The 72,089-nt window shown below is 33.0% G+C and overlaps 1 protein-coding gene and 1 pseudogene across 2 annotated transcripts; both read right to left on the reverse strand.

Moving 5' to 3' along the window:
* Positions 1 to 7,440: 7,440 nt before the first annotated feature.
* LOC129288209 (uncharacterized) lies at positions 7,441 to 42,473 on the reverse strand. Of its 2 annotated transcripts, none has more exons than XM_054924701.1 (20): positions 42,153 to 42,473; positions 41,273 to 41,477; positions 38,135 to 38,216; positions 37,915 to 37,992; positions 37,781 to 37,840; positions 37,598 to 37,702; positions 28,524 to 28,634; positions 27,017 to 27,058; positions 20,594 to 20,704; positions 20,400 to 20,473; positions 17,544 to 17,674; positions 17,369 to 17,475; positions 17,233 to 17,275; positions 17,049 to 17,140; positions 15,973 to 16,021; positions 14,642 to 14,712; positions 12,270 to 12,389; positions 9,117 to 9,202; positions 8,599 to 8,644; positions 7,441 to 7,694 (listed from the first exon to the last, which is right to left on the reverse strand). In XM_054924701.1, the coding sequence occupies exons 2-20, from the start codon at positions 41,350 to 41,352 to the stop codon at positions 7,662 to 7,664; spliced, it is 1,521 nt and encodes a 506-aa protein (XP_054780676.1). In that variant the 5' UTR covers positions 41,353 to 41,477; positions 42,153 to 42,473; the 3' UTR covers positions 7,441 to 7,661. The 2 variants fall into 2 exon arrangements, with proteins under 2 accessions (XP_054780676.1, XP_054780677.1); XM_054924702.1 differs by lacking the exon at positions 42,153 to 42,473 and adding an exon at positions 38,592 to 38,771 and having other exon boundaries at positions 41,273 to 41,412.
* A 1,725-nt stretch (positions 42,474 to 44,198) lies between these two features.
* Positions 44,199 to 49,580, reverse strand: LOC129287890 (uncharacterized; annotated as a pseudogene).
* Between the last annotated feature and the right edge of the window lie 22,509 nt (positions 49,581 to 72,089).

The raw sequence follows: 72,089 nt of genomic DNA on the forward strand, positions 1-72,089 counted from the left end.
AATTATTAAATTGTTAATATTACAAAATGATATAATTTATTATTTAAATTATCACTAATAATATTATATATCACTTTATCAATATTTATATTTTAAAAAACAATGTCTTTTATGATAATTTATATATCTAAAATTAATTTTGATTCATTCATTCAAACATCTTTAATTTTATCAAAATCAATTTAGAAAATAACATGCAAATATGATTACATTATAACATAATTAATTATAATAAAAATTAATCATATTAATTAATTTTTTTATAATTGATTATATCTAATTGAAATCCAAACAGGCTTTTAGGATTTTCATCTCCAGGTTATTTTTTTTCAAATAAATATGTTGGGATCGATATTTATCGCAAGTTGATTCATGATCTCATCTTATAATTTTACTTAGTTAATTAATTGATTGTTTTAATTTGAAGATGGGCTTTTATTGATCAAAAGGAAACTGAATCTAATTGAAAACAAATGTGCGTTTTTCCTCTGCAAAATAAAATACTATATGATCATCCACCACCTTAATCTGGTGAAGGGGGTGTATGATGATTGATTTTGACTCTCTTGTAGTCTGTTGTTAGCTTCCAGTTTGCTCGTTTATGAATGTTATTCAGTTTTTATTAGAAAAAAAAAAAATACGAGATAGAAAAGAAGAATGATTCCTTCAAAAGAAGCATATCCTTCTTTATCTTTTTTGGCTCATATTTCTGGTAGTTCAAATTCAAAATATTTTATTTTTCTGTTGCAAAAAAATGAATTACATAACATGTATTGTATCCATATTATCATTTAATAATAACTATTTTTTATTATTTTTAATTCAAAAATATAGAAGACATTTTCAGACAAATTATATTTTCTCTCTCCATATAACATGTATAATTATATTAGTTTATCAGTAACATGGCCGGTTAATAATTATATAACATGTATAATGTGCTTCGTTTACATTTAGTATTCCATTACAAATTATAAAACACTTTTAGACAAAATTTCACATATCAATAAACCTCATTAAATATACTTAACAACCTTATCTTTTCAAAATAAAAATATGAACTTTCAAAAATATCTATCATTTAATAAATTAAAAAGAGAAGAGACAAAATTAATTATAGGGAGAAAAATGGTAATATTGAAATTGGCGCATTTAATGAAACCTTAATCTACTCAAAGTGTCTCATATTTTGGGATGAAAAAACTCTTTTAAAAGTATTTTATAATTTAGGATAGAGGTAGTAGTATTGATTATTGGCCAAAAAAATTAGTATTTATTGGATTTGTCAAATTCTGTTACTCTATGGTAGTCCTATTAATTTAGTTTACTTCTTTTCTACGATAATAATGTCTATCATTTCTGGATATTTTCTTTTCCTTTTTTTTTTTTGCCTAAATTTCTGGATATTTTCAGGGAAGTTTGATTCTATCTATCATGGTAGGGTAACTTTAAAATGTAAAAGACGAGAGTTGTTGTTTTTTTTTTTTTAATCATATAGCAGTTTCAACTATTTTACTTTGTTCCATTTCTACAATAGTTAGTGTTTTATAAATGAGTAGTTCAATTCTTTTATCATGGTAATTTATGATGCTCCATAACCCGTGCAATGAAAATTTCAGAAAATGAAGAAATAAGAATATATAGCTAAAATGAGTTCACTTGATGAAACCATTTGGTGAAATTAAGATTAGGAGTTCCATTGGAATGTAATTTGAGGGGGTTTGTAAATGCCATATAGAGTAATTTTTAAAGCATGAAAAGTTTAAAATAGATGAAAAAAAAAATAAAGAATCAGATTAATAAATGAGAACATAAAAATAAAAGAAGAGAATCATATACAAATAAGGAAAAAACTTTTAAAAAAAGGGAAAAAAAGGTCATTAAAAAGGCCATATTATTTTAAATAATCAATATAAATGGGCTTGACTTTCTAAAATTTTCCAGTGGAGTTACCATACTGTCGCACCCATATTGTAATCTCCCCAAAAAGAGAAATCAATAAATGTAAGAGTCATCATCAAAATTTTGATAGGACAATTTTAAAAACCTTTTTAAGAAAATAAAATAGTCTATAATAACCAAAATAGAATTCAGGAATCGATTGTGTGTGGAAAATATGTTAAGCACCTCACGTCACCCATCCATGAGAACAGTTATCCTAAGTTGACTGAACAAAATTAATATGGCCTTAAATGAAATTTAATTACCCTTAATTAATAAAAAAGAAAAAAGTAGAAAATTATAATTTAAAAAATTATTTATTTATAAGTTAGACTTGACCTAGGATAAAACCATAGGACCTACGTACCCTTTAAAGAAAGTAGTTCGAAGGTAAAAATGTGTGTTAGTTTCTTAATTTTTTTTAAAATTTTTTTTAATTAGATCAGTATCTTTTAATTTTTTTAAAAAAAACTTATTCCCTTATTTGAGAAAATATTTTTTTTAAAAAAATAAATTAGATTGAAATTTTTGTGGAGATTTACAAAATCTCACATGAAAATTAATTTATTTTATGCTTGTGAAGATTCTGAAATATCACATGGCATAGAAATTATTTCCCAACCTATTTATAGTTACAAAAAAAAACTCTCCTTTAAAAAAAATAGAATAAAACAAATCCATTAAGCATTATGACTAGTGTGCCTACGATGGTCTATTGCCACATATGGCATACCAATAAAATAGTTACCTGTAGAAACTAACAAAAAAATATAATACAAACATAATAGTCTTAAATTATATGGTGTAGTGTATGCTAGAGAAGGGTATAATAATATAAATGACTCATTAAAAAAAATAAGAGATCAAACCTTTATGACTTTATCACTTAACAACTTAGATGATTATTTCAATCATCTTCATCTCGTAAGCAAAATAATAATAATAATAATAATAACCAGCCAACACATATGTACTTGAATGTATGTGTTCGTGTATGCTCATTATGGCAAAATCACATGTATATTTTCCTTTCTTTTGCCTATACGAATGAGGCCACACTTGGAGCAAGAAAAAAAGAAGAAGAAAGAAAGCTGATACTTGTAGTTAAAGTTGATTGAGAGGCTAAAGAGGAAAAAAAAAGGAAACAAAAAAAAATAAAAAGGAAGAATTAAAACCAAAAGGATAGAGGAATGAAAAATACACATATGTACATATAGGAATAGATGCTTCACACATGGGACCCACAAGACTAAAAAAAGGATTGATATACTCTAGGAAATTACTCCCTTTGATCCTATTTAGGGTTGAGAGAGAAAAAAAATTTAATTTTATTTAAAAGTTATGTTATTAAATTTGTATTATAAATTTTTTTACTTTTCATTAAATATTGGAGAGAGAAAATATATTATTGAATTATGTATATTTAATAGGGACAAAGTTAAAAATTTATTAAATTTTAAGATAGAGTTAATGAGTTTTAAAATTTTCTTTAATACTGGTGAAACATGTTGAAAATGATTTATAAATAGGATTAAAGGAGTAGATTCATAATGAGGTAGGGAAGGAAAAAAGAGAGAAAAAATAAAACAAAAAAAAAAGAGTGGGTCTGGGAGAGGAGAAAGGGAATCCAATGCAGGAACCTATATGAATATATATAAACACATGCACACTGGAATTTTCAAAGGGGAAGAATGAAAATCAAAATGATCATCAAAATTATTAGTAATCCTATACCCTTTAGCCTTTAATTTTTAAAAGATCATACATGTGATCACAAATGAGAGGATTGGTTTTTCTTAGAGTATTAGAATAATAAGCAATTAGTATTATCTTATCTAGAGCTTTCCTATCCAATTCTAACATCATATTATAATGAGTGAAGATGATATAAGAAAACAAATATTCCTTACCTTTATAACAAACTCTCTCAAGCTTCTTTATTTATTGCCTCCTTTTTCATCCTCTTTTGCCTTGATTATCACCTTTTTATAGATAAAAATTAGGATTTCACACCTTAATGGTTGAATCCTATCAAATCATAATTTGTGATTAATTTTATTTGACTTCTTCAAATTGAATACTCATATTAAGGCACAAATTTGTGAATTTTTCATTTAATTCTTATTTATTAATTTTATTTTTTATTATTTTATTAAAAAAGGCTCTTCAATTTTTCATTTTATTCTTTTATTTTTTTGTGAGAGCCGGAACAAAATGGGATGTTCACAGGTCTAGTTAGATTTTTTTTTCCTCCCAAAATTTTATTTTCAGATAGGTCTCAGGTTGTGCGGTGGTATTTCAGATTTTTAGGATCATTCTTTACTATTAAAACGCCACAGGGTTCTTAAATGATATTTTCCCTAAAATTAATACACATTTTTTTAACAAATAAGTAACTAACTGAATTTTATTAATCTATAAGAATTAGTTAGCTCATCATAATTGTCAAAATGGTGAAGCATTTTTACTTGTGAGTTCGTTGAGTAAAATAGGACTCAAGGCATAGAACATACTGTAGCTAGTCATCAATAGTCAATACTCTTTTGTGGGGTATCGTTCAATCCACGAACTGATTTCAAAAGGACTTAATTACGCAAATTGAAAATAAAAACTCATCATACTTTAGATTTTACATTGTTCAAGATTTGGTGAAATTTACTTTTTTTTTAAAAAAATTAATTATTATGCAAATGCTTTTGATAAATCAGCTGGCATTCACCTTTTTCCTAGGAGAAATACTCAATAGAATGGATGCACCGTATCACCTATGATCTTCTAATAAAAATAAGGCATTTAAATAATATTAAATATAAATTAATTTTAATATTAATAATAAGAGAGAGAGAATACAAAAAATCAAATGTGTATCATATTATAAAAATAAAATCATTTAAAAAAATATCAAATAAAATTTTATTTAAACTACTTAGAGTATTTTAATTAGACAAATTATAAATGATATGATATACTAAATATACTTAAATACTTTTCATTTCGCATATGGTTTCATTATTCTATATGTATGCATGTAACGAAACTTATTTACTACGTTAAAATTGGACCTATTGCACTTTTTAGAAAAATGCACTGGATGCACTTTTTTTATTTATTAAATAAAACTTGTGAAGAGTGAAAAATAATATGTATAACGTGTCAGGTTAAAGTAAAACACAATAATAACTCTTGTTTTGATAAAATTACAAAGTTCCCTCCTTTATTTTTGACCAACAATTTAGTTCAAATTTTAACACCACTAAAATATTCCGTTAAAAATTTTGAGATGCTTAATTGATTATTTATAATTATGTTAAAATTTTAAAAATTATTAACTTGTCCTTATGATCTAGTTATCTACTCTCTCCCCATATTTAAAAAAACTTTAAATAGTTAAGTATAACAATATTTAAATAAATAATTTAAAAATTTGTGTTAAAACTAATGAGATTTGAAGAAAAATAAATATAAATTATATTTTGTAATTTATTATATCAAATCCTTCTTTCATCTAATTATTTTAACTGCGTGTTTAATTATTATTTTAGACAATTGATGTACTTAAAATTTTAAAAATTACTAAATTAATACGTTTACATTACTAAAAAATTTTAAATATAAATAAAAAATTGGGCAATTGGAATGATTTTTAGACAATATTTATATTTAAAGAGGGATATTTTAGTTTAACATATATAACTTAACAATTAACTATTTGTTAGATGGATAATAATGAAATTTTAAAAATATGAAGATATTTATATTTTGTAACTATTCATACTAAAAAAGTTCTGTATAAATTTTGAAAATAGGAAAAAGAAATGTATAATTAAGGTAAAATAAGGAGGGAGTAAAAATATTTTATTTTTAAATTAATAATACAAACTTGTTTGATACATATACATGATGCACTTCTGTGACAACTACATTGATGAATCACATATTTTGTACAGTTTTTTTTTAATATATTTGTGACCATATTTTATTAATTTAAACCCTTATATACATGATTTTAACATTGAATTTAATCATCAATTCATTTGCATTGAGTTTTGACATTAAGAGCATTCTGATTATTTTACACATTTTATTAAAATTAATTGTTTTTAATTTGAAATTTCAATTCTTTAACACATTTTATTATTTGGACAATTTTTATTCTCACTTTTAAAACTTTGTTGTTTCAATTTTATTAGATTGGTTTAATTTTGCGTTTTTAAACATTTGGGGGCTAATTTAGTAATTTTCTTATTTTAAATCGGTTTTTTTGACTTTTCAAAAAGAAGAAAAAAAACGCAGAATAGAGAGGAGAATCAGTTCGTTCATCTCCACCATCAGATGCAAGCACAGGATCACACATCATTGCATACATCTTCCTCTGGGTTCAGAGTTCAGCCATGAGATCGCACAGCCACCTCACAGCCAGAGACACCATCGCATTCGTCTTCTTCTCAGTCCGAGGTTCAACGCTCCCAGTTCAGTCCACCACACACAAAAACGATGATGCACACAATAAGTTTGAATTTAAGATTCAATCGTTAATGTTGTGTAAATATTAATCTATTTAATCCTTATTATGATGCCTGAATTATTTAACTTCTATTAGGTCTTAAATTAAAGTTAGTTACATAATTCTTAATTGGTTCTAAGTATTAAAATATGATCAAAGGCAATGCAAGTTTAATTTTAAAATTAAGTCATTGTTTGGCATAATTTTCAGAGATTGTGTCTTGATCTACACCATAGTCACCTGATCTTAATGGTGATTAGATATTTTATTTAATGTTAAATGAGTTATAAGAACCAAATAAATTGAATTTAGAATTCTATAATGATGACAATGAATTTAAATCTTGAAAAACTTATTTGTTTGTTTGGTTAAATGGATTTCACTTCATTCCATATTTTTCATATATAATTTAGAAATTATAAACATTTTAAACCTTGAACTTTCTTTTCAAAATCAATATCATTCTTAACTTGAAAAAATTATTTATGAATTGTCTTGATTACTAAAATTTATTTTCTCAAGATTTTGATGACTTGAGTGTACTCAACTATATTTTAATTCCTTTGAGAAGCTTGATACACCAAATCCAAATTTATGAACGTTTAACATATTAAAGGAATAAAGATATTGAACTAACATAACAAAGGCTGTTTAGATTTATTTTTAGGTCACAACTTTTAAGAGTGCGAACATCACTTCACAAGTGACTAAAAAAATTATTCCCTCCAATCCAAAATAAATATGTATATGTATATGCATGTATATATTTTCTCCCAGTTAATCATGATTCAATACAAACAGCTTAGTATTTAATTTTTTTTTCACATTTTACCCCTTTATTTATTAATCTAGATTCTTGTGATTGTGAATTATAACCTTTTTTCACTCATCATAAATGGAAACTAAGTAAAAAGAAAAAATAATATATATTTTTATGAGAATAAAAATTTTATTAATATGCAAATTAATGTTAAAAGCACAAGTCACAAGCGTGATAACTTTTGAATAACTTTGTTAAAGTGAAGTAAACAAATTTGCATACAGGGGAGGCTACTGTAAAATCACAAGGCAAATTGCATGCTACAATTCCTACTTACATCATAAACATTTATAAATTAATAATAACAACAGAACCAAAATAATTGTAAAATATCTCCAGGTGATGTATTAATTCAATGTAATACCTTTCTTTTCTTATTTGGACACGATTCTGAGATCATGCTCTTCCTTTCTTTTTGTCATCCAACGCCTGTTTCCCCAACAGAAAGGAAGTTCCAAAAAGAAGAAATGTCAGACAACTAATACCCAATTATTTCACAGCACTCGTTTACAAGACTGCTGTGAACAATGGATAGAATATAGCTTCAACACGATGATGGAAACCAATATTTAATTATAAACTAAAGTATACTAAACTTCCTTGAACTTTAAGATAACTGCACAAAAAGTTACATTTAAAAGTTTAAAATTAACCTCCCTGACCTTTTGTTGTTTTTTTACCACAAACTCTCTTACTGTTATATTTTAGTTATCTTACACGTAAAAGTTGCCATGTCATATTTAAAAAAGACACGTAACAATTCATGTAGCATTTGATGTAAACCAACAAGAAGAAAAATATGGATAAATTTTTTATAAAACTATTAATAGCTTACATTAGATGCCACATAAGCTGTTATGTGTTTTTTTTAATATGACATGGCAATTTCTGTTAATAAGATAACTAAAAAATAACAGTATAGAAGCTTGTGGTAAGAAAAATAAAAGTTTTAGGGAGGTTAATTTTAAACTTTTAAATGTGAGGAGGGTTTTGTTCAACTATTTCAAATTTAGAGAAATTTTGTATATTTCAACCTAATTAATATAAAATATAAAATTCATAACACTTTGCATTATTCACAAGCCATGAATAGTGCAACTCATGATCACATTCTGTGTAATGCACCAGAGGCCACTTAATTAGTAAGGAAATCTAATAATAGAGTTACATCTACCTCTTACGAACCAGGAAGAAACAAAAAGCTAATGAAAGATTCAAGAAATTTTTATTCAAGTTGAAGAAAAATTTGTGAAAACTTATTTTCAATGCTACATTTACTTGTCAATGACTTTGTCAGTGATATCCAAGAATTTCTTAAAAGGCAAAGCCATACCTTACTCTGATACATCCGCATAGTCAACACAAGAGTGTCACGCATTCTACAAAATGAAGGATAATGAATACTGTAAATGATATCTATAACAAACCACTTTCAAATGTATACTTGCTACACATGATTTAGGGATACTATATTCTTTTAAGTGAAACCTAAAGTAGCAATACCCAAGGAAAATATAGGACAAAAATTTACTTGAAGTAAATTATTTAAAAGGATGTGCACAAGAACTATCAGCTACACCAGGATCAAGAATGAGAGGAAGAGAATATAGAATATATGTTCCCACTACATATTGTAAGGAAGTTTAATGCCCAAGTATTTTATGAATGATAATAGTCTACAGTATAAGAGTAAATAGGAGATTTTGCCTGTCAATTCCTGTCATTAGGAACTAGGGTACATTCAGGGATTTGAAAGTGTATATTTGGAGCGCATGAGACACAACATATTTTACCAAAGCTAACGGACTCGATTAAAAGAAACAGTTTTGAAATTAATAAAACATGTATTACCGAACATCATGAGTGCATAATGGATGGGAAGATCCATTTGAGCATGTTAATACAAACTGTTTTGTGAGACCGCAAGGAACTTTTATCTGCAGAAAAACAATAAAATGAAGTGTGTTTTAAACCCCTAAACAAGATACAGTAATCAGCAAAATGATTAAAAAATTGAGAAGAAAATTGGAGTTATATGCCAGACAGAAAGGGCAGAAAGTTGTCCCCCAACAATCCAACATGTATATGTCCAACTTTTAACATCGACACCAGCGCAAATCAAAATTATTCTTACAACTACAGAATATTAATCAATTGGTTGCAGTCATTGCTATAATCATGGGACTGATTGCCATTATAATGGTTACGTCTCTCCTATATATGTCTTCTTCCTATGTGTTTGGCTGACACAACTGTGTTTAATGGTATCAAAGCATGAAGCCAAATGAACCTCAAAAAGTGGTTGGCAATGGTTCCGCCTTCAACGCAGACTCTCAGTTAAGCTCATCCATTGAGTAAGCCATGGCAGCAATGAATGCCCATGGAGCATTATCCAGCACAAAAGACTCAATCTTTCAACCTCCCATGAAGCTTCTCTGATTCTCATCATTGAGTACAAGCTGAGACTTTACAGCTACTTGACTCACTTCAATTTGATGATAAGTGAAGGGAAGGAAAGGTTGGTTATCTAATAACACTCCTCAGCCTAGACCAAATGACCCAACAATATTCAATTGGGATGCAGATAATTCTAATTAACTCTAGGACCAGTGAGAGAGAATTTCACTCTATAAAACAGCTAGGAAGATTTGACAGAGATGTTCAGTAGTCATTCTCTTCTGTTGATAATACTGCTAGTATCTTCCAGGTCAAATGCTAGTTGCATAATTGCTTACAGGGGAGGCTATGATAGATTATTGGCAGCAGGTTGATTTGTATGGAAACCACAATAGGACGTGTGCTACAAATTCTGCTTATTACCAGAAACTATTTGCAAAGCAGGAAGGAAGTTGGAGAGGGCTTAACCAAGGCTGTTAGACCAGAACATGAGAATCTAGCCCTCATTACTAATGGATCATATAATATAGCATACAGGGAAGAACTTGGATTAAGTATTGCATAGAACAGGTCACATCAAGGTCAACTGGTGGAAACTTCATGAAAAATCAGTGACATGGAAACCAAAAACTAGAGCGATATTCACGGTATGATTGTAACCAATACAGGACTGTAAACTGTTAAAAGAGAATGGGAAAAATTCCTTGTGCATATTATTCACAAAAATATGCCTATGTATATATATACACAAGGGAGAGGCTCCAAGACATAAATGCTTATCGTGAGAGATTATTATAATAATACCCATAAATAATACTGAAGTAATTACACGATTATAGATTAATAACAGAACATTCTCCAACAAGAGTTAATGAAGTTCCTACACTTGGTATTGAAGGCAAAACTTCAGAAAAGGTGATTGGAACCAGAGTGGTCACCCAAACAGGTATATCCATGATGGCTTGTTGCATTCACAAATTCCCATTTAAAACTCATGAATGGTTGAAAAAATGACCATATAACTGCTAACTTGTTATTGTTTGACCGTACAAAATTTCATGAGGAATTGCTTTAGTGGTTGTATGGAATGCGGTGTTATACCACCATTCAGCTTGGGATAGTTAAAAAAAAAAAAAAAAAAGTCATATCCATTTCCCTTATTTATCCCACAGCCCTGCTTTAGATGTTTTGGACAGGTCTTTTACAGGTAGGGAGGCAGTAATGGGTGTTTTACAGCATCATCTTCAGGGCAGCCAATATGATGAAGCAGAAAGCTGATTCTCACAGGATTGACTGAGAATTTGCTGTGGGACAGTGGGTTTTTCTCAAGCTACAGCCCTATAGACAAATCTCAGTAGCTACAAGGAGTTCCCAGAAATTATCTCCTCATTATTTTGGTGCTTACAAAGTTTTGGAGAGAATTGGAGCTGTTGCTTATTGATTGGAACTACCTCGAGTCAAGGATTCATCCTGTGTTCCACATGTCACTTCTAAAACTATGTCCAAACCCTAAAGCAACGACATCCTGCTAATGATTGGCCTGCATTGCCACCTGCACTAGAACCAGAAAAGATTCTGAACAAATGAATTGGTAGGAAAAGAGGGGGAATTATTACTGAAATTCTAGTACAGTGGAGAAATAAACCAGATGAAGAAGCCTCATGGATGTCACTTTATCAGTTTCAACAGAAATTTCCAGATTTTGTTGTGATTGACCCTTGAGGACAAGTTTCTTTTTTTTTTTTTTGGGGGGGTATTGTTACATAATTATAATCGTGACAGTTATACTAGAAAAATTCTAATATAGAGAGAGATAGGGAGGATTGGAGAGAAGAACAGAGAAGAATGAAGGAATCAGAGAGTTCAGAGGGATTGAGAAGAAGAGAGAGAGAGAGACTAGACAGATTCACTGAATAGTACGCAAATTGTTATTGATATCATAGCATAGGATTTGCAAATGTATGTCAGGGTATTTATAGGCTCTAACCCACCTTAATCATCCTAACGGCTAGTTTCCTAAGAGCTCTAATATAACTAACAACTATAACAGTCACAATCCATTGGTGCAGAAGTTTCTTGAATATTTGAGTAAGCACTTTCAACCGCCAGCCTTGCTCCATGTTGAAGATGCTTCCAATATCCTCAAGGGTAAATCAGTAAGCTCTGACATTCCATTTTTGTCAAGGGTGCTTATTCTTTATCTTTCAGGCTTTTTTCCCAACCAGGTGTTTCCATAGACATAAGATGAACAAAATCAATGTAAGAGAATAAAATGTTGACTTTTGTACAGTATATGCAGAAAAGTAACAGAATAAATCATGGGATTCCAAAATATATATATATATATATATTGCACCATATTCCTAACATTAATATCACACATGCCAATTTACCTTTCCCATTCCCAATAACATCATACCTGAGCTACAAATTTAGAACATCAATGAGAATGCTTGGCCAAAATATTTTAACAAAGTTTTTCACAAAACATTTTATTAGTTGACAACTTGCAGTTGAAATCCTGTGTAACCAAATAGGTGAGGAATGTAAATTCTTGATTTACATTGAAACTACTGCAATTAAACTCTTAATGACTGTAGGACATACCGATAACTCTGAGGAGAATTTTTCTGCAACTACCACTTCTTCTGGGCTGTTAATCGTAATTTTGTACCCTGATCGTCCCAAAAATAGAGTTGCTGGCTCCCAATTTTCAGAAGAATCCCTCTATAAGATACGAGTAGGAAAAATTGGATATGAAAGTTAAACTTATGAATTGAGAATGAATAAAATTATCCAATATAAAATACAGATGATATCCAAAAGAATTGTATTAAAATGACGAATGCCTAGAGATTAGTTTAGCATAGCAGATTACCTATTGTAAATGTTTAAGCTTCAAATAAGAACGAATAATACAATTCACTATGCAACTCGTTCCTCAAAAAGATATCTCAACTTTGAATTTATGTATTAGTTTTGAAAACTGTGGAAGTACTAAGTTATTTTTAAATTATTGTAGATGTAAATAGACTAACTCCTCGGTATTCTTTGTAAAATTCTTTAGTTCTAGGAGCATTGTTGTAAACTTCTCTTTGTCTTAGGCCTATAAATAGAGGCCTCCTCCCAAACTTGTAAACTGTCAGAGTCCTCATTCAGTAAATAATACAATTGGTTGATGGGTCGCAATCCATTGCTGCCATCAAAACATGCAACGTCAAAAAGGTAGGGCTCATGATCCAACAAAGGACCCAAAAGTTTATATACAAAAAAGAAAGAAAACTTAAGGAGAAAAAGAAGGGAGTGATCATAATGAGGTAGGAGGAGCAATGAAAGAAATTTTTTAGTGGGATATACATAGAGAGGCCACTTGAGAAGGAAAAGGGGCAGAATAAGAATTGTGGTAAGTTTGGAGAGATCCAAATCAAAAGTTGGCTAGTTATACTCTCGAGGTTCTAGTTCTGTAATGTGCTCATAGCATGTGTTTGTGTAGCAAGTATTTAAACTCATAGCATGTGTTTGTGTAGCAAGTATTTAAGTCCTTCCGTTCATCTTAGTTGCTAGTGTTCTAAACAGCAGTCCATATCTCCACTTTATCAGTCCATTTGTAACATTTGTGCGGTTCAGTATTCTGTTGCGGAGGTATCTCGACAGAATTTGCATCATTGTGCGTCTGTATGGTAGGGTTGGTCCGAGTTAGGGAGTTGTATCAGGAAGTAACTTTGTGATTGTATTGTTTCTTACATAAAATCGTGTATAACTGTTCTTCTGGGGAACTTGTATAGCTGTTCTTTATATAGCACATTTCACATCAGTTCTGGTAGAAATTGTCAAGGCTCTGGTAGAAATTGTCAAGGCCCTACCAATTGGAACTAGAGTGGTGACAAACCAAGAAAGAATAAATGGAAAATGGCGTGGAGACAGGGAAGAGACGATGGAAGCATGAAAGGATATTAAAGAAATAATGAAAGTATTATTGAAACTGGTAAACAGGTGGTTAGATATAGAAGTTGAGGAGGTGTCCTTCACCAACAGTGAAACAAAACTTCAGTCAATTTCATATGAACATATGGTAACTTCAAAGGTTGAGGAAGGAAAAAAATTTCATGTCATTGAAGCCATGAAAGTGACGAATTAGAAAGAGAAGGTTGAACATGGAATTCTAGAACAAAGTTATGCTCTGACAGAATTGGCTGATGTTATGACCAAGGTTCTATGCGGAATCAGATTTTAAAATAAGGCTAACTGAAAAATTAGCCCCTAAACTATAGCTTTAGGAATGTTTGAGACCCTAAACTCGTTTTTGGTACAATGTACCCTTTTAACTTTTGAAAATAATGCAATACTCCTATCATTGACAAATGTTAACTTTAACCTTCAGTTGATGAAAAAAATTATTGAAAAGGATCTAAAAAATTATAGAAGAAAACCAATAAAATTTTTTGGTTTTTTTTTTTTTGTAATTTTTAAAGTCATTTTCTATAATTTTCAAGTTAGCTAACAGTTAAAGTTAACTTTTGTTGATGATAAGGGTGACATTGTCCCATTTTTAAAAATTAAAGATGAACATTGCACTAAAAATGAGTTTAGGGTCCCAAATGCTAATGAAATTGTCCTTTAACCTTTTAAAAAATAATAATAGGAATAATAATCATAATAACAATGACGATGATGATGAAGGTCATGATAAGTGCTTTATCCATGCAGAATATTTGTTTCAATTTGGTCTCTGTAAATAACTAAATACATGTTTCAATTAGGGTCCACTGGCATGCAGGCTGTGATCACCTGCTCATGTAGCTAATTTCTAACAAAATAACCAAGAATTCATAGAACATCTCTCCAATTATCTTGATTCATAAATAGACATACAGGGTATTTGGCTAAGTAATTAAGTCAATGATCTCATTTGGAGCATTATCTTCTGATAAATACTATCACATGGCACTAAGATGTGTGAAGCAAAGAACCAGACTTACAAGAAGTAGAACGTTAAATGATGCTTGTCCCCTAGCCATATTTGTATCAATCTCTCGCTGCATTTCTGGATCTATAAATTCATCAGAAGAATGTGTTTATAAGACATCAGGAAAGGAGGAAGTAAAGAAAGACAATTGATAAAGAGGCAACCATCAAAGACAAAAATGTACATTGCCTAAGCTGTTCAATCACAAATGCCTCTAGCAGTATTTTTATTTTATATCAATACATGCCATGAAAGAAAAATGTTTGTGACAAACAAGCGGTCTCACTAGCTTTATGAAAAAGATACATATGATCTTCTACCCCTCGTACTTCATTCCCTATTTCCTTCATTTAACTACAATTTTTCATAAAGAAGGAAGAATCAACTATTCTAAACCTTTAACTGGTTAACCGAAATTGGATTCAGCCTCATTTCTATCATTACGATAGAAGAGGACCTGCCTATTTTAAACTATAAAAAGTAAAAAGTTTTCATACGCATTTGTATATTTCGCAGTAATTCCTTATCTCCAAATCTTATCTCCTGACGTCTTTTATGAGGTTTCTTGGTGCATTAGGTGAATAAATATTTTTGAAGCAGAGACAGACGGCTTTAGCATATATAAAAACAAGCTAAGTGTGGACTTTTAGTCATGCATACCTTTAGATTTTCTGTTTCAATGGATTTGTTTACTGATTATGATTGCACAGAGATCTAGCGCAATTGATTCCCATCATAATTAATCTATCATTCTATTTTCATTAACCACAAATTATTAGACACTGTTTATGTATTAGATCTATTGTGGGATGCACTGAGAGGGGAACGGCAATAGGAGATCACAAGAATAGGCTTAGATTGAGTTGTTGAGAAAATATAGGAGTGCGAATAAGGGAAATAAAGGTTTTACTGCATGTGAAGCCGTTATGCTAAATTCCATTCAGCCTAAGGGATCAAGTTGGGAGAAATGATCATGAAAATTGTTCTAATCCAAATATAAATTCACATGGGGAAGGAAAAAATATCCTTTATGTAAAGTTTCGAATTAGATTCTTGTGTATAGGAAACATCACACTAGGAGAGCTCCCCATCTCTCCACTGCAACTTGAATCTGTATCAGTAGTACCCAGTATCATATAGTTCTCTCTCTCTCTGTTTTTTTTTTTTTTTGGGGTGGGGGGTAACTATTTTACATGGGAACCATTATTTTTTCTTTCATATTGACATCATTTGTGCTAGAAAATTTATTTGTAGCATCTTAACTTATTTCATTTTTTTTTTAAGAGGAAAAAATAAATTCCAATTGAAGTAGATGCTTTAAAAGCCAGCAGCAAACAAACTTACCACACTTTATTTTATTTTGATCATTAGCGAAAAGCTTCACTAGCTCCCCCTGATTAAGACAACAATGTTGACAAAAAGAAATCATCAGGAATACATTTCATAGATGAAATGATATATCTTCCATTTCTACTATATATTATTTTTAAAAAATACAACTACAATAACATATATTAAATCTTGAATGATTGAATTCATTTGGAAGCATGGCAAAGATCAAGGGAACCTAAAACCTCAACAAATTTGAAAACTGCCATACAAGGATTTCTTAATGCTTTTTATCCCATCTTACCTTTGTATCAGTACAATCCATTATATTGAAATGGACTTCATAGTCTTTTATTTTGATTTATTTTATTTTGTATTCCAAACAAAACGTCAAATTTCCTATTGTGTTGAAGAGTCAAATTACTTGGGTAATTGCGAAGAGAAACTATTCTATGAGATGAAGTAAATGATAAACAGCCACCCTATCAATTAGTGATTGTTTAATTTCCTAAACAGTTGCCTAATCCCGAGGGTCAGCTATGGACATTAATCACAATAACTACAATAATTTCAAATACTCCCCCTCAAGCTGCTAGTGGATATCATCAACTAGAAGATTGATGATTAGGTGACACAGTTCATAGTAAGCGCATCTACAAGATGGGTGCAAATAGAAACAAAAGGAGCATAAATTAGCCAAGTATCCATTTTTTTCTTTGATAAAAGGTCAATGTCACTTAATATTTGGTAGTGAATTTATTTGTCACAGCATAAAGTTTATTGAGCCTTTCACTTTGTCTTAATATCTTCTAAATTTTCTTAAGCTATAATATAATTGATATATGCCATTGAAGTCCTCCGTCTGTGGGTCACATGGTCATGATAATTAGTTCATTGTTAGATCAAAATAGTATTCTTTCTCCGCATAGCACCAATTGTAAAACAACAAAATCATGTGGAAGATGTGATAGGTAAGATTGTTTATAGCACAAATGAATAGGCATATATTAAACAATAAATTATTCACCATGTCCATATAACGTTCATAACGCTCTGTACCACTGAAATTTGCAAATAAAGTCTTATCAAACCTGACGGCCTTTATCATCCATTGGAATGCACTCAACAGATATCACTTTATCAACATCATCAGCTGTAACTACATACTCAGGATTAGTGGCACCTGAGCGAAGAAAAACGAAAAAGATAAAAAATCACGTTTAACTTCAATGAGGGCCATCAACTCAGTGCAAAAAGAATTGGAATTCATTTCACCTTCAATGTATTGCCTAGTACCATCCTGAAGATGCCGAACCCACTAATGCAAAACCAGCAGTTATGATGATATCAGTAATAAGAGAGAAAAATTGGATGCTGTGTTACCAAACAAACGATTGGCAAGAATTTTAACCTGAAACATACAGAGAGAAGTCCCCCGTACTTGATATCCACATCCAAGAAGTTTCTCCCCAGGAACAGCATCACCAACAATTTGAAAATTCTCTATTCCCGGGCCATCTAAATTGATGTAAATGGTTAGTATAGAGGGAGGCAGCCGGAGCCCATCTTTAATATTCATAAAATACCTTCATAAACAGAAGTCAATCCAGCGTCATCATGGTCTGGTGAAGGTTGAGACCAATTGCCATTGAATATTCTTTCTCTGGTTCTACCTTGCATTACATTATTATCATGTATTTGAGAGAACGACATCCCCCTGGACAAGTCATTTCATGAGTAAGAAGATATATCTAAAACAAAATAAGCCAAATCAATATCACTAAGCGACAAATGGTCTTAAATTCTCACTTCTTGTTCAGAATGAGGCTTTTTTTTCCCACACGAAGAGGGCTTACTCAAAGGAATTACAAAACATTGTTGAATATGAAAATAATTAAAACAAAAACAACTAAAAAAAAAAACATTATTTACAATTCGAACACTCCCCATCAAGGTAGGAAATTCATGTCTTCCATGCCTAGGTTGATGATTAAGTTTTGAAATATTTATGGGCATAGAGCCCAAAATTCCATCGTATTTTACCAGATAGCAGAAAAGGAAGAAAAAGATCTACAGGAGTAATGACAAATTAATTCATCTAATCTCTCCCCAAATCACTTGATGTATATGCCTAGGAATAAATGCATTTGACTATTTACAAAATATTTACAGATTTGACCACATATTTCACAAGATAATCCTTTGATAAGTGATGCAAGTTGGTCACCTAAATGCTTTGAAATGAAAAGGATGATAATGAAGGCCATAAATGAGGGAAAGGTAACATCTCAATAGAAATGAAAGCTACAAACAAAAAATTTAGTAGCAATGAAGGCCACATGAAAAATGGCAATGAAAACATACGGTTAACAATTAATATTTTTCTTCCTACAGCAATTGCAACAAAATGTTGAGAATGTATGGTGCTCTCATGGTTGAGGTAATGGTACAAGTTGGTGGTTTGGTCATGCTTTAAATACCGCCTTAAAGTATAACGTATTTTCATTGAAGCACCTTTGGAAGGTGACTACGGGTGACAATTAGAGGATAACACAGACCTGTAGAGCAAAAGAGGATAGCTTCAAAAACTAGGAACAAGGCTGAACTGAGGAAGGTGAAGGGTTGGGGATAGACAATGCAGAGCTTGTGACCTTGGCAAACAGTGGACAAAGGAAGAGCTCTACATGCTCACATGCGTCACTGAGCAGTGTCTGTCCCATCAATATTGAAGTGGCACATAGTGGCACTTGGAGTCCAGACGTGGTTCTGTCAACATGAGTAGGCCAGTTGGCAGGTTTTGCGCAGGTTCCAAAAGTGTTTGAATCAAAAAGGAATCCAGAAAACAGCAAATCTTGTCTTAGTAGCTATGAAGTCTACAAAAAGATGAAAGAAATATTAGTGACACTCAAGGTCACACTACAACAACAATAAGCCTTATCCCATTAGGTGGGGTCAACTATTTGGATTGTATGATGCCATTGTGCTCTATCATTTACCAAACTTTTAGGAATGTTATTACCTAAGAGGTTCGGTCAACAACTTTTATAAAGAGTTCTCTTTGGCCTTCCTCTACCCCTCTTTACTAGACTCAAAATTATTCATTCCACTCTCTATACCGACGCCTCCCGTGGTTTTCTTTGTATATATCCAAACCATCTTAAACAATTTTCTACCGTTTTCCCCTCAATAGATGCTACGCCTATTTTTTCTCATATATGCTCATTTCAAATTTTATCTTTATGTGTATGTCCGCATATCCATTCCAACATTCTTATCTCTACTACTTCAACTATATGCTCCTATTGTCCCTTTAAAGCCAACATTTACTACCGTATAACATAGCTAGTGTTATAGCAATTTGATAAAACTTCCTGTGGTTCAGACAGCTATATCTTATTCATTCACCAGGTCGGGAATTATATACAAGCTTAGGAATCAATCTGATCCCATAAACTGAGCCGAGGATATCGAAAGAGAATAAAAAACAATAAACTCAATATCTTTGACTATTCTAACCGATATTCCCCTGATAAAGGACACTAAATATTTACAATAATTACAATTCTACCCACACTTCCCTTCAAGTTTGTCAGGCACCTTTCGATCACAAATAACTTCTTTGGCCTTTCTCCAATTAAGCTACCTAGCTTATATCATGTATGCAACATTCCCATCATAAATAACTCACGGTCATACTGAGCAGAATAAAAGTCTATTGGAATGAAGTCACCACCGAAAAAAGCTGACCAAAAAAGAAGAGAGAGGAGACCACACCTTTGCTAAACATATGGGTAAAGCATCAGCCCTAAAAAGCTTCAAGGTTACTTTTTCTCTCCAACCAACCCTTGACACCATGACAAAAGGTTTTAAATTCTCACTTCAAAGTTTAGAATGGGGAAATTTACTTATAAACATAAAAAAGGTCTATTCTAGCGTTGAATTACAGCAAGGGACATTAGGAAATAATGAAATAGCTAAACTAGAAATAACTAAAAAAAATTACATCATTTACATTTTTCTAGGATTAAGAAAATTTTACCTTAAGACCATAATTTTTTCACCAAACCCTAAAGTAATTCTTATATGTATATGGAAAGGATTGATGTGACAACAGCTTATAGAATAGAGTCACATGTCCTATCTCACTACATTGGATGATTGGTAGAAAACTAATCGCTGTCTTTTTCTTTCTAAAACAAAAACTCAGCATTCAAATTCATAGTGGACCACGCATGAGTTTAGGCTGTAGTTAAAGATATCTTCCAACACATGTTCTTTTTAAATTATAAATAGGGAACATCACATTGCAAAACCAAAATGCCAAAAAAAATGAGCCAACCAGCGTAACATAAGAAAAGATTATTGACCCTATTGATTGCCAAGTTTACATCAACATTAGGAACTAGGCTTCTACCATCCATAAAACATCATAGTGGATATACCCTGCCATGTTGCTCATCAGCTGTGCATGTTGTTCATTCCTAATAATATTTTGCAGGGGAAAATTATGTTGAATCTGCAATGAAAACCTAGATATCATTAAAATCAGAAAGTGTCATAAAATCAATAGTTTAAGAAACACAGAAAAAGTAACAACATCACAAGCAATAAGACTATATGACAGTAGTATTATTACCGTGGATGGATTATGCATGTCATTTATCCAATTTCCAGATCCTGGACTTTCAACATGAATACCATTTTCACCATAACTTTGGAGCACAGAACTTATATCTCTAATTCTGTCCTGGAAAAAAAGAAGAAAGAAAGAAAAGAAAATGACCTTTTAGCAATAATTAAACATCCATGGCTGTGTTGAATGAGCCAAGAAACTCTTGTATATTCATCTTAGGTATGTATGAGAATATATATAGGAGAGAAAGCAATCATATCTCCAAGAATAATGGAGATTGATTCAGAGGAGGAGAAATAGGAAATAAGTCTAGTAAAAGCCTCCTACTCTTAACTACCCAGTATCCCACATAATAATAATAGATATTTACATTGAATATAATAAATACTAGGTCTAACCACACTCCCCTTCAAGTTGGATCATAGATACTAATCATGTCCAACTTGCTTATACAGCTATCAAATGCTATTCTTTGTAATCCTTTGGTGAGCACATCAGCAGCTTGGAGTCTTGTTGGCAGATAAATGAGACAAATGACTCCTGTTTCCCTTATAAAATGTTTGTCAATCTCTACATGTTTAGATCTTTCATGGTAAACTGGATTCAGAGCCATACTTATTGCAGCTTTATTATCACAATAAAGCTTCAATGAGGAATCAATTTTGACATGTATCTCATCCATGACTCTTTTTACCCATAGTACCTCTAAGATGCCTTGAGCTAGAGCCCTTAGTTCTGATTCTGCACTACTTCTTGAGACCACTCTTTGCTTCTGAGTCTTCCAAGAGACTAAATTTCCCCATACGAAGGAACAGTAACCTGATGTTGACCTCTTATCCTTGTATGTTCCTCCCCAATCTGCATCTGTATATATTTCTATAGATCTTAGGTTTTGTTTCTTAAACAGCAATGCTTTACCAGGTGTGCCCTTTAAGTACCTCAAGATTCTGTATGCGGCTTCCATATGCCTCTCTCTGGGGTTGCACATATACTGGCTTGCAACGCTTACTGCGAAAGCTATGTCTGGTCTAGTGTGAGATAGATAAATTAGTTTACCAACTAATCTTTGGTATCTTTCTTTGTCTATTGGCTCATTCTTTTCTTCTTCTTCTTCTTCTTCCTCCCTAAAACCGTCTTCCTTAGATTCAACTCCATTTGCCTCATCTTCCTGATTTTCCTTCGATTTCTTCCCTTTTTTCTTAACAACAATGGGTGTGTCTATAGGTCTACATCCCAACATGCCAATTTTGGCAAGTAAATCAATAATATATTTTCTTTGGGACACATAAATCCCTTGTTGTGACCTCGCAATCTCCATACCTAGAAAATACTTCAAGTTGCCCAAGTCTTTCACTTCAAACTCCTTCCTAGAGCCCTCTTTATTCTATCCACTTCCTCCTTATGATCATCTGTGACAATTATATCATCAACATATACAATGAGGATACATCTTCTTCCATTTTCCCTCTTCATAAACATAGTGCGATCAGCCAACCCCTACTTATACCCTTCAGCTCTCAAAACTGTTGAGAATCTGTCAAACCAAGCTCGAGGTGATTGCTTTAACCCATACAAAGATTTTTTCAGCTTACACACTTGATTGGTTCTCCTTGTCTCAAAACATGGGGGTAAAGTCATGAAAACTTCTTCTTTTAGGTCACCATTTAAGAAGGCATTCTTTATGTCTAGTTGATGTAGGGGCCAGTCCAAGTTTGCAGCTATAGAAATCAAAATTCTGATAGTGTTAAGCTTGGCCACAAGTGCAAATATTTCTTTGTAATCCAAGCCATATGTTTGAGTAAAACCCCTTGCCACCAACCTTACTTTTAATCTGTCTAATTTCCCATCAGCATCATATTTAGGGGTAAATACCCACTTATAGCTCACAATTTTCTTTCCTTTTGGAAGATCTACTATCTCCCACATGTCATTCTTTTCTAAGGCATTTACTTCCTCCATTACAGCCTTCTTCCATTCAGGTATACTTAGTGCTTCATGCACATCATTAGGAATCTTTACCTTGTCAAGATCAGTTATAAATGCACGAAATTGTGAGGATAATGTATGATAACTCACAAACCACTGAATAGGATGCTGTGTGCAGGCCCTCGGTTGCTTTCTAAGAGCTATAGGTAGGTCTAACTCATCCACTTCCTCCATTTCAGTCACCACTTCTACCTCGGGTTCTTGAGGAAAAACAGCACGTTCTACGTTCTCCGCTTCAGGAACCTCTTTCACTTCAGATTCTAGTTGTGCGTCAGTCATAATAGTCTCCCTTTTTTCCATTTCTTCCTTGAGTATAATGTATGGTAACTCACAAACCTCTGAATAGGATGCTGTGTGCAGGCCCTCGGTTGCTTTCTAAGAGCTATAGGTAGGTCTAACTCATTCACTTCCTCCATTTCAGTCACCACTTCTACCTCGGGTTCTTGAGGAAAAACAGCACGTTCTACGTTCTCCGCTTCAGGAACCTCTTTCACTTCAGATTCTAGTTGTGCGTCAGTCATAATAGTCTCCCTTTTTTCCATTTCTTCCTTGAGTATAATGTATGGTAACTCACAAACCTCTGAATAGGATGCTGTGTGCAGGCCCTCGGTTGCTTTCTAAGAGCTATAGGTAGGTCTAACTCATTCACTTCCTCCATTTCAGTCACCACTTCTACCTCGGGTTCTTGAGGAAAAACAGCACGTTCTACGTTCTCCGCTTCAGGAACCTCTTTCACTTCAGATTCTAGTTGTGCGTCAGTCATAATAGTCTCCCTTTTTTCCATTTCTTCCTTGAGTATAATGTATGGTAACTCACAAACCTCTGAATAGGATGCTGTGTGCAGGCCCTCGGTTGCTTTCTAAGAGCTATAGGTAGGTCTAACTCATTCACTTCCTCCATTTCAGTCACCACTTCTACCTCGGGTTCTTGAGGAAAAACAGCACGTTCTACGTTCTCCGCTTCAGGAACCTCTTTCACTTCAGATTCTAGTTGTGCGTCAGTCATAATAGTCTCCCTTTTTTCCATTTCTTCCTTAAGTAGGTTATTGGTGTCTCGTCCGATGTAATGCCAGCATCTTTATTATATTTTGAAAGACTTTTCACTTCAGTTTCTAGCCCAGGAACCCGAGAATTTTCTGGTATAGGTAACAAAGGATCTAAGCTCGGGAACAAAGGATCGTGGATTGAGTATTTCTCACTTCTCTCACTTTCCAAAGGCTGAAAATCACTCCCCCTCTCCCCATGAATTGAAGCACTTGGATAAAAAGGTTCATTTTCAGCAAAGGTAACATCCCGGCTGATGTGAAGTCATTTGATAGTAGGGTCAAAACATTTATACCCTTTTTGTGTGGAAGAGTAACGAAGAAAGAGACATTTGACAGCTTTGGGTTCCAATTTGTGGGAATGATGAGAGTGAACATAGTTGGTGCAGCCAAAGATTTTGAGGGGAAGATTAGTGGTAAGGTGAGTGACAGAGTAACATTCTTGTAATTTTTCAAGTGGTGAAATATAAGAGAGAACACGACTTGGCATGCGGTTGATTAAGTATGTAGCTGTGAGAATTGCATCACCCCAAAAGGATTTAAGAACATTGTAGGTGAAGAGTAAAGCACGTGCAACTTCTAACACGTGTTTGTTTTTCCTTTTCGCAATGCCATTTTGTTGAGGAGTATTAGGACAAGTGCTTTTATGAATAATTCCATGTTCTGTTAGAAACATATGCATGGTGTTATTGAAGTATTTAGTTCCATTATCAGTATGAAGCACTTGAATTGTGGTATCAAACTGGTTTTTTATCATTGTATAAAACTCAGAGAACACAGAGGGAACAGAGGATTTATCTTGCAATAAGTATACCTAAAACATCCTAGTATGATCATCAATAAATTTGATGAACCACTTTGTATTAGTTCAATTAGTGACACGAGTAGAACCCCACAAATCACTATGAATGACAGAAAAAGGATGAGTAGATTTGTAATCAATAGGTTTGAAAACGGATCTGTGATGTTTAGTGAGCTCACAATCAGTACAATGAAATGCAGCATTTTTATTGACTTGAAATTCTGGAAACAAATGGCATAAATATTGAAAATTTGGGTGACCTAGTCTCCTATGCCATAACATAAGATCTTTCAAGTCTTTATTTTCATAAGTAGATGTGACATTGCATTGAATTCGAGACCAAAGACTACTCATGGTTGATTCATCAAGGTAATAAAGACCATTATGCACCTTAGCACTCCCAATCATCTTCCCTGATGAGAGGTCCTGAAAAATACAATGAGTGGAACAAAAATGAGCCCAACAATTAGCCTGTTTAGTTAATTTACTAATGGACAACAAATTACAAGCCAAATATGGTACATGTAAAACATGTTCTAATTTCATAGCTTCAGAGATAACAACACTGCCTGTTCCTGCTATCGATGAAGATGACCCATTTGCTGTACTCACTGTTTCATTTCCAGTACTAGGGACATAGGTACTAAATAGCTTAGAATCTGAAGTCATATGATCAGTTGCCCCTCTATCCACAATCCATTTGAAGTTACTAGTAGAGGTAAGTAAGGCACAGTTACCTTTATGAGCCACAGACGCAGTATGATTTGGTTTCTGATTTTTCTCATTCTTCTGAAGCATACTGAGCATCTCGAGCAACTTACTGAGCTGTTCCTTATCAATCTCAGGTGCTGATGAGGTTGAATCTATTTTATCTGGTGGCACATCATGAGAAGCTTGGTATCCTCGTGTTTTTCCTTTTCTTGGCTTCCAATCAGTTGGTTTTCCATGGATATCCCAGCAATTGTCACTGGTATGCCCAATCTTCTTGCAATGTTCACAAGTAACCTTCCCTTTTTGATTCTTCTAATTTACGTCACTGCTCTTGCTTACAAGAGCAGCAGAATCTAGAGTAGGTACTGGAGTAGGAGTAGTGCCAAGAAGCATGACCTTGCCTCTTGAGGCTTCACGATGTACCTCAGAAAAAACTTCGTTGGTTGATGGGAGTGGTGCATGACTCAAGACTCGTCCTCGTACATCATCCAAGGACTGATTTAATCCAGCAAGAAACTGAAATACATGCTCATTTTCGACTTTCTCCTTATATCGAATTGCATCACTACTGCTAGACCATTCCACATCTGTCATTAAGTCTAGTTCCTGCCATACAGCATTCAGTTCTAACCAGAAGGCAATGACATCACGATCTCCTTGTTGCAGTGTCCATGCCTTCGTTTTGAGCTCATATATTCAAGCTAAGTCCTTCCCATCAAAGTATGAATCTCGTATAGCCTTCCAAATTTCATGGGCTGAGGGGAGAAACATAAAGCTTTGTTGAATTTCTGGAATCATGGCATTTATTAACCATGATGATAGCAGTGAATTTTCGGTGTGCCATTGCTGGAACTCTGCGTCTTGGGTCTTCTGGGATCTTCAATGAGCTATCAAGATAGCCCATTTTTCCTCGACCTCTGATCGCGAGTTTCATAGCTCGTGCCCACATATGGTAGTTTGTACCGTTTAGTTTCACTGATGTAACGTGTACCAATGATCCTTCGTGATTGGTAGTCGACCCGAAGGGACCACCTACCCTGCTCGGATCAGTCTTCAAGGACCCATCACTGTTCGACATGGGAGAACTGTGAACTAGGTTCGACTCGTGCTCGGTACTCTCTGTTTTAGAGTTCTCGGCGTCGGACAGCACTGGGAAGTCGCGGTGCTCTGATACCATGTAGTGAATGAGCCGAGAAACTCTTGTATGTTCATCTTAGGTATGTATGAGAATATATACAGGAGAGAAAGCAATCATATCTTCAAGAATAATGGAGATTGATTCAAAGGAGGAGAAATAGGAAATAAATCTCGTAAAAGCCTCCTACTCTTAACTACCCGATATCCCACATAATAATAACAGATATTTACATTGAATATAATAAATACTAGGTCTAACCACAATAGCCTTTGCAAGTGACCCATCAAATATAGATTTTACGGGCAACAGAGTCATATTTCAACATTCAACAATGAACACCATCTAAATTAGTGGTAAGAAATATTTAACAAATGTTGACTGCTCAAATGATGATATCTTTTTTATATAGAACAAAACGTTGATGAGAAGAGAGAACAGTCCATAGTAATTTAACTTATCATGAGTTCAAGAATAATTGGAGTATTAATAAAGGTTAAAATCTTGGGATTTTTCTGAAATCGTTCTTATTGGCAAATACTGTTGTTTTACTACTATATCTTTTACACTGGTAGAAGTCTCCAATTCTGTTTATATCTTTGAACGGGAATAGGGCTTCCTCCTCTTAATAGCTAAAAGAAAGTGCAGCTATTCCAACAACAAAGTAAGAATTAAGCCACAAAATAAAGGGGGGTGGGAGGAAGAAAGATAAGACAAATTATACATGATAATAAAGATTCACAGTCTTACATGTGAACTTCGGATCCTCCATTGTAATTGATCATGTAAATGCTGCACAAATGCATAATAACTAATTAAATTACAGATAAAAGAAATTATAAAACTATTCACAACCTTCAGAAAGTATACAAAAGAAAATGAACAGAGATCATACCTAAAATACATATACTCACATGCAAACAACAACACTGTTAGAGTTTGCGTTGGTTGCACATAGGTCTTTTGTACCTGTTTATTTTATTCTCTTCAATTCATGGTTATTTTCTCCTGATTCGGCCGCCAATTCATTTCCTCTATTACTTGGGTCATCATTAAGACCTTCATCAACAGAGGCTTTTAGTCTATACTAGTTCTTATCACGAGGCACAGACTCAATTGCAATTATTATCCTCTGAAATCTTCCTTTATTCTGATGTATGTCATACGGCACACAAGTATGTTATTTCCACCAAACGCCAATGACCTTAAGTTTCCACCCTAGGATGCGAAAAGCAAGGGAGTGTTGCAGATCACAGGTGCTTCTCATGGGTCTTATCTTTTCCTTTAATCTCTTTAATCCAAGGTAATTTGTTCTGATTCTGCCTCCTATTTATATCTTTCTATCATCAAGGTCTTTGATTCGTTTCATTAAAAAATTAAAGTATATTTGCATTTTGTGAACTTGCAGTGATTGATTGGGAAATATGTTCCCTGCATCCCTCTGCCTGCACACTCTCTCTGGTTAAATGAAACCAAGCATTTAAAGCCATTTTCCCTCATAAATAGCACAAACATGAAACAACCGTGATAATAATGGGCCTTAATAACGCAGAGTCTGAATAATATATTTTCATCAAAAAAAAATTAATAAACAAATACAAGGATTGAACAATACCAATAACAACTACACTAATTAAAGCACTCTATTCAGCAGGAAAACCCATAAGGAGCCTGAAGTACAAGGAAAGCTACTTAATGAGGTACTGATTTAATTGGAGAGATAGGGTTCAATACAAGGGTATTGTGAATGAATAAATAATTCACCCAGTGTGTTTATATTAATGAGGAAAGGCTTAGCAAGAGCAGAGGAAAGTAGTCAATTGTGAATGAGTAAACCACTCAGTGTGTTCATACTAATAACGAGGAACGGGCACCCCTGTGAATGAAATTACAGCCTGTAGCTCACAAGAGCTCTGGAAAGTAGGATTACTCCAAGGCTATTGCCTCTATTCATTAAAGTACCATAAGCCTTACAAGTTCACATCAGCAAAATCTTTCTAGGCGACATCAATTCATGATATCAACATACTATCATTCACATCTACTAAGTAGACATTTCAGTAACATATCAAAGCTTTTGGGGATGAAAGTGCCGCAACAGCTATGTGCCTCTTTCACAAATCTCCCTTAACTATTGGTTTTTTTTAAAAAAGAAGAAGAAGAAGAAGAATTGATAAAGAGGTTCAATTCAAGATCTATGCAAATCAGTACATCGCATGTTTCACCAATCATTTTTCCAGTATTACATTATCCATACCTTTATGCTGTTGGATATGGCAGAAGCATTCATAACACGAGGCCATAAACTATATTCAGCAAGTAACCCCAGCATCGATTTCATGAAGACATATCTCTCATCATCTGCAGCCTAGAAAATAGCTTATCATAAATAACAGCAGCAAGAGTACAAAAGCATGTACCATAAAAATAAGGCCATCCTTATGATATAGAGGTTTCAACATAAAACAAGAAACCATGACTTTTATGTTCAATCTTTTCACTAGCTAAAATCAGTGAACTCAGTATCACAACGCCCAAGTTATTTACATGATTGGTATCCATAATGATAGTTAGAAGAGGGTAGGAGATAGGTCAAGGAAGAAGGAGGTACAGTGTGTAGGAATTCTCATCAACTGACATATCAGCTCGTCAAGTCAGGTTACAAATTATTTACTTAGTTAGAATATAACTAAATAACTGCCAAAACAGTATGACGGAATTCTGCAAGAAGCTTCATAGCCTCCCTTTTGCTGCACACCATTGCTGCTGTTATTGACAAACCCTAATTCTCATTAACCCTCTGAAATCATGTTTGTCTAAATGACATGATTTCCTGGCACATAAGGCATACAACAACAACAAGCCTTATCCTACTTGGTGAGTCAGCTACATAGATTATATGACGACATTGTGCTCTATCATTTATCAAGCTTTTAAGAATGTTGTTAACTAAGAAATCTTGGTCAACAACTTCCATAAGTGTTCTCTTTAACCTTCCTTTACCCCTCTTAACTTAACTCAAAATTATCTATTCCACTCTCCTTACCGGTACCTCTCACAATCTTTTTTATACATGTCCAAGTCATCTAAAATGATTTTCTACCATTTTTCCCTCAATAGATGCTATGCCTACTTTTCCTCGCATGTGCTCATTTCGGATTCTATCTTTACATATATGCTTGTACATCCATCTCAACATTCTCATCTCTACTACTCCAACATAGCTGGTCTTATAGTAGTTCAATAAAACTTCCCTTTAAGTTTATTAAGTACCTTACAATCGCAAATAACTCCCTTAACCTTTCTTCAATTAAACCACCCGACTTGTATCCCATGTGCAAGATCCCCATCAATTTCACCATCATGTTGAATAATAACTCCTAAATATATAAACTTTTTCACTTGAGGTATAAATTGATTTCCCAATTTTACTTCCAAATTAATTAAGTCATAACTATGGATTTTTTTTTAATTTAAGTCATATTATTATCTCATTTATTTATTTATATTTTATTTACTTTCCTTTTTCCTTCATCTCAACGGCCCCTTTGACCTAAGTCTGAGCTTATAGATTGTATCATGGGATGGGGTAAAAATGGAATAAGAGGCTGACCTATAGTCTTTATTCCTACATATATTTATTTGACTTCTTAAAAAATTACACAGGAATTATTTCTCCTATTTTCTCGACCTCTCTCCCTTTCCTATTTACCTTCATGAGCTGGCTCTCTGACATGTTAGAACGCTGAAATGCAGTCTTCAGACCCCAACAAGGAAAGAAGGTATCCTTTTTAGATATGCCCTAGCCTCCTAGATTTAAAGACTCTCAACCTACTTCCAACATCACCCATAAGCTGAATGGACTAACCTACCTTCAATGCAGTCAACCTGTGCTAATGTTTGTGTGGGATTTTTAAGAGGAGAAATATGATTTTCCATTGATCATAATAATAGGATATAGAAGACTATATATACACAAAGCTAGGAGATAAGCAAATAAATGGCTAATAAATGCTAATAATTCTAATAAATCCTATTAACTCCTAATAATTAGATAATAATATTTTCAATAAATACAATATCTCCCCACTCCCCCTCTAGTTGGATCATAGATGTTAATCATGTCCAACTTGCTTATGCAACTTTCAAATGCGGGCTTATGTAATCCTTCGTCAAAACATCTGCAGCTTGAAGGTTTGTAGGTAAATAAATCAAACATATGATTCCTTCTTCCACTTTTTCTCTAATGAAATGCCTATCCACCTCCACATGTTTTGATTTCTCATGTTAAACAGGATTTAAGGCCATGCTTATAGCTGCCTTATTGTCATAATAAAGTTTTAATGGTGAGTCCACTTCGACATGTATCTCTTTTAGGATTAGTTTCAGCCATAACTCTTCCATTATTCCTTGAGCCAAAGCTCTTAACTCGGACTCAGCACTACTCTTAGAGACAACCCTTTGCTTTTGACTCTTCTAGGTAACCAAGTTTCCCCAAACAAAGGAACAATAACTAGAAGTTGATCTTCTATCAAGATGAGTTCCTTCCCAATCTACATCTGTGTAGACCTCTATGGTTCTCTGTTCTTGTTTCTGGAAGAATAACCCTCTACCAGCAGTACCCTTTAAATATCTCAAGATCTTATAGACTGCTTCCATATGCTTCTTCTTTGGTTCAGACATGTATTGACTAGCCATACTTACTGCAAAGGCAATATCAGGTCTTGTATGGGAGAGGTAAATCAACTTCCCGACAAGCCTTTGATATCTCTCTTTATTAGTGGCCTCTTCATTCTCATTGTCTTCTTCAACCTCATCATAAGAATCTTCTTCTTCTTTTGACTCTTCCTTATTCTTCTTAGGCTTCTTTTTCTTTGAAACCACAATAGGGGTTTCAGCTAGCCTACACCTAACATACTGTTTCCTTTAGAAGATCAAGTATATACTTCCTCTGAGATACATAAATACCTTTCCTTGACCACGCAACTTCCATCCCAAGGAAGTATTTCAAGGCACCAAAGTCTTTTACCTCAAAATCTTTGCCCAAACAACCTTTACTCTTGTGATTTCCTCAAGATAATCTCCTGGAAGAATAATGTCATCAACATATACAATAAGGATACACCTTTTACCTCCCTCAACTTTAACAAACATTGTATGGTCTGATAATCCCTGCTTATAGCCTTCTCGCTTGAGGACTTTTGAGAATCTGTCAAACCATGCCCTAGGAGACTGCTTTAGGCCATATAGAGATTTCTTCAATCTAAATACTTGATCACCTCTGCCCCTATCAAATCCTAGTAGTAGAGTCATGTAAACTTCTTCTTTTAGTTCTCCATTTAGGAAAGCATTCTTGATGTCAAGCTGATGGAGTGGCCATTCTAGATTAGCTGCTACGGATAAGAGAAGTCTAATGGTGTTTAATTTTGCCACTGGTGCAAAAGTCTCTTTGTAGTCGATACCATATGTCTGAGTAAACCCTCTTACTACCAAGCGTGCTTTTAACTTGTCAAGAATTCCATCGGCCTTGTACTTTGGGGTAAAAATCCACTTGCAGCTTACAAGCTTCTTGCCACTTAGCCTTTGAACAATCTCCCACGCTCCATTCTTCTTTAGGGCTCTCATTTCCTCCATGACTACATTTCTCCATTCTGGTATTTCCAATGCCTCTTCAATATTATTGGGAACAACAACTTTATCTAGACTAGTGACAAAAGCACGATAACTTGGAGAAAGAGCCTTGTAGGATATGTACTTTTGTATTGGGTGCAAAGTACAAGAGCAAGGTTGTTTTCTGAGAGCAGTGGGTAAATCAAGATCAGATTGAACACTCACCTATTCAGGACTTTGCTCAGGTGATTCCGGAGCTACCACTGGTTTTGACTCCTTGGTGCTTCAAATACAAATTGCTCTCCTTCCTTGGATTTATGCTTTCGAGAATAAACCAACAAGTCTTTGTCTTTTTGCCTCTCTGTATCTCCCCATGATGTTGAATTATCTTCTGTGACTGGCACAAGAGATGGTGATGGTGGTAAGGGTTCGGATGAGAGTGATGGTTCTGGTAATTGAGGTGGTAATGACTCTGCTGGTATGGACCAAGAATAAGGAAGCACTTGTTCTTTGTTAATCTCTTGTTTCCAAGTCTGAGATTCACCTATACTCTCCCCCTGAATTGAAGAATTGGGGTAAAAGGGCATATCTTCATGAAAAGTAACATCAAGGTTTACAAACATGTGTTTGGAAATAGGATCGAAACATTTGTATCCCTTTTGAGTAGGGGAATAACCAACGAATATGCATTTTGTAGCACGAGGTCCAAGTTTACTAGATTGATGGATGTGAACAAAGGCTGTACACCCAAAGACACGAAGAGGGATGTTGGTTTCAATATGAGATATGGAGAAAACACTTTGCAATTTTTGAAGAGGAGTATCAAAAGACAAAATACGACTAGGCATTCGATTGATGAGATAGGTTGCAGTTAAGATGGCATCCCCCCAATAAAACTTTGGGACATTATGGGTGAACATGAGGGCCCTAGCCACTTCAAGAATATGTCTATTTTTCCTTTCTGCAATCCCGTTTTGTTGAGGTGTATGGGCACAAGTGCTTCGATGGACAATGCCATACTTGTGAAAAAAAGTACTTAAGCCTTGGTTAAAACATTCAATACCATTGTCGGTATGTAGAACTTGGATATTTGTGTTGAATTGGGTTTTTATCATGGTAAAGAAATTGATAAATACAAATGCAGTCTCAAACTTGTCTTTTAGGAGATACACCCAGCAGACACGAGTATGATCATCGATGAAGGTAATAAATCATTTTGATTTGGTGCGGTTTGGGATACGAGATGGACCCCATAGATCACTATGTATGGGAACAAATGGTTTGGTGGGTGTATACGGTGTTCTAGGAAATGATGTTCGTTGGTGCTTTACCAGTTCACACACTTCACATTTGACATCATGGTTGGTAGGGCAAAGGTTTGGGAACAAATGAGATAAATAATGAAAATTAGGATGCCCCATCCTCTTGTGCCATGACAGAATATTTGTATCTTTAGATGTCAATATAGAGTTACATACATTAGTGGCTTGATGGTGACTCACTCTAGCATTCTCAAGGAAGTAGAGTCCCTCACACTCTTTAGCACGTCCAATTGTCATACCCAATGATAGATCCTAAAAGACACAATGGGTTGGAAGAATATTAGCACAACATTTAGATTGCTTTGTTAGTTGGCTAACAGACAACAAATTGCATGCTAATTTTGGTACATGAAGAACAGATTCTAGAGTGATAGATTCAGAGATACGAATACTCCCTTTCCCCGCAATAGGAGCAAGAGACCCCTCTGCAACTTTGACTTTCAAATTTCCAACACATGGAGTATGTGGAAAATAATTGGTGGTTATTGGTCATGTGATCTGATGCGCCAGAGTCTACGATCCACACTATTTCAGTCCTCGACATTTTTAAGGCTTGAAGAAAATTACCTCTTTGTGCCAAGAAGACAAAAACTGACTATGGAATCTAACTAACATATAGTGCATCAGATTCAACAACTTTTGATGACAGTTTTGCAAGTTTCGTCATCCATTGTTGAAAGCTTATGAGCAAACGGGTACAAATCAGATCAAGAAGACCAAGACATACCACTTCTAGGATTAAAAGTCCCATTTTCCTCAGAAATTTCTGGGTATTTGTGTTCTTTAGGTCCAATTTGTTTGGACAGTATGCACATTCAACGAACAAGGCGAAGGCTTGGAAGACTCACAACAGGAAAATGCTGAGACTAGGTCGGAAATGGTCCATCATTGCTGGAACAAGTCGTCGTTGCCGAAAACAGCTCGCCACATGCTCGGACTCTCCCTCTGACGCAGACTGGACGAGTGGCACATGTGACAGCCCCGCGCCGTCGACGGATGCCAAACTTCCGGGTTGTGCCGATCGGAGGTCTCTAGTCCTTCCTTGGTCGGTGGTGAGATCTAACGGCACCTCTCGTCCTCCATTAGGGTTTTGTCCATCAGCTAGTTTGAAACTGTGCTATACAGCAGAACAAAAACCAGCTAGGGTTCTGATCTAATAAGCTCTGATACCATATGCGATTTTTGAGAGAAGAAATATGATTTTTCATTGATCATAATAGTAGGACATAGAAGACTATATATACACAAAGCTAGGAGACAAGCAAATAAATGGCTAATAAATGCTAATAATTCTAATAAATCCTATTAACTCCTAATAATTAAATAATAATATTTACAATAAATACAATATCTCCACAGTTTGCAAGTGGAGGGGTAAAGAAGAGTACTTGACTGGTGAGACTGCTCAACCTGCAAAAGATAATCCAAAGTACAAGGTATGGAATGCCGGAAAACAATATTTTTATGTCTTGGTTTGCTAATTCTATGTTTATGAAGATTGGAGATACCTATCTATTCTACAAGGCTAGTGATATTTAGGGGAGCATTAACAGGCCCATCAACATGAGGATTTTCAAAAAAATCCTACAAAATTGAAAGCTTGTGGACTCTTGGGGGGAAAAGATATTTTTTTTAATCAATCTAAATAGAGTTACATCCAAATAGATACATCACGGCTAATCAAAGCTAGTAAACACTAATCAATGCTAGTAAAGGCCAATAACAGCCGTACAATCAGAATACAGTCAGCAATAATAAAATTTAAAGATATTCCCAAACTACCCCTCAAGTTGGATCATGAATATTAATCATATCCAACTTGCTAATGCATTCATCAAAATTCTCTCTCGAAAATCCCTTGGTGAGGGCATTGGCAATTTTCTTTTTTGATGCAACATATATAAGGCACACTACTCCACTTTCAATCTTTTCCTCGATAAAATGTCTGTTCACTTCAATATGTTTTATTCTATCATGCTAAACTGAATTATGAGATATGCTTATCTACCTTGCTATCAAAATAAAGTCTAATAAGCAATTCCATGTCAATGTTGCAGTTCTTTGAGAAGTATTTATAACCACTGGCCTTCACAAATTCCATGAGCAATAGTTCTAAACTCAACTTCTGCTGCACTCCTAGATACCACATTCTGTTTCTTACTCTTCTAGGTTACTAAATTGCCCCAAACGAAGGTACAATCCCCACATGTAGATCTTCTATTTTCTGAAGTGCCTACCCAATCAGCATCAGTAAATATTTCAACATTAGGTTGTTCACCCTTTTTGAAGAATGATCCCTTTAATAGGGTACATTTTAAATACCTCAAAATTCTATACACAACTTATAGTTGGATTTCCCTTGGTAAATGCATATGCTGACTTACGAAACTCACAACAAAGACATCTAGTTTTATACGTGACAAGTATATCAATTTTCCTACCAAACTTTTTTACCTTTCCTTGTCAACCAATTGGCCTCCCTCCTCCTCCTCCTCATGTTCATCTTTCTCTTCTCCTTTCTTCTTCTTGTTCACTCCAATAAGAGTATCAATTGGTTTGCATTCCAGTTTCTCTCATGAGATAAAGGACATATTTTCTTTGTGGGATACATATCTCCCTCTTGGCCTAGCTACTTCCATGCGTAGAAAATAGTACATTTGGCCAAGATCTTTTACTTCAAATTCAGAGGCTAGGACCTTTTCTAGTCTCTTTATCTCCTCAACGTCATCTCCATTTAGGATGATGTCATCTACAATCTACAAAGAAAATTAATATGGCCCTTTTTCCTTCCATGTGTCTAACAAAGAGTGTATGATCAGATTATCCCCAGTGATAGCACTCCGTTTTTAGCATCTTTGAGAATATATCAAACCATGCTCTAGGCGATTGCTTCATCCCATGAAGGGATTTCTTTAACTTGCAAACTCTACTGCTTTTGCCATTGGTTAAATAAATTCAAATAAAAAAGGTAGATAATGGCCGATCTAACAATAACAACAAGCCTTTACCCACTAGGTGGGGTTGGCTACATGGATTGCAAGAAGCCATTGTGCTCTATCATTTATCAAGCTTTTAAGAATATTATTAATTAAAAGATCGGGTTCAATAACTTCTAAGAGCATTCTTTTAGGCCTTCCTCTACCCCTCTTTTATTGAAGACTCATATAAGAAAAACAAAATAGTCTTAACTGCTTGACAAGGATTTGAAAATTTTTTAACAATAATGATTAAAGATCAAGACGAGAAAAAGAAAATTAAATATCAACTAGCTGACTTCTACTCCGCAAAAGTCATGGCCATGGCACTATATAAGCATTAAAACAAAAATGCTGACAAATAGTTATTGAAATGGATACTAGTTGCAATTCACATTCTTAACCTTTAGGTGTGGCTCTTTTGGTTGTGAATATAACTAGAGTGCTTTTTGAGATGGTAAGAAATAAACTTTTTTTTTTTTTTTTTTGGGTTGGGGTGGAGGGTTGGTCTCTATTCACTTCCATCGTGCAGGAGAGAGGGATTTCCACTCCTCGATGATATCAGGCAAGCCTTAAACTCTAGCTCAAAAAAACAATACCTTTAAGATCCACAAGGGACAACCCCTAGAACATCGTTATGTCACGGGACCATTACTCTCTCCCAAAAGGTTAACCCATTAGGGCGTGCAGCACATCCGCTTATATAGCCAAGACCCTCCCCAAGTCCTTCCAATGTGGGACCTGACAACTCCCCCGTCACGGGTGGCCCACCAGAGGGACCCACCGACTGGGCAAACTCGGATTTGGCTCTGATACCACTTTGTCACGGGACCATTACTTTCTCCCCAAAAGGCTAACCCATAAGGGCGTGCAGCACACCCACTTATATAGCCAGGACCCTCCCCAAGTCCCTCCGATGTGGGACCTGACACTTAGTTCTACAACCCATAAAGAGACTGTAAAAATAATCCTTTTTCAGAAAAAGAAGAGATAGAAACAACTTTGGATTAAAAAATCTTGCTTCCATTTTAACCAATGACAAAATAATTGTTACATGGCAACATGGATAGTCATGGATGGCCTTCAAAGTTAATTCTGTCTCTGTTAAAAAGTCAATCAGTTAGGTCCACAAGTCAGGTAGTTAAGAGTAACTACCAGATTGGTGTTAGTTACTTCTCCTAGCTGTAACAGAAATGTGGGTCTGTTTCAGTTTGTTGAATGAATTGAATCTTTTTCTCTGCATTACTATTCTCACTTCTGTTCCTATTCTATGGTGACTTCGCAGTTTGCACCAATAATTCTGCAAAAAAATGAACAGTGACAAGGAACTTTTGCTCCTTACATTCCCTAAACCTTTAAAGTGAATAGATGGGGGGAAAACCATAGATCAGCTGGACAAAGATGACTCCTATTAATTAAATTACCTTTAAATCATGAGCCAATTTTAAGTTTTGCTCCAGATCACCCTTTCTTCGAGCCAACTCATGGGATGCAGAAGCAATGGCTTCATTTTGCTTTTCATCAATTGCCTAAGCAAATAAATTTTCAAAATTATCTTTATCCAAGTAAAATTCCAAAGATAATAACTTTTCCAAGAAATCACATACCATTCTTAGTTCAGAGAATTTTCTCTCTAATTTGCATTTTTCATTCAGTAGATGCAATTCCTGTTGTCAAGAATTAATTAATTTCTTCAAATATCAATTATGTATAAATAATATTTCTGGTATAAATTTCATACTTTCACACAAGCAACAGCAATCTGCTCACGAAGGGAGAGGATCTCCGCTTCCTGTGCCCTGGCTCTTGAATAAAGCTCCTGCACCATAATCATAAAATTTGATATATCATGCGTAGCTTCTCGTGCGATCAAGAGAGATCACATGCAAAAATGCAATGTAGTCTTGCTCTTGTAGCTATTCTTTTGTGTGTTAGAATACACTAAATCAAAAAATTATTACCATAGCCTCTAGGTCATCGATGTGATTGAGGTCATCACTGCTTTTGAAATTTTGTTTTGCTAGTTGAGCATCAAAATTGTGCCTACGTTGGAACACAATATAACAAAAGTTGAAATACAACTCAATCAAAATATAAAATAAATCAAGAAGAAATAGGGAATAGAAGTTCTAGTCACTTGTAAAATTGTAGAATTTAGATAAAGAACCCAGAAATATTGAAGAATATCAATCAGATTGGCTGCATCTTCCGATCATGTAATTTTCTATTTAATAGGGCAGCAATAAATCCATGGTTTAGAGGAGGACTAGACACTCATTATCATTCCTCCAAATAACTTAAAAATATGATCGACTTTTTAAAATTAAAGATAATATTAATAACAGTAATAATATATCAGCAATTATTTGTACTAAAATAACTAAACACTCTCCTTCAAGCTGGAGAGTGGATATCTACCATTCATTGCTACCAAGTCTTCGAACTACACTCTAGATAATGCCTTCATTAGTAGATCAATCGCTTGTTTATTAGCATGACCATAAGTGAGACTTATGACTTTAGAGTTCAACTTTTCTGTGATGAAGTTCTTGTCCTGCTCCGCATGCCTTGTTCAAGCAGATCCAACATATACTTTCTCTGTGACATGGCAACACCACATTTAGATGTTACTACTTCAATGCCCAGAAAATACACCACAATACTTCAAGACTTTGCATTTCAAACTCTTGAGCCAATGCCCTATTCAACTGTTCAATTTCATCATCAAAATCAATCAAGACTATAATATCATGAACATAAACTATAATAACAACTATTTCCCATCATCAAAAATTTTGGTGAACAAAGTGTGGCCAACTTGTCCTTGGATACACTTGTAATTCTATCCAACTAGGCCCTCAATAAATGCTTGAGTACGTTTAAGGATTATGGAGTTTGCACACTTCTTCTTCCACTTCTTCCACCATAGTCAACCTTAGTACCAAGAGGATTCTCCATGCACACTTCGTCCTGTACATTACCAATTAGAAAGGCATTTTTGACATCAAGTTGGTATAATCAACAGTAGGATTTGCTTCTTCTAGGGCAGCAACAGTCCATCCAACTGAACTGAATGCTTTATACATGTCCAAGGTATTTTTTATGAGAGATATTATCAACAAAAGCTCCATAGTGACAAGGCATGGTACACGATCTGACACCTTTTCTAAGTGCAATGGGTGTATGAAACTCATGTTTTCTCCTTTTTTTAAAAACAGCTCCAGTATTCTTCAGTATGAAATATGTCAGTCATCCAGAAAAGTAAAGGCTCATCTAACCTTCCCAAAATTATAGTGCCTCACATCCCCCTGAGTCAAAAATAAAAAATATAACTAAGACTAGGTGGTTCGTAACAGTTATCCATGACCATTCCAATTTAACTTGGATTTATATAATGAATGCAAAATGTGAAGTTTCACTCAGAAACTTTCATAGACATACAGACCCAATTTCACACAATTAAAAATCCACCGTTCTGGCAATGTCAAAGATTATTTAACTCAACTCTTGAGGAATATCCAAAGGCTGAGCACCAGAGTTTGTGTTGATACACTTCAGCAAAATGGCATAACTGAACAAGAGAAAAAAAAAATAACCTTCTAAAGGTAGCTAGATGGCTAATGCAAGGAAAAATGTTCCTAAAATAATTTAGGGGGACGTACTGACACCAAGCCATTTAATGGAGGCCATCTGAAGTCCTCAGGTATAAATCTCTTTGTCAAAACTTCTCAAACCTTTTTTCTCAATCAGTTGTTTCCACTCTAAAGTGAAGATATAGTTTGTTGATAGAGACATTATTTTGCAGACAAGCAAGATTACAGAGAAGTGGAAAAGCCTCCATAGAAAAGAGACACTTGATCTTTATATCCAGCAAAAATCTAAGATGATGACCATGCCCCAAGCTGAAAGCGATTAGTGATAAAGAGTATCAAATGGGAAATGAATTTCCCAGCACACACATGGGATAGATTGAAAACTTTCTTAGCATCCAATAATTTGATGTAAAACATATTTTGGATTACTTGGGGCAACAAGGAGATAATCCTTGGGAGTCTAGGAGAAAACACCAAACCTAAGCACCAACTCAAAACATAGTCCTAGGCACCGAATTTTCAAGACTTAAACTCCCCTCCTTTTTTGACCAATATCAAATCTCCCAATGAAGAAGATGGTCCATTCTCAGAACAAAGACAGTAGTCCATCCACCAGGTTAGACAGGACAAACAAGTCTTAGGTGATACACCCGCTCAGAAAAAGAAATCTCCCTTTACACATATGGAGAGTTAGAGACATGACAAACCACCAGGACAAGAATATCGGCAAGTCTCAATATATTTCTCCAAAAGGAGAATAGTCTCATTTTCAAACTGGGCAAAAAAGACCAAAACCTATTCCAAGCCTACAAGAAATACTCTCAACAGCAACTATCCAGTTTCTCATAATCTTAATGTTAAGCACATCAAACCCTAAAATAAACTGGAAGAAAGAGCATACCCTTCCAAACTCCTGTATATCCTCAAAACCATGATTTTATCTCACATAAGACAATCACAATAAAAGTAGAAACAAAGGAACAAGCAAAAGTCCACTTTCTTCATTTGACAGCAAAGCCACATCTCACTGAAACAGGATCTATGAATCCCTACAGCCCTTCCCAACAAAAAGCTTTTGTAATAGTACTTAGAAGAGAAACTATGAAATGATAATGATTTCTTTCAGAATCTTATGATTAGCGTCAAGAAGAAAGAAACACATATTATATAAAGAGAATATAAAAAAATATAAATATGATTTAAATATATGAAATTCTGCACAACTTATATTTCTTTCCTTTACCGTTTTTAATCATTTGATTAGTAAGAATTTTTAGCCTCCTAAAAGTGCACAATATACTTTGACCTGAATGAGTCTCTATTCAATAAATTTTCCATGTGAAAGGGTCCTGACAAAAACCAATAATCAATCAAGGCTTAAAATATAACCTACATAAGAAGTAGTAATACAAGAAGAAGAAGAAGAAGAAGAAGAAAATCTTCAACATCCTAAAGGAAATATGAAATAAGTAAAGTAAATTATACCGAAACATTTTCATATACTACCTGTCCAGAAGAATCCCGGAAACTTGACTCTGGATCCCATTAGTTTTTAGTCCTTGCAGAGAACTTTCAACCGAAGACATGGAGTTACCAGAATAGGGTTGCCATGAACATAAGATATAACTGTATCATAGCTGATTGCTTTCATTATCACCTACGATTACTGCATTTTTCTCTCATTTTATCCCCTTAGCTCATATCAAAGTTCCTGTAAGATTTTTTTCCGACCAGGAAAGACATGTATCAAGAACAAACACATGGAGCAGTTAATATCTTACTAGATACCCTAAAGCAAAAGTATGAACTGCTATTTTACTTCCCAACATCTTTTTTACAATAATATTAATTCTCAATACAAGAAAACCGAAGCATCCATACAATCATATATCATCTTATTTCAACAAGAAAATTTTCAATGCTTTGGCAGGCATTAACATATATTGTTATGATGATACAATAACATAACAGATACAATTCCCACTCGGCGACAAGTTCTTCACATTATAACATACTGTACAACCTTAGATTGACATAAAGTCACAAACACTCAAATCCACATAGTTTGACTAAAAAAGAATGCCAACTAACAAACTCATAAGTGGTCTAAAATTAACCTGTTTAACAGCATCGACAATCTCAAACAATCATGCTCTAACGTATAGTCCTTAAATGCACCAGAAGACCAAAAAATCAATATTTGAGCATCCTACCAAGATTTCTGAAGATAAGAAATGCGAGTATGTAACTGTGACTTTAACTTCTCAATGTCAAACACAAACAAAGCCAAAATCGACGTAGAATACAATAGGTACCAATAATAACATGTTACCACGACCCAGAATTCAAAGCAGAGCTCACTGCAAGCAACAAATATATCATTTACCTTCGGCTCTGTCGAAACCTCCAGAATTAGAGATCTCAGAGCTCTGAAAAGAATACTATAATATTCCAATTAAGAAATGCGGACGAGAACACAAGGAGTAATTTAAAACCAGAGAGAGATCATGGGTTTTGTTCCACAAGTCAAGGCGAGTGGATCGTTAGAAGAAAAATCCGTTTGCCTCAATCACGAAGCTGTAAATTTCAAGAGCACCGTGAAATAGAGAGAACAAGTGGAGAAGAATGGAACTTCAAATTTCAAAAGCGACATGAAATGCCAGTTAATTAACAAAACCAATTATTATTTTATTTTTATTTATATATTGTGCGTGCATATGTGTATGTATGCATATTTATATGCACATCCACAGGAGCAGATGAAAGAGGAGCCGTTCGGGAATAGAATTCTAAAGGTCAATGGCAAATCCTGTTTCAGTGAGTTTATCGTTGCAGAGAATTGCCACGTGGCTGATTTTAGGACAGAAAATGCGATCTGTGACACGGCCTTTTTAATCAGAGCAGGAAGCATCAAATTGTTCTTTTCTTTGTGAATGTTGAAAATTAATTAATTATGTTCGACTTTTACATAAAGGCGAAGAAATCTGACACCGAAGGAACAAGTCTGCTTGCATACTAAAAAATCGCGTATTTTCATAATGGTTCATCGTCATCATCCTTGCTTCAACTTCAGACATCATTCTTGCTTCTACCAGATCTGCTTTCTATGGTTATTACAACGTATGATTATTCTGGATGTCCGACATAACATATGGATTATGAAACTACAAAAATTGCTGTGTGTGTGTGTGTTGTGCCTGCGTCTTTACCATATTGTGATACTCCAACTCCATTTGATGTTGAATCCAATATGAAATGTCTCTGTTACGAAATATCAGCTCATAAATAACAATCAAGTATCTAAATGAGATCGTTGTGGCAAAATGATAATGTAGAAAACAGGTGGTGATATCCTCGTGTCCAAAGGGTCACTGTTCTTCCCCTCAACTGGGAAACGATATTTTCTAGGAATAGCTTTGACTGAATCAGCTGACAAGGTAATTTCCAAATGTACAGAACATTTTTTCCAAGAAATTTTTCTTAAGGGGGGGAAAGCAAAGAAAATGTCTATCAATGATTCTATCCTAGTTGAAATAAATTCCAAATGAACAGAACATTTTCTTGCTTTTTTTCCCCTGTTGGGTCCACATTTTTTAAAAATTTTTATGTTGGTGGAAATCGGTGATTCTGCCAAGTCAACGAGGAAATGCAAAACTCAAATGTATAGTTTGGAACATTTAAATGTTATGTCATGTTGTTTGCTTTGCTTCTATGCAATTTTCTTGTTTGGCCTTCTTAATTTTATTTATTTGTTTATTTTAAAAGATGTGAAGCACATTTTATGCAACTCTAAGGGCAGAACCACACACAGTGACACAGGACAAGACCAAGCTCTACTTTCTTGTTCATTAATAATAATAACAATAATTTAATGGCCAATCAAATCAAATCGAATCAAAAATAAAATATAAAAAATATTGGAGCTTGCATAATGCCACGAGTATAAATAACTTTGCACTGTGAATACTTGAGCTAATCCTACTTTCGTGTTGAATGCATTTAGTTCAGCAAAAAATGCAAAATCCAGGGATGTATCAAGTTACCATTGACGAGGAAAGAAACTAAACAGTTGATTTTTTGGGAGAATGATAAAATAATTTTAAAATGATTAATTAATTTAAGTTAGATCTCAAATGTCAAATTTTAAAAATATACCACACAATTTTTAATTTTACAGCTATTTTGTAATAAATTTATAATTTTTTTAAATCTTAACATGATTAAAAAGTAAAAAAAATTATTTTCCTCATTAAAATTTAAAACGCAAGTTATCATTACAACAGAATTGTAAAATTAAAATATTAAATTATAAATTTCTAAAATTTAACACTTAAAACCTAACTTAATTAATCCTTTTAAAATCTCTCTGTCATTCTCTCTAATTTTTTTAATAACCAAACCACTAAAAAGTTACCTGAAACAGATCTAGTAATTTTGAGAAAATAAATTTGAATTATCTACTACACAACTAAGCATAAAGTTAATTGACATCATATTTTGCCTACATCGTGTAATCAAACTTTCATGTATCTTCAAGGACAGGAGAAAAGGAAAAGAATTCCCTCGTACAGGAAAAAATGAACCTGCCTCTTGAAGTAAATAAGTAAAATGGATTAAAAAAAAAAAGGTGAAAGGTGAAGTACAATCTTATGTAACACGAATTAGAAGTACAACCATGACAAACACACATATCATTACAAACATCACAAGCCACGTCAAGCATGAAGTCTTGGAACTCTCCGAATATATAGCCGTTGCTCGCGTATTTACACGCCCTGTGCTTGCCAAACTATGCTCGATGGCCTTCTCAGTAGAATCAAGTATCTGCAAAAACAAGCCACCCATCATCAACAACAAACTTTATTCCATTAGGTGAAATCGGCAATATGGATTAAATGATGTCATTATATCTATCTTTAACAAGGCTCATGTTCAAACCAAAAACACGACTCCCCCTCAGTTGTAAATACTTCTCAATACCGATACATGTATAAAAATGCAGCTGTTTGAGATCATCAATCGACATCTCATGGTTAATAGTTTATTACAAGAGTTGGATTTGAATATAACACAAAAACCTCAAACGGTCCAACCAAACCCAATTAATGGAAAAAGATTATTGCTTTTTTTACTTTTGTTTGAAATTATCTTATTTGCAGTTTTTCCTGTAATAGCTTAAACTTCTGAATGAGAACAATATTTGAAATGGTATCAGTCTCTGGAAAAGTTCAGGCACTTAATCCGAGCCTACAATGTCTTAATCAGAGTCTGAGTACAGGATCATGGAATTGTGCTATATTCATAAATCAAATCAAAGATTTTCAAGTGAAGGGCCATGTGAAATATTATAATAAAATATATCTTTATAGAACAGTCTAAACTTTGATTTAAAGTGGTCCGTGAAAATATTAATCATTTTTTTATGAAGCAAGATGTAGACCTTTTCAGTATTTTGCAGGGATTGGCTCATCATGAGGCTATTCTCTTTGAGTTGCTTCGCCAACACAACCATCTCATCAGTCAAATCATCTTGAAGCTTTCTGTAGAGGACAAAAAAAATTAACAAGAACAAATAAAATACGTGAGCAATGAAATAAACAACATAAAGCAATCTGTGACGAATGCAAAAGGAGAGACAATTATTGATCTTATAAAATATTAGAGAAATACAATGAAGAGAACGAGAGAGAATGTAGGGGGTGTAGTCAATGAGTTCTGACCTATATGAACTCTTTTATAGTAGGAACCTAGGACAATGTATAATGGCTAATGATTAACAGAATGATTACATGATAATATTCTGCTATAAATGGAAAGACTATAAATAAAGGTAATTTATCAACAATTTAACTTCATGGACATATTACAAAGTCAAACAATTACGCAAACAGCATGAGTAAAAAACCTTTTCTCAACCAAATACTATGTTCTTCCTATGTTTATAATGTGTTTCTCACCATAACAAAACATAATTCATTAAAAAGTTTAGTTTATTTTCATCTAGTCATCAAATTGGACAAGCTCCTCTGGTTTTGCAGCTGAGTAATCAAAACATGCAACAAATGCTGTACAACTTGAGGAAATTACAAAAAGAAAAAAAATGACAAGAGAATTAAACCCAAACCGGTTATTGAATCAAATAATATAATTGTTCTCGGTTCACTGTTCAAAACAAGGTAGTACTAGTCATCAACAACAACAAGCCTTTATACTAGTCTACATGGATTGCAAGACGCCATAATTAAATTAATATATTTTAAATTGTATACTAATTATTTTAAATAAAAATAAGAATAAAAAAATATATCGGAAATCAACTTTGGGTTTGTTAATAATCTATTTTTTCTCCATTTTTATTCTCATTTTTATTTAAAATAATTAGTATATAATTTAAAATATATTCATTTTTAGTTATAACTAGTTTAACCATGCCTTAATCATGATCCAACCAATAAATCATGATCTGTTGAACATAAATGTCACCTGTTGATGCGAAGTAAAAACAGACTGACATAGGGAATTAAACACAATTAGCTTGCTAGGTCAGAGTTTATAAATTATAACATATAGACTCCTCAAAGCAGCACAATCTAACAATCATATTGGATTCAATAGAACTCAAGTAAACAGTACCTGTGCTTCTCAATGTGCGCATGTGCTTCAGCATCCAATTTGACAGGTGTTGAATCCGTATCAGCAGGCTCAAGAGGTTTTTTTCAGTACCTGAGGTAGGCCTGTTAAATAGATGATGAGATCGGGGGAAACCACAAAATACAAAAAGCAGTAAGAAGAGGTAAAAATTGCTTACACAGATCTTCTTCTCAATCCAGAAGAAAGGGGAATCTGCTTTTTCTCCTCAATTTCAGATCGGTTTCTTTAACCATACTTACTTCAAGGTCCTGCTCAGATGCTTGCATGTCAGGCTGAGTAAGAAAATTAAATGGGTTCAATGGACGATCCCAGCAAAAATAATCTTATATGACCCAAAATTGAAATAGAATATGCAGAAGTGAGACAAGATGAAAAGGATAAACAGTGCAACACATGCTGCTTCACACTGAATGGCAACTGTATCACAAAAATTCATTATTCTAATATTTAAATTAAAAATAGTAACTAAACAATTAACAATGCACACCACCCCTTAACCTTACATTTTTGTTACTAGCCCACAATACATCAATCGAGCATAAACTTTTATTTCATAGAATACGTATTTTAATTTTCAGACACTTTATGAACTTTGAACAAATATTTACAAACCTAAGATAACAAAAACTTTAATAGCTTACAAGCATATATCAAACTACAGATTTTGCTTCATGTTTCTTGTATAACATTATTCCACTCCAACAGGAAATGCACCTATTATGTAGTGAAAGATATAGGAGTTCCTCATTAAAGTAATCTTAATTTTCATCATCATTGCAGCAGGAGACTAACTACATCAATTGGAACCTGTCATTCTTTATCAGATGATATTTCCTTCCCCTTCGTTTTTCTGAGCCCAACACTTGCTATGCTATCATACTCCTATTCCATATGGTAGGTTGGCAGTTGCACTGCCGTGTTGCCTCAATAAAACATATCAACATGAAAAAGGTTTTCTTCTCAAACCATCGTTAAGGATATTTTTGTTAATGAAATCTTCTCTTCAATTTAAACAGCACAAACAAAAATTCCTCAAGCTAAGTGAGACCACAAAATTCTTCAAGCTTACTCTCAAGAGCTTATTTTAGTCAAAGATCTCTCTGAAAGATACATTGTAAAAAGAATAGCAAATACGCACCAACGGGCTAGCTAGTTTGGAAGCAATAGCTTCAATTTTCTCTGAATAATCATTCAGCATGGCCTTTGAAACCCTGAATCACCAAATTTATATACATACACAAAGTAACTCATATTCAGTAGACAAACAGATAAACGTAACAAAAAGGAAGAAGAATATAAATGGAATGATCAAACCTCTAGGATCTAAACTATACAGGAGCATTTGGCCAAAAAAAAAAAATAGGGGAAATTAAAAAACAGTATCCACAACAGAAGACATGCTTAAAGTGAATAATCTTTTCCTGTGTAACCCAGACACGTTTTCTTCCAATAAATAGAAGAATGCATCAATTCATACACTTGCTGATATAGAATGATTCCAAGAGAAAAGCAATACAAGAACTAAAACATAAGACTGAATGTCTTTCTCCCACATTTATAAGCAGTATTTGTCCTATGGAAATGTTTAAACCCATTTTAAGTTACTTCAGAAGGAAAACCTGATCCTACTTATGATCTCTAGAATTCAACGACCACATATAGGACAAAAGAAAGGTGAAGAAAGGAAAGTTCAGAGAGCATGGACAAAGGGTAAAATTAAGAAGCTCTAGAATAAACAGAGCTTTGGTGACACTAAATCAGATTGTAGATCAAAAGAAGCACAAATTACCTTGGTAAGCCTTCTGGTGTCCTCTCTTCAGCCAGTTGTTCCAATTGCTCACGTAAAGTAGCAACATACTACAGATTCAAGGAAAAGTGACTAATTGATAAGAACATACAGTTCAAGGGAACTCAAAAAGATTTGGAGCTATCTGAGCTCAACAGAAGCTCGAAAACTTCAAAATAACTTGTCAACCCATATCTTAAGACTTACATGTACAAGTTTTGCCTGATTTTGCTGTTGAGGAGCAGCAGCCAGCAACCTCCTCAAGTTCACTTCTATCTTACTGATTCCCATCAGAACCCTACAACATTCAGTAAGTAATGAATTATGCATAAATGTTATTTCAACTATCAAATAGATTGTAAAGTGGGGGAAGTTAGTAAGAATCAAGCTGCAATCATGAAAACATTAACAAATGATACTAACAAACATTACCGCACTGCCAACACCCTAAGACCTACAGAAATACTTCAATATGTAGCCTTGTCTAAAAATAAAGAATTATAATTCATTTCAACCATGTTTGTGCATGTACTTTTTTGATCTGCCAGTACCAAATCATACAGCCAAATCCACTTGCCAATTCACCAGGAAGTACCCAAAATATACAGCTTAATAGCCAAGATTAATAGAAATTTCACAGGCGCGTGAACAAGAATTTGGACAAATCTTATATCAAGGACAGAGCTTCATAACAAACAGTCATTTCAATTCTATAGATGTAAACCAACTTTCAAACAGTAATATTAATCATCAAGCGAGTATTTTTTTTTTTAATAACGTAAAAATAGAAATTAGATCGCAATCTTTATGCTAACAGTGAAACTGTGAAAATGTAAGCACAAATTTTCACTCAAACTCACATCAGAGACAGAGCCAAACATCCTAACTGAGGCTTGGGTGGCGCAAACCTCAGTTGGGATGGTAAAAGCTAATTGGGAAAAAAGAAAACATATATAAAAAAAAACCGCTGAACGTCCGGTGGGGCTTATCGGGCTTTTTGGCTGAAGCTACCTGAAGCTTTTTAACGCGCGGTCTGGTCAGGCTGGTTGCGTTGGATGAAATTTTGTAGCGAATATCCAAATTACCCTCACCCTCTCTCCTTGACGCGCAAGCTCTCCTTCATCCCAGTCCTCTCTCCTTCTTTGGTTCTGCTCTCTGCCTCTTTTCGTCGTTCTCTCTCCCTCTCCTCTCTTCGCTCGTCTGTCGTCGCCACTGATCTGTTTTCTGGACTCCCTTTCCTTCCTTTTTTGGCACTACCGTCGCTGATTTATGCAATAAGTTCTCCAATCACAGATTCTCCATTGCGTCGCCCATTGTTCTTCTCGTTGCTCGTCAGATGTCCGTTCGATCCATGCTGGTTTCTGTTTTACCCAGGGGGGCGAGCTGATTTTTTTTTAAGAAAAATGACATTAAGGACCTTGAAAATAAATTTTATTGTAGTTTGAATCTAAATGAATTTGATATTTTTTTGCAGACCTTAAAGTCTTTATTGTCAATTTTTTTGAGATTAAAAGTATAATTTTGTCCTTTGTTTGATTTGAATTCAAAATTTACATGAACTCTCAAAACAATGAAATAGACCATACACGATATAACATTCACTATACACAAGACAATGTCCACGCATTTCAACAGAAAGTCCATGCATTTTAAGTGTTTTACTAGCCTTGGCTTTAGCAAAATGACTAGGCAGACCATGCACGACACAATATCTACTATGCATAATACGATGTCCACGTGTGCTGAATAAAAAATTCATACATTTTCAATATTTCACTAGCTTAGGCTTTAATAAAATGACATTAGGCAAACCATACACGACACAACATCCACTATGCACAAGACGATGTCCACACATGCTTAACAAAAAGTCTATGCATTTCCAATATTAAGAAGGACAATTACATCATATATGAATAATTTCATGTTGTTATTAGCCTAGGTATTAAAACAAGTACCCATATGAAATTTAATACAATATTTCAAGTCTGATATATACAAAAAGTTAGCCACTATATCTAAAATATTTAACAGTTGTTTCTACATATACAAACAAAAAATATTTGTGATTCCCACTTACTCAAAAAATATTATTTGAAAATGCTTTCATATACATAATTATAATTGCTTGTGCACACCAAAGAAGTATAATGTAACTACTTCTCATGCTGGGTTAGGATTCTTGCATATCTTGCGACTGTGTTCAACCTTCACACATCTTTAACGATGATAAATCTTCCTATCTTAGAAGACTCTATCCTCCTTATTCGTGGCCTCCCCAGAGGATGGCTAGTTAAAAACAGTTGCAAGAAAAAAAGTTTGTAATATATTTTCACCTGAAAGTCCATGTGATTTCAATTTATCATTATGCTAAGCTTAACAAAATACTGAGATTAGGCAAATAATGCATGATACAATATCACCATACACAATATAATGTTCATTTATTCTCAACTAAAAGTCCATAAGATTCTACTTCATCAGTAAGCTGGACTTAGTAAAATGCACAAGTAAGCAAACAATGCACAATACAATATCCATTATGCACAACATAAGGTTCATATATTCTCAACTAAAAGTCCATATGATTCTACTTTATCAGTAGATTAGGCTTAACAAAATGCACAAATAAGCAAACAATGCATAACACAATATCCATTATGCACAATATAAGGTTCATTTATTCTCAACTAAAAGTCCATAAGATTCTACTTTATCAGTAGGCTAGGCTTGACAAAATGTAGATGTAAACAAATAATGTACAACACAATATCCTCGATGCACAACTGAAGGTTCATATATTCTCAACTGAAAGTCCATGTGTGTCCAGTTTATTAGTTGGCAAGGCTTAATAAAAAGTTTTTCAAGTTAATGAAGAACAAAAGGTCCGTATATAACATGAAAGTATCCATTTGCTAACAACATAATGTCCATATATTTATAATACAAGGTTTGTTGATATAATACATATAAATATCTGCACAAGTTAATTGCAAAGTTTGCACAACATAAACTCCATGAATAACAACATAAATTTCATAAACAATATCTACACTAGAACATTTATATCAATTGCAAGAAAATATGTATCAGAAAACAACAAAAAGTCCATAAATAATAACTTGTTTTTATTAAATGAACGTGAACGCGTACATTATGATTAGATAAAATTGATATGGCGAATCGTTTCAAGAAGTTGGTTGGCGTGAGAGGAATGTAATCGGACGAACGCCTGATCGTCTTCTCTATACCTATCTGGATAAAAGTGAATCGCCCACTCATATATGTTGAACGAAAAAGCTTCAAATGAGAGAAAGAAGAAAGAAGGAGGAAGAAGAAGAGAGGGAATAGAGAAGCATGATGGGGAGGAAAATGAATTTAATTATTGTATCGGTGTTAAAAGAGGAAGAGAGAGAAGGATGAGGGAGGAAGAACAGAGGAAGAGAGAGAAGGACGAACGGAGGAAGAAGAAGCTGGTTATGGGAGGCACAAATTAGTCATTTTACCAAAAAAAACATAATTGCAAATGAGGCCTTTAGGCCCTCAGAATAATTTCAGAATTTATTAGGCCTTATCTGCAAAATCTTGCTTTTTAGAGCCCTTAATGCCATTCCCCCTTTTTTAGGGGAAAGTAATAAATTTTGCCATAAATTGTTTTTTGAAAAACATCTAATAATCTAAATTATCAAAAATAAATTATGAATTTTAAAAAATGAAACATTAATACCTTTCCATTAACTTTAGCTAACAGGTGTTATATGGAGCCTATAATAACATATGGCACAATATGGGCATGACACGTAAGTATAGTGAATGTACAAATTTAACCACAAACTATTATATGAAGAACGCTTGGTAGCCTATATTATAAAAAAATGAATCATCCAACACATTTCCCTTAATTTTAACTAAATATCGTTTATTTTTATACATATAAGGCCCATAAAGCATTAATTTCTTCAATCTCCTTGCCTTTGTTTTCAATATAAGCTCTAAAAGAAGAGGTTCAATGAGTTCTTATCTGAAACCATTCACAAGGACAATGTCAATGAAGTAGAAGCTTGATTTTACTATACATAAGAGAAGATTGATTCTAGCTTAATTTAGTTACAATTTTTTTTTTTACTTTGTTAACATCGTCTTCGTGAAGGTCTTTAAATGAGAATTCTTTGAACCTCTTCTTTTTGAACTAAGATTGAGAACGAAGGCAAAAAGATTGAAGAGATTAATGTTTTATGAGTTTCATAAGTATGAAAATAAATAGTGTTTGGTCAAAATTAAGGAAAAGGTGTTGGATGGTCCCTTATTTATAGTATACACTACTCAATACTTCTCAAAAAATAGTTCATAGATAAATTTACACTTTTACTATGCTAACGTGTCGTGCCCACATTGTTGTGGACCTCATATAATGTTCATCAATTGAAGTTAACAATGGGCTACTGGATACTTTATTTTTGAAAGCTTGTAATTTATTTTGCATTATTTGATAGTTTAAGTTACTAGAGGTTCCTCAAAAAATAGTTTGTGGCTAAATTTATTATTTTATCCTTTTTTTTTAATTGTGGATATAATTTCTTTTGGGATATTGCAGATATGATTTTAGGAATAAGATTTTGTTTAGGATTAGATAAGGGAGGATTTTTTTAAATTTTTTTTCTTAATTTTTATGTTAATAAATAGATTTTTGATAATAAAAAATTATTTTTTATGCTAAAAAAGTAATTTAATTGTAATTGTTCTTTTTCAGTAATTATAATTTATCATTTCATTCTACCTCTTTAAAATTAAGATTTTAATTTATCAATTTATTTTATATTTTTTAATTATACAACTTTTTTAAAAAATTGATATTTGTTCCCAAAAATAATAAATGAATCATAAAATTTATGTCTTATTTTGTTATTATATATCTAAATTAATTTTTAAATTAAATCATTTTAATAAATTTTTTTTTCCAATGTTTCTAAAAAAAGAATTTAAACATAATTTTTAGGAAGAATTTCAATTAAGGATTAAGGAAGAGATTTAATTTCATGTAAGTCCAAAAAAAATTTTAAAATTTCAATTTAGTCCAGAGGAGAAAATTCAAAAAAATTTCTATGATAAAAAGATAAAAATACCCTTTATATCTCATTCAAAATCACTAGTTATTAATTTTCTTATACACTTATTAATAAATAAATATCACTTGTAAATTGCATTCATTTGTCAGATAATAAGTAACATTAGTTTTTAATTTTCTAACTTTACCTGTTAATTTACTAACATCAGTTTTAAATTACAAAACCTGTCAATAATTTACAACTGATATTAGTAAATTAACAAGTAAAGTTAATAATTCAACAACTAATGTTGTTGTTTATAATTGAAAAAACTAATGTCAAGTCTTATATAATTATTGACATGTCAACTCATATAATGTGTAACTTAATTCTTAAATTAACAAGTGGAGTGAGAAAATTAACAACTAGTGGTTCTGCATAACAGATGAAGGGTATTTTACTTCTTTTACCATCAAAATTTTTTGACTTTTCTCCCCTAAATTAATTAAATTTCAAAAAAAAAATTGACTCACCTGAAATTAAACCTCTAAAGTGGTCCTTAAATGAAATTCTTGGTCATTTTTATTCTACCTTCAGTTTAATAACCTAAATTAATTCTAATTTAGTCACCAAATTGTTAATCCAAACATACACTAACCTAATTCTAAACAGTTAAACACAAATGACACACAAGTTTTAAATTCTTTGTCAATTCAATCTTGGCGTCAAAAAGCATGCTTTTAAATTCTCTATCAATTCCTTCATATCATGTTCTCACACAGTAGCCATTCCACATTGAATGGCACCATATAATAAAGAAGGAAGTAACCAAGATTTAAACAAGTTTCTTCCTTAATGGCTAACAAAGATTTAAAGATGAGAATTAATAGGTAGGGTGAAACTTCAATGCTTGAATTTTGCAACTTCCTTCTCTCAATTCCTACCTTCAATCTCTCTTCTTTTATCTCCCTTCGTTGCCCTTCAACTCTATCTAGCTTGCTCTTTCTCTGACTCAATTTGCAATGTCACTGTCTTCTTCATTCACAATATCTATTTTTCTCTTGTTTCCCAACTCATGGTCTATTTTATAGCAAATTTCTTGGATGCACCCTTAGAAATGGAGTAAATACAAGAAAAGCATTATAAGAAAGGTAAGATGGAAGAAAATAGAAAAACCCCAAAACCAGTATGTTGGTTTCCCGCATATGATTAACGACATGTGATAATTTTGTTATCAAGATAACAAGAGAGATAGAACAACATCCTACAACTCCACCAAACAAAATCTCGACTGCATACATTAGCAAAATCTAAAACCATTTAATCATTCAACCATGAATCATGAATCCCCATCAAATAAAGAAACAAAACAAAAATGCCCAGCAGCAATTAGGAATGTGGTCAGAAGTTTAAAAGTGTAAATAATTGAAATTAGCTTAATTAATTAAGACTAAATTGGTTAAAGGACCAAAGTATCAAAAAGACCTATATCAATTGCAAGGTTTTGATTGTAAGCAGAATGTTGAGATCGATGATAAGCCTAACCTCATTCTCTCTCTTCTAGTTTGTAGGCAACGCCAACAAGTATTGAGTCAAAGAAAGTTTTTGCTTTACGAGTGAGTTTCTTATTAAGTTTTTTTGTGTGACAAGCTCCTTCCATTTTTAAGGTATTGAAAGGAAGAGAGAGAGAGAGAGAGAGCAAGAGAGAAAGAGAGATCCCTCCTCTTCTGTACATAAATAACTTTGAAGACCCTTTGCATCAATCATCAATCTTATTATATAAATCTCGTAGGATGCAATTGACTGGCCAATTAATGGTTTCTCTCATTAGGAGAAAAAATTTAGCCTGATGTTAATATTGCACTGTCATTAATTTATTTTATATACTATCTTTTTTAATCTTTAAATAATATTAGATCCCTCCTCTCTAGCAAAAAGCCACTAGGAATAAAGGAAGAAGATGAGAAGGCAAGTTTGATGGACCCTTGTGCTCCTTCATGTAGTCATCATGTACCTTCTAGTGCCTTAGGTAACCAGCCTTCAACCAGCAAACCCATGCCTTAGAGTTCCAAAAGAATGCACTCCAAATGCTACTTGAGCTTCCCAATTGACATATCTTAGAATGTAGTTAAGCTCCACGTGTTTCAAATCTTGAATGATTTGGGTAGTAATGGTGAAGTAATGAGCCAGATATATGTTGCTATACTTATATTCCCCTACCAGAATGTAACATCATAAGTCTTTAGTCAAGGAATTTTGAGTGTTTATAAAGGTAGAATGGTAATTTCAAGTGAATTTTGGATTAATAATGTTTATGGAAGACTAATATAGTTTTGGATCATTGGACATCCTTAGAAGAGAGCTAGATTGAAGATCGAACGAGCCGTGATAGTAGGGAGGTTTAAATTGTGAAGGGGCTCTCTGTCCCATGCACTGTGTGGATGCATCAATGTATTATGGTGCATGTACACAATTTTGCATTTTATTAGTCGCAAAATAGACCCAAAATCAGAAAGGAGAAAGAGAACTTAAAGGGAGCGATGGAGGAAGAGCTTGAGGCTTTTAAGGCTTAACCTTAAGAGTGATTTGGAAGTATTAGTAGCTTGAATTATCTTTGGGTAAGTTTCCTATTCCTCTCCTCCCTCATTATGCAAAATGTTTGACTTATGGGGTGTTGGGGGGATTATTTTCGGTTGTTTTTTGGGTTTAGACTAAACCTATTGACTTAGTTAAGGTTATAGGGAGTTAAATCAAGCTTCTACTAATAGATTTATGGATTTTATGATGACTTGAAATTTTTGACTAGGATTTAAACGAACCCTATGTGATAATTTGAGATTTTAGGACAATGTGAATAGTTGGTTGATGATTTTGGTATGTTTGGAAGCTAAATAGGATTGTTGGAGTATTTTGAAAGGGTTAATGTCATTAAATAAAGAATTTGAGAGTTATGGGTACTTGAAACCTAATAAGTTTGGGTTTTATTTAGGGTGATAATTGATAATTATCGCTAAATTGTGTAGATTGAGTATTGATCGAGCCTTATCATGCGTGTAGACTGTGTGGAGATAACGTTAAACCACGATAACTTTTTTTGTGACACAAGGGTTGAGGTAATTGAATAATTTACACTATTCAATTATATTACTTAATGTTTGTAAGTAGAAATGTAAATTTTCTACTTGTTATTTGAAAGCATTGCATATTGCGAACTATGATTTTGTACATATAAAATGATTTTCAATCTATGAGATTGTAAAAATCTTATATGAAATTAATGAGAATTTGCAAGGAATATGTGTTATATGAGTTGTATAAGTATGATCATAATAGAGGGTGGGAGTTCACCCATAGAAAAGAGTAGTGGAAGTCCACATAGCATGTATCTCCTTAGTGCCTAGTAAGGCACGGTGTTAGAGATTATCTCTTAGTATCCAAGTGAGATACGACATTAAAGATTGACGCTCCTTAACATCAGTGCTGTGGTGTTAGAGTAATGACACCTTGATTCATATGCGATGGAAGAAGACCATAGTCTAAAAGTGGGACAGGACACCTTTAGTGCGTGATCCTACCATTAAATGTGAGCTCGACTCATTATGAATGTGCACTTAGTCCAAAAGCCTATAGTTTCAGTCGGCGTAATATAGAGACTCGGATGGTAGAATGATCATACTAGTGGTTAATAAGTTGTGCTTATGGAAAGTTTATGGTTGAATATGCTAAAAGAATATTTTTGAAATATATAAGCTTTATTCGCTTTTAGTTGTACATGTTAATTGTTAGTAATGAATTATTCTGTTACTAAGATATTTATCTCACTCCATGGTTATATTTTTACAGGTGAGGGCTCTAATAAGGACAAGGGGAAGGAAGGGACAATTGAAGAATGAAGAGCATCATTGTGTAACTCTTCTCTTTTCTCATTTTGGGTTTTATAACGAATGTGTTATGATCTTATGCCAACTTAAGATCATTACATTGTTTTACTATCACTTGTATGAAACTCTGTGTAATGTGTGTGTATCTCAGCCTAAAATTTGTGATGTTTGTGGTTAAATGAGTGTGAATGGCCAAGATACTAGTACAAGTAATTTATTATGTTAACTATGTGTTGGAACGACCAAAATGAGATTTGTATTCAATTTTATCTACCGCTTTGTATTATTAAGAATTGGGGGTTTAGTAGTCATTTTGAGTATGAATGATTATTTATATGATATGATAGGACATGTATGTTGTATGTGGTACATTTGAGTTGGTCAAAGTGATCCCAAAGCTAATGGCATTTGGTAGTGTGAATTGGACAACTTTAAATGTGTTTTAAGGTAAAAACAGATCATTTTAGGTTCAGGTGTCCATCTTTTTAATGGATAATTATTTAAGTGTGAGATTGGTGCCATTAGTTAAAGGGTTCGAAGAGTTTCGTGAGGACACTTGAACTACTCAAATCAGACATTGGATGACAAAACGGCATGATTTGGAAGTTCAGAGTACTGTCATAATAGCAAATTGCTGACATGACAGTAAGTGCATGCCATGGTGTAATGTTGCGCCACAATGGATAGGCTAGTTTTTAGAAAAATTTTAGTTTTCTTCTACTTATTTTTTAGTATTGTTTGCTTCCTATACTTCCATTATCCTATTTGATTTATTTTAAATCATAGTTTGAGTTCAAATGACTTTTTAAAAAGGGCTTACTTGGGATCCCAAACATTTTGAACTATTTATTTTTAAACCCTTGGGTTGTGATAAAATTTTATTTGGGATTTAAATTAATCCTGGTTATCACAACAGTGTATTAGAGTATTGTTTTAATAATGTCAATATGGACATTATAGGAACATGTGGAGCTTACCTATATTCTAAGAGATGTTAATTGGGAGGCTAATGAATTATCTTAAGTAATCTTTAGAGTACATTTCATAGAACAGAAACTATAGTTCCTGCTTCTGTCATCAGAGGCCTATTATAACATCCTAAATCCTTGATCCTGATGTTAGAGGATAATTAAGAGTGAGTTAGTAGAATAGTGGGTTAATTAGATAATTAGGATTTTGAATGATGAATTGACATTTTGACTTGTTGAGATGTTGAATGACTAGGATCAAGTGAAAGGATAGCGGTTCAATTCGAATCAGGTGAGCTACAGTGAGAAGTTTCTCACTATGCCACGCATGATGGCAAACGTTACATGCACTATGGTGCATGGCATAAAATTCTGATTATTATACATGGATAATTGTGTGAAGGAAGAGAAGGAAAGGGAAAAGAATGTGAGGGGGGGAGAAGGTTAGCTTTGTTAGGGTAAGAGATCTTGAAGCACTAGGAGTTGGTTCCGACTAGTTGCTTGTCAAGTAAGTTTCTTAATGCCTTATTCTACACTAATTTCTCTTGGTTTAAGAGGTAGAGAAATTGAATTAGGGAATTTTAAGGATTTTTTTTTACCCTTAAATATTAAAAGGTTCTTGAAGGTTAAGCCAAGGTTTTGCAATTAGTCTGGTGATTTTCAGTTGAGCTATGAGGTTATAGACTCGATTTAACCTAAATTGTGAGGTTTAAAGGGGTAAAAATATTTTTAGATGGTGGTGGAGCTAATGAAAGTAATAAAAGGTTTAAAGAGAATGATTAAAACTTAAAAGGAATAAATAGAAGTGATTAGTTAGTTAATTGCAATGATTAGTATTTATGGTCGCATTAGTAACTGATGTATAGTGATAAATTGTGTAGATTAACGTGGCTTGTGTGTGTGACTTGGGCAAAAGGAAGTCAATAGAGTAAAGGGTACTATAAGTAACCCTTTCTAGTAACAAAAGGGTTGAGGTAACTAAATAATTAATTTTGTTTATTAGTTAGATTAATTGTTTATAAGTAAATGAGTTGGTATGACATGTGTGATTTGTAAATATTGCCATGATTTGCGAACTTGTGCAGTTTCTATTTTAAATAGGGATTTATTTATTTTAAAAATATATGAATGAAGCATTTTGTGAAAGTAGATTCTAAAGTAAATTATTGATGTGCGTGTAGGGGGAAATTTTGAATATGCATATATTTTCATTAACTAGAATTAGAGGGGTGGGAGTTCACCCATGTTGAAGAGATAAGCATGAAAAATCCATATAGATTAACTGACACTGGGGGACCTATTGTGTAGCAATGTAAGGGATTGTACCAAGAAAGATTCAGGCAGTCTAGCAACTCTGTAGTGCCTATTAGGGTGTAGATAGCAGTCAACGATACTCCTAGCACGTGTGAAGGGGGACTTCATAGTCCTAAAGTAGGATAAAATGCCTTGGCTTGGTAGTTCACCTACAAAAGGTTAAGCGAAGACTAATAGTCACCTCTGAATTCAGTGGATGATCTTCAGGAGATAGTTGGACTTAGGTGCATCATATGTGTGAGAAAATGATTTTGTAAAAAATGAATATATATATATATATATATATGATTGTACATGATAACCTATAGAAATTTATGTCATCTTAGTGTATTTTCCTACAATTTCATATGCTTTTTGATGAAATTGTGCATACTTTTGGTACATATGATAGGAAAATATGCATATCTCACACTTGGGTTTAAATGACAAAATCTTGGTGTAAGTTGTGCATAATTCTTTATCTTGGTATAATTAATCTTAGATTCACAAAATTTCTTATCTTCTTAGGTTGTTGGAGCATTATTTGAAGAGTAAAAAAGGAGTTATGAAGTTATTCCCAAGCACCTTCGGCCTCAGCCGAAAGCCAAAGATAGCATACTGCTAACACATTTTAGCTGCAGCCGAGGAAGAATTGGCTGCAGCCGAGAGACCCTGACTGAGAGGTTTTGGTTGCAGTTGAGAGATTTGGCCAAGAGGTTTTGGCCGCAGCCAAGGAAGAATTGGCCACAGCCAAAAGCATTTTACTGAAACTGTGTTTTTTAAATCAGACTTGAAGCTAGGGTTATATATGTAAAATTTTGGCACTTTGAAGAGGGAGTTGCAATTTTAAGAGTGCTCTTGAGGCTTGCTCTACTAGGGTTTAGGGCTTTTTGGAGGAGATTTGGCCAAGGATTGAAGGTTTGAAGAGATTCAAGTGGATTTCCTTCAGTTTTTCTTCTCCTCTTCCCTTTTCTCTTTTTGTTTCTAATATAGATGTTGTATATTGTGACATTTATGGCTCTTTTTTGAACATGGGTAGCTAGTTCTCTTGTTTCAGGATTATTTCAAACCTTTGTTTGGATAAAGACTTGAATATTCCTCTCTTTTGGTAGTTAATGATATACATGCATTTATTTTTTCCTAGGCTTAATGCTTTTTGAGTGCTTGATCACCATTTAGATTGTTTTGTTTACTTGAGTTGTGCTTGAGAGAGCTAACTTAGATGTAGAACTTGGATAAAATAGTATTGGACTTGAAATTTACAAAGATAAATGGATGGTTTTATTGGTAAAATAGAGATATTTTATTAACCCTTTATAGTCACATTATGATTGATGCTTAAAATTTGTTTTCACTAATTATTTTCAAGAGATTGTGAAATTTTAGTGTTTTCAAATATACTTGATTTTAACTTGAGAAAGCTTTTTCAAGTGAATTAGAATCTTAAACTAATACTTATTTTCATTAAAATATATTTGAGAGGAATTAATTTAAGTTTTATGAAATATAAAGGGGAGAGATAATTCTAAATCCTCACCTCTAAAAGTCAAAGTTTCAACAAGTTTTAATTGCTTTAAAATAATTTAATTAGATTTTTATTACTTTCACACAAATATACTCTTAATTTTGCTCAACCTATATGAAAGCTCAATAGTAAATTTTAACTCTCATTTGCCTAAATCCTTGTGAGAACGATAACTCTGGAATATTCTACACTTGTGACGACCCGTACGCTTGCAGTAATGCTTGACGGTGAATAGTACACTTGCACTTTAAGACTTGAAAACAAAGTTAATTACTTGTTTATAGTTATTCTCTTTAATAGATAACTTTGAATTATTTAGGATACTAAGATTTTTATCTCACCTTATGGTTTACGTTTTACAAGTCCTAAGATTGATAGTAGCAAGTCCTAAGAGCTGGACCAGAAGTAGTGAGGCTATTGAAAGCCTTAAATTTGTGTAATGAATTAATATGTTATAAATAATTATATTTGTAAGTTGCCATAGAAATGCATGCATTTATTGTTGTGGTTGATGCACTTGTGTGTGCACATATCTTAATCTTGAAATGTGAAAAAGTGTAATGTGTGGAATTCAGCCATATGTGTGAAATGTGTGAAAACTTGTGGAAAATAGCCCTGGATGTGCATAAAAGGCAGGTTGGTGGCTAAATTTAGATACATGTATGTATGTATGTATGTGTAAATTAAGGCATAGAGGGCTAAATATTGGTGAAAGTGTATGATTGTATGTTTTGAATGTTTATATGAATTATTAGCTAGATGAATGTGTATCTGTGCCAAAGGTGCAAAAAGGACCTTACAATGTGAAAAGAGTAGTTAACTAGCCAAAATTGTGTGTAATGTTATTGTTGATGATGTGTGTGGTTAACCAGGTGAAAACTGTCTCATTAGATGTGGTCAAGTCCTTGAAAGTAGCTAATGACACTCGATTTGAGTATGGGAAGCTCGATGAGAGAAAATGACTTAAAATGATCATTTTGTATCCAAGCATCCAATTTTTAAATGAGATATTAGATTGAGATGAAACCTATATCATTAGTTAGATTTTAAAATAGGCTTCGTGTGGGTGCTTAAATAACCCAAATCGGACCTCGTATGAGAAAATGGTGCACCCTAGAATTTCTTGTCAACAAACTATCATGATAGCAAAAACAAAACTATCATTTATGCCACGGTGCATGACACAAACCAAAAGTAATGGCTTTATACCACATTCTATGGCATATAGCTCTATACCACTTTGTGTTCTCTACATGGTATTTATGTAGTCCAAATACTTTCGTTGTGCATAAATGCACGTATTTGTGTGTATAAACCAAGTTTAAAAAAATATTATAATAATAATGAATTTCTATATCTTATCATTTGTTAAATGGTAGTTTAAAAGCTTGAAGATTTTCCAATTACCTAGTTTGATATATAAGCATGAGATTAGTAATGTCCAATGAGGGGACATTACACCTATTCATAAAATAGGTTTGCGACGACATCCATCACTAGTCATGTGTATGTTATTTTCCTATTTATGGTGAACATCGAAGGGTGATTTTGCTTGTTTGTCGTTCTTTTGTGAATGGACAAACACTATACATGCCTCAACTATGGCTGGCCATGACCTGAGACTCTAGTCCCTCCTTTATGTTCACATACAGCTATATCTATCAATGGACGAAAATAGAATGTCAAAACCTATGGAAATGACATTTTTTTCATGATCTCCCGCCTATTTGGCTTTATGATCAACCTTAATAAAGTCCCCTAACCATTCCTTAATGGCTCTAAGTCCTTGAATTTGAAATTGGTATATTACATGTCCCAAGGGATAACTCCAATCCCAATTAAAGAAAAGAGAAATACTAAGTTCCTTAAGAATGTAAGCTAATCACTAGCTGCCTACTAGTGGCAAACCACATGGTCAAAGTTATTGAAAATTGTGCTCTAAGGCTAATCATTATACTATAAACATTGTTATTTAATGAATTTCTCTTTTGTTATCATATTAATTGCATGTTTACTATAATAACTGTATTATTGAATAAACTATAGTGATTGTCCGAAATGTCTTTGGTTGGTCATCTATGAGGGATCATAAATGAAATAAGACTAGTATAACTTTGATTAATTATAAAAATATAAATCAAAGTTTTAGGCACTTAAAAAGGATACAAAGTGTTGGACCGACCCACAATAAGAAAGTTGCATAGTACAAGTCATGAGTTTATCTCATATGTAACCATGTCACTAAGCCTTTTGATCTAAGATCATCATGGATTCCTACATGATAACGATTGAACTTTGACCTAATCAAAAGTCACCTTTAACCAAGTGATCATGAAGGCTATGATTGAGTTTAGCGATATTCATGCAGAGAAACATAAGTTGTCAAGATAGAATTTGTCCCTCACATTAAATAAGAGATATTATTGGGCCCCTCAATAAGTAAGACTAACAAAATGTATGGCCATTTACAATGAAAATGGTTTTTCCATTGCTATAGTCGGTCCACTCAAAGATTGAGAAAATAATAGTCAGGTAAAAGAGAATGACAATTCCATATCTCACACTTGACTGAAATATCGCATGATAAAATGAATGTGATACGATTATATGATAGGTTATATTGGATCATTGATCCCTCTATGAATTGGGTAGTTGCAATGTTTTGTTAGAAGCCACTTGTGACTTGTAGGCTAGCAGCGTTATTGGCCGACTACCAACTTTATATAGGCTTATAAGATCACACACAAGAATAGTCTAACTCGAGCTATAATGTCCAAGTTCATTAAAGTTGAAATGTATCTAGATTCAATGAATATAATACTTTGTCTAGGGTGAACAAATTATATATATATGTGTGTCTTTGTGTATTTATATTTGAATATTTATCTGATAAATATTTATATATATGTATATAAAATATAAAATTCAAAATATAATATTATATATATATATATATTCGAAATATATATATTTCAAATATATATATATATATATATATTTATGTGTATGTGTCTGATATATATTATATTATATTATAATATTATGTTATTTTTAATTTTAGTTTTATGTGATAAATTAAATTTAATAACTAATATGATATGAGAGGATATCATATCAATTTTATAATTTAAATTTATGAGATAAATTTAAATAAGATATGATATCATAGATTTAATTTATGAGATATATTAAATTTTATTTCATTAGCTCTTATTTTAGATTAAAAAATAGTTTGAATTAAACTATTCAACATATTTAATATTAAACTAAATTTATTTTAATATGAATTAATTAAGAATTAATTGATAAGCTATGATTTTTGAAATAATTATAATTATTTTTGAAAATTCATAAGGGAAGACAAAAACCCTAATCTATATAATATAGAAAGGGGCAAGCTTCCTAAGAGAGACAAACTCTTGATGAAAAAATATTTTTGCGAGCCACAAACATACTCTAGAGAAAAGAAAAGGAACATTTGATTGAGACAAGATCAAATCTTCCAAGGCTTCTGCACAAACGAACGAATGTTAATTACTGGGAGTATCAGCACGCTATTCATGTGGATGATGATGAAGGGAGCTAATTTGTATTGTTAGCTCCTGAGGTCCAAATGTTTGAGGGAAACTTGAGAAGTTTGACATATAAAAGGTACTTCCTCTATCTGCATTGACTTAAACAAATTCAATCGATTGGTGATCACTATTGAGGTTTCTAGATTTTGATTTTAATTTTTCTATTACACCCTCCAATCTAACAAAAGTATCAACTCTTTATCATTACTCCCCTTATCAATTTCCATCATCAACGCCTATTATTACATATCAATATATCAATCATTTCTTCAACATTTATAACAGTAGAGTTTCCAATAAAACTCAAATGCAAATCACAGATCAAGTTCTCACAGAATTTCTTGTAAACATACACATATACCATTCTGATATCCAAATGTATTTCTCAATCACATAAATATCAATTTACCATCTCGAATAAACACAACACATCTCATATTTGGCATTACAACTTTCAACAATGAATATAATCATAATATTTGAAATTTATACATATTTAATGCAAATATCAAGAAATTCACTTTAAAACAAAAGCAAGCATGCAAGGCAAATTAGTGTGATTACCTCTCACCAAGCAAGACAATTAACATTACACATGCAAACTCTTCAACTAGAGAGTAGCAACTACCAAGCTATATCAACAAAAATCATATAAATTCCCATAAATGTCAAATAAATCCTAAAGTCCTTCTTCAAAAATTAAAACATATAATCCCTTCTCATAAACTACCTAATTAACTGCAATTACCTTTTTCAGGTTCCTCAATCAATCCCATTAAATTCCTCAAAATATCTAAAAACATAAGCTAACACTATTTATACCATTCAATCCATTTTTCTCAACATTAACCAATCCTTGGGATGCTGTAATAAGCAAATAGACGTATAATTCTACATCGAATGTCTTTTCTTTTTTTTTTGGAAATTTATTGGGGAATTTCTTTTTACTAAAGAATTTGCCAAATATAGCTATCTCATCATTTGAATCTTCACTACTACTAGAATTAGAATCACAATTGTGCTTGGCCTTGAGGGCTATGCTCTTCTTCTCTTGTTCATCATCAAATTTTAATATGGCTAATTTTCCCTCGTGCTCAGCCAAGCTCCCAAATAGAGCAGCTACAAAAGTCATTGATTCACTTAGTTTCTTCAATTGCTATGATTTTTGCCTGCCACTTAATTGGCAATGCTATCATAATCTTTCTGACTTGCTCTTTTTGAGGATATGTTTATCCTAGTGCAGCAAGTTCATTTATTATATGTGTATATTTGATCTACATGTCCTTAATGCATTCATCCTCCGTTATCTTGAATAAATTGTATTCTTAAGTGAATGTGATCATTTTATTTTCCTTCACTCGTTCTGTGCCTTCGTGAGCAATTTCTAGGGCGTCCTACATTTCTTTGGTAGTATTAAGGTTGCTAACTTTGAAGTATCCTTGTTGACTTAGTGCACTAGCAATGATCATTTTTACGTTTGAGTTGAATAACACCAGCTTCTCATCTTTTTCATCGTACTCATCTTTGCTTTTTCTCACTTACATACCATGTATAGTTTTTAGTAGGATGTAAGAACCTCTCTTAATAATACCTCATAAATCTTAATCTTATGCCTTAAAGAACAATCTCATTTTGCTTTTTCAGAATGTATAATTTTCACCATTAAATCCTAAAGGCTTGTTGATCTTTGCACCTTTTGGAAGAACATTGTCACCAAAATTAACCATAGGATCCTCTTAGACTATCAAGTCTTCATCAAGAGACCCTACTCTAATACTAAATATAGAATCATGCTAGCACCCAAAAGGTGGTGAATTGGGTGTTCTTAATAATTTTCAAAAAAATTTCCCAACTAAAAAAATGAAGCAAAGTGTAAAACAATTTATGCACAAATTTGTGAGTAAAAATTGAGTTTTTGATAAGAAAGAAGAGTGGACATAGATGATTTATCCTAATTCAACTTACCACTCGGCCTACACTACTACAAAAATGTAAATATAAGACACCATAAAAATGACAATTAAATAAAAACACGTCATATATGAGAAAGGTGAGTGATGATCAGAAAATAAATGACGGGTGTTTAAATACCTATCATTTATTATCAGATTTTAAATGATAGTTTTTTAAAAACTTCATCATTTATTTCAACCCAACATTTCATTTTCTAAAAGAAAAAAATAAAAAAATAGACTTTAAATGATGGATATTTTAAATGCCCGTCATTTAAAGTCTAAACAATATATGACGGGTGTCTCAAACACCCATCATATATTGTTACCCAACATTTTAGATTCATAAAATCAAAAAAAAACTTTAAATGACAAGTGTTTTAAACTCCCGTCATTTAAAGTCTGAACAATATATGAGGGGTGTTTTAAACACTTGTCATATATTGTTGCCCAACATTTTAGTTTCTTAAAAGTAAAAAAAAATTAAACTTTAAATGATGGGTATTTCAAACACCCGTCATTTAAAGTATTCAAGATATATGACAGGTATTTAAAACACCCATCATATATACATGAATCCCTTTTTTATTCAGTTTTTAATCTCAATTTTCATTCCTGCCCATTCATCTTCTCATGTATTTTCTCTTCTACACTTGCACATGAAATCGGTAGAAATCTCAATCTTCCTCCATTGTTGCCGTTGACCACCTTAGTCCTCTCCGACGTGAAAGTGCCACCACCTATGCCGTCCGTTGCCCCTCTTATTTGCTTTCTCTTTGTATTTCATCCTCTCTTCTCCAATATACGTGGATGTGTGATTTTTATGGTTTTTTTTATTTTCTTCCAATATCCATAGATTTCTAGATTATGGGATTGATTTATTTAATGTTATGGATTGTTTTATTAGTTGATTTGTGTTGTTTAAATTTCTTCTCATTTGTTGCCCATTTGATATTGTGGGGTGTTGAAAATTATTAATGTTTGATGTTTTATTGACTTGAGAATAGTAGTAGATGATATACTTAGTCTTAAGTTGATTATTAAGATGAAAATTAGTGATCAAAATGGGATATTTATGATGATTGTATTTTTCTATGAATTTTGATTGATTTATTCCAATAATTTTTAATTTAAATTACGTGCCTTGTTTGATCAGAGTAGTTTTATCGTTTAAAACTACATATTGAAATGTACTAGTATATGAATTTTCATTACAATTGGAGTTCATTTTAGTGACCGAAACTGATGCACGGTTTCTCTAAAAATCATTGCTATTTTATTGATATTTTTACATTTGGTAAAGAATGATTTGTTCTTGGCTTGGGATTACTAATATAGGATATGTATAACCTTACAATGATCAATGAGACAGAAAAACATTGATTCAAATGATATTTATAGTGTTTTTATTTTTTCTATGATTCTTGAACGAATTTTAAATATAATTTTATAATAATTAGAGTTAATTTAAAAATGCAATTTTTTGAGAATTTTGTTAGTGTTGTAATTGTATATGGTTGAAATTAGTTTTTTAAGTGAGATGTTAGGACTGAAAAGAGGGTTTTAGCTCGAGAAATAATTTCTTTATGCCGTTATGCTGTTGAATTTTTTTTAGTGGTTGAAGGAGTATGTGAATGCTCATGCATTGTGACTCATGATTCATTAATTATTCTATTGATTCATTAATTATTCTATATTATATGTAGAGTAGTCAATTTTTTTATTGATAATCTTTCTATCATTCCTTTCCTCTCTATATTCATGAGTCACTAATCACATTTCCTCTTTTAGATTAAAAAGTTATGAATAAAGAATGGATATCTACCAATTGATTAAGTAAAGAGTATTTGAATGATGTGAAAGAGTTTATGAGGTTTGCTCTTGAGCATGTAACAGACCCTAGAATAATAGTGTGCCCTTATATAAGATGTGGTCTTTTGAAGCAAATTAGTGCATCTAAGTTGGAAGACCATTTAGTGTGCTATGGAATTGATGAAAATTATAAGTGTTGGCATAAGCATGAAAATTACAAGATGTGGTCTTTTGAAGCAAATTAGTGCATCTAAAAAGGCGATCTCCTATAAAGCTGTGCCTAAATAAGAGCCTCAATTGCCAAACCAACACAAAAATTTACTCCAGGCATATGCAGTGATTCATAGGTCTAATCCTCCGGTCCTGCAAATCCCGTTTGAGGTTGGTATATATGGCGAAGACTGAGACAATATGCTTTCGCTTAATATTATTAATGAAGTACTTCAACATGATATGACTAGTCTCACTGTTCTCAACTTCTACATATGGTAATTTTTTTCCATATATGAATTGTTAATATTTTAAATATAAACCAATCCATTTATTGTATTTATAATAGGTGCTTGTATGATAAATTTGTTGTCCCTTTCAATCTACAAATGAAGTTCATCTTCATTTGTCCTCATGAAGTGGGTGCACATGCCTCAATTAAAAGTGACAAAATTTTAAAACAAGCAAAGGCATTAAGTGAAAATTTCAAAGCAAGGGCTTGAAAGGGAACATTATTCATAATACCATACTGTCAAGGATAACGTAATTCTCACTTTTCTTAATAAATTTTTATTTTTAATTTAATAGATTAATTATAATTTTGTAACACTTGTTAATACTAGTAGGGACCATTAGATGTTGATCGTCGCTGAACTATTCGGCAACATTCTAAAGATATATTATCTCGATTCTTTTGGAGAGGAACCAGGAAGGAGACAAATTTTATTGGAATTGATTAATACATAAGTGCATAAAGTATTTTACATATTTATTTAATTATTTAAATTTCATACTAACATATTTTTTACTATTTCATTAGGGCGATTGTGTTATACCGCATTAATATAAAACAATTAATTCTAAGGTCCTTTGCAAATTTTGATGCGGCCTACATTTAGAATATAATTAAGGTAATTGGAATCATTTATTAAATTAAAATTTAATGTATTAATACATATTCATAGATTCTTTAATTTTTAATGTCCAAAACAAAAAAAAAAATAGCTTAGATTGTGGCTATTGTATCATGAGGTTCATGAAGGACATCATTATCCATAACGAGAGCATAATTCCCGAAATGGTGTGTCAACGATTTAACTTTTAAATTACAAAAATATTAATGCATTAAAATTAATATATGGTGGATCATTTACATATTGCAATACTATGACGATTCTTATGTTGAAGAATTCAGGGATGCAAAAATAAATGAGGTAATTGAAGAATGGTGTTAATACATTTTTCAAGTGTGGATCTCATACAAAGAAGATTAATAGAACTATCTTGAAGTAGCTAGGAAGTTTATATTTTTAATAAATAGTTTATTTTTTAAAATAGTTTACTTTATGTAATTACATTTGTTTATTGATTAATTTTAAAATTGAATACAATAAATTTCATTGATATTCAAATCTGAAATGGCTGGCTGCTGCTATTTTGATTTCTTTTTGCAGAGGAGCTAGTATAAAAACAACTCCCACATTAAAAAAAAACCATATAATGAATGTTATACTATAATAAATGACGATTATATTATACTACAATAAATGACGGGCAATTAAGTTACTCGTCATTTATCTGGACTTTAAATGATGGATAACTTATTTAGCCATCATTTATATTCTCATTTCACTTGTGTTTCTGAAAAATTTTATTTTAAATGATAGTTTTATAACCATCATTCATTGGCAGACTTTAAATGCCAGCCACATACATAACGCATATTAACCATCATTTATGAACTAAAAGAATCGTCATTTATTCCTTTTATTTTAGTAGTGCTACCTCCAGTGCTTATACTAGAGATTTTTTTCACTATACATACAAGTTTTAATGGGTACTTGTCACCTCAATACAACCACAAGACACAATCAATTTTGATTTTCAACAACACTTGTTTACACAAGAAAACTATTACAGTTATACTTAAAAAATCCTTTCAAGATTTCAAAGGATAGAATGACTGAACTTTTCATATTTGAGACTCTCTAAAAAGAGTAGATATAAAACAATGAAAGATTATAATCTGCTTGAGAACCATTTCACATAATAATAGTAAGAATTCAATGCAAGACATTAAATGCACATTTAATGTTCTTACTCACTCACTTAAATGAGGTCTTATATATAGATTAATGTTTTTGGGACTATTGGAACCTTTCGGAGATAGATTATAGTCATTGGTGGTCTACTGAAGTAATCAAAGACAAAGAAAGTACTTTTTCATGAAGCGCATTAAATGCTATCAGAACTCTCATTCACATGTAGATAGGAGTAATCCAAGCATGGATGAGCTATCTTCACTTTATCTCACTAATCACTTCACATTGATCCAAGCATGAACTAATCAGGGTTCAAGTGTGTATGATAAGTTTGAAGCACTAAGTTTCTCTGGAAGCTTAAACACATGTGGGAAATTTTGTGTACCAAGCATGAATGAGTGTACAAAGGCATCTTGCCTCTCTGTGATGTGAAACACGCTTGGCTAATCTTTGAACCAAGCTTGGATAACTTGTTTAGTGCTAAGGCTCTAGTAATTCATCTATTCAAATGCGGACTCAACAAAATCCAAGCGTGAATTGCTTATAGGCTATAATGACCTAGAAATTTAAGTTAAAAAAATTGTAAATTAGTGATAAGGTATTTTCTTTATATTTTGTATATTATTAGGGTAATCTCAATAATGGTATTAGTGGCTCAATAGAAGCTTCCTTGGTGTTTAATTATGAAGTCCTATGTTTGAATCCTCTAGAAGATCAATGAAGAAATTTATTTTGTTCTAGCCTGTGGTGAAATTATTTTTTCCCCTTCAAAAAAAAAGAAAAAGGAAAAAGGAAAAAAAGAAGAGGTTCAAAATTAGAGATCACGCTTGCATTCTATATTTTCTCATCTCCTTCGAACCTTGCTAAGTTGTGAAGAGAGATAGAGAGCATGCCTAAAACCCTAACTATCTTCCTTTAATCTTCAATCTTCTCTGCCTTTCTTTCTTGTCACCGTCGTTGGTGTGTGCTTGTGCTGGTGAGCTTATGGCTTTCTCATCCTCTATTTCCCATGGCTAAAACCTTCTCTTTATTATTGTGCTGTCATGTAATGCAATCGGATCTTCCCCTCCCTTCACTTTCATCCTTATACATCTGCTATCAATGGCCATAGAAGCACCAAAACCTTTCCTTTGATAATGCTGCGACATGCCTGAGTCAAACTTCTTCTCCCCTATACAACTCGTGAGCTCCATCCTCTTCTTCTCTATTTCTACTATTGTGATTTAAGTCTACAGTGGGTAATGAAGCATAAAAGAAGATGGGTTGCTTATTAGAGGTCCATTAGTAAGTTCCTTTTTCTCGTGTAGCACCATAGACCCCTTCCTTTCTTCTGCTCTACTCATGTAATTGCTAGTATGTCTTTTTTTTCATTGTTGATGCTGTGTGTGTGAGTACTGAAATGGTTGAAGTGGTGAAATTTCCTTCCCTATGTTATTGTATGTGGTTGAGTTTAAAGGAGAACTACTTTTAGGTGAGACTTTTAATATTAAGAACAATAGAATTATGATCATGGGTTGAGATTGTGAATTTTTCCTTCATTTTTTTTTACTAATTGTGTGGAATGTAAAGTTGAAAGTTTGATT

Source organism: Prosopis cineraria, unplaced genomic scaffold (assembly GCF_029017545.1).
Source record: "Prosopis cineraria cultivar Desert tree isolate PC_DT_omini unplaced genomic scaffold, ASM2901754v1 PC12, whole genome shotgun sequence".
NCBI classification, from domain to species: Eukaryota; Viridiplantae; Streptophyta; class Magnoliopsida; order Fabales; family Fabaceae; genus Prosopis; species Prosopis cineraria.

What these genes read in the sequence shown, in the direction of transcription:
- LOC129288209 (XM_054924701.1), bottom strand. Translation starts at nt 41,352, where the DNA reads ATGTCTTCGGTTGAAAGTTCTCTGCAAGGACTAAAAACTAATGGGATC. An exon ending in AATTGGCTCATGATTTAAAG is followed by an intron (nt 28,635 to 37,597) that starts GTAATTTAATTA and finishes GCTATTTTCTAG; the next exon opens with GCTGCAGATGATGAGAGATA. An exon ending in ATTGACTTCTGTTTATGAAG is followed by an intron (nt 17,476 to 17,543) that starts GTATTTTATGAA and finishes ACATCAATTTAG; the next exon opens with ATGGCCCGGGAATAGAGAAT.